The sequence below is a fragment of the Dendrobium catenatum genome, unplaced genomic scaffold (assembly GCF_001605985.2).
Source record: "Dendrobium catenatum unplaced genomic scaffold, ASM160598v2 fragScaff_scaffold_1676, whole genome shotgun sequence".
Classification (NCBI taxonomy): domain Eukaryota; kingdom Viridiplantae; phylum Streptophyta; class Magnoliopsida; order Asparagales; family Orchidaceae; genus Dendrobium; species Dendrobium catenatum.
The window spans coordinates 1,773,762-1,844,782 of record NW_021320138.1 but is presented as its reverse complement, the minus strand read 5'-3'; the positions used below and the strand labels follow the sequence as shown (position 1 = coordinate 1,844,782).

Below are 71,021 nucleotides of genomic sequence, written 5' to 3'. Positions count from 1 at the left end.
ACCTCTAGGGCTTGGGAGAAAGCTTCTCTTCTCGAATTGAGAGCATTGTATCCGTGCAAACTTGTAAGTCTTTTGATATTCAAGTTATTGAAGTGTTTGTGAGTGTTTTCATCCAAGAAATTTCGCATTTTTCCACCATTTTTGGGCTGTTTTTGCTGGATTCCGAAAATTACAAACTAAGCTCCATCACATTGCAGGCCTCACTACCATCTTATAGAATTTTCCCTTAAGTTTGAGGGGTACATTTCTATCACATAACAAGCCCGATGCATTCCTCCACTTCAACCATCCAACTTGAATTTTGCTGATAATATCCCCATCTATTTCACCATCACTCTGAACAATAGATCCAAGATATCTAAAACGTGTACTCTTATTAATGACTTGATCGCCCAAAGTCACAATCCCCTCACTAGGTCTATTACTACTAAAATTACACTCCATATATTCCGTTTTAGATCTACTCAAGCGAAAACCTTTAGACTCTAGACCTCCATAATTCAAGTTTACCTTCAACTCCCCCTCTAGTCTTATCAACAAGAAGAATATCATCAGCAAAAAGCATACACCAAGGTACATCCTCTTGCAAATGTCTAGTGAGAACATCAATGACTAAAGCAAAAAGATATGGGCTTAAGGCTGATCCTTGATGTAACCCAACCGAAATAGGGAAATACTAGGTCAATCCACCTTGTGTTTGAACACAAGTAATAGCTCTTGGAGAAAAAGATATACCCTACTGCTATAAATGATTTATTAATTGTTACATTTTTCTATTTAGATAAAAACTCCAACAGGTCGCTGAGTTAATACCTAGTTATGTTTGCTACTCTTTTAGAGTTAATTTGTATGCCGTGCACCATTGTTTAATAATCCAAAAATTACATAAAAACCTTAATGCTGTAAAAAATGTGCATTGCCAGGATGGCATGATCTGCTTTAGTCCTTTTGTCACGAAAATTTTAAACAATTCTTTGACACTTCTTAAAGGCAAATATTTGAACTACATTAGATGTGAGTTTTTTTTTTTATTATTATGACAATATCGGTTGACCTATACATGTTAAGTTCAATATTTTAAGAGCTTCCCTTTGTTAAATGTGTCTATGTTGCCACTCTGGATGTTTTTTGTACCTCTTGCACTTTGGACCTGCAATAGTAAGAGTGCCTTGCAGATAAATTTGGAAATTTGTTGTTGAAGCTCGTAAAAGGGAATTGTGACTTTTCATCTCAATACAAATTACAAAGAAGCAAATGCCAAACATCTGTGTTTGATTATTATGTTAAGCAAACTAACACGAAAATTCTAGTTTTATGAGTTTTGTCTCATGCAACTTTTTATCACATTATTATCATATTCCATTTTGCTTTTACCTATAACTCACTCAGAAATCTTGACTTTTTATTTTAATTTTTTCTTTGCAAGCATTTATGTATACCAGAAGTGATAGGTAGAGTATGCCTTCTGTTCAAATTGACCGGAGTATAACGATAAGGTTGAATACATAAACCCCTTCCAAAATCCTTCATTGGGAGGAGCCTCATAATTCATCACAGAAATGCTAATCCGTGGCTGTTTTGTTGTACCAATCACGTTAATCATCTTAAATCTCCATTTTCCAAGAAAAAATGATCCATTGCCCATGGTAGAAAAATTTGTAGGCAACTTTAAATAGTTAATGGAAATATTGATAGAAACTCTGAAATGAAGATTATAGCATGGTTTAATGGTGAATAATGACAGAACGTATTTTCACATAGCTTTATGTTTCATTTTATAATAGAATGTAGCAGGATAACAGGGAAATTTATACATGACTAAGATTGCAATGGAAGTGGTCGTCTTGTGTGCGAAGTTTAGGATGCAAGTTGATGAAATTTTCGCATTATGTTTCTTAGTCACTTTGAATTTCTATTGTCCAACTTAGATTATATGGATTAAATTAAATTCATCGGAGGAAACTTTAAAAACCTGCAGGATGTTTGCATGCCAGTGATGGATGGTCTGCAAGCTACAAAACATATACGGTCTTTTGAAGAACATGGATACTGGGATCCAAGTGTAACTTGTTCAGATTCCCCAACAATGCCTTCAGGCACAAAGAAGTGCAAGAAGAGAACAACGATCATTGCAGTAAGTTCTTGATTGCAGGATAAATTAAATTTTATGACCTTCTCTCACTTATTTTTGATGTGCTATTCATGGTTTGTTTTAATATTATCAATTTACTAGGATTAGAAAAAGTTTTTAAGGAATTTTCTTGTCACGCATAACGATCTCTTCCATTCATGTTTGCAACTATTTCATTGATATCTGGCACGCTAAGTGGAACCAGACCAGTCATGCAAGGCCATTTTTTATGGCTATATCTTAGAATTCTGATTGCAACTTAACAAGCTTTGATATCCTTTTTCTTGTGGCTCATAGTGAAGTTACTCCATCCTCGCTGCAAGTTGTATTATTTAAAATTTTATTTGTTATTCTCTCACTCATTGCTCAACCTACAGACATTATAAGTTCTAACTAGGTATACGAAGACCTGTGTATGCTTTTGTTGGCATGTTGGGATAAAAGACCCTCTAGCCGTGGTGTCTTATGATGCTAATCATGCATGTCTTTCTCAACATGCCGGGTATACCCAAGCTGATGAATATGCCCATTATGTAGGGAAGACCATCGGAGGCTAACATTATTTACACTGATAGATGATCCAATAAGAATAAAATAAATGACTTGTAAACAAAAAACAGTGCAACTAAAAATGAAAATTATAAATGTTAAACTCACAACGTGAACGATATGAACATTCAAAATCTAATATGTTGTGATAAATAAATATAATATTTGAATTGAAACAAGACTTACAAAGAACGTATAACAAACTTGAAAGCTCGCTTATGAGCAAAGAACCTCCCTACCACTATTAAGAATGCTCTTAAACAATTGAAATGCTTAAAGAAAATACTCAATGGGTTAAACTTGAAATGAAAATGAGTTAGGATGAGCTGTTATTTATAAATCGAAAGTTGACTCCCTATGTGACTCATTCAAGTAAAATATAAGCAATCTGCAAATAAATAGTTTCATTTAAAGAACACACAAGATTTTGACGCATGATATTCGCAACCATATTCATAATACACGCACAAATAGATGAAATGCAAGCAATAATAAATCCTAAATGCAAAGTGTTACATCCTAAGATCAAAATGGTAAGACAGATCAAAATGGTAAGAATTGTCTAATTTATCTATTTTTAAATCATCCCAGAGCTTCTATAAATCATTAATATAAATTAATATGTCCATAAAAAGTAATTAAATATCATTCACAATGGAATATTTCATTATATTCATTCTCCTAAATCATATTTACAATAGCCAGGAGATCACTAACAATCAACAACTCGATCAAGAGCTCCTTACTACAAAGGAATACATAAAGATACAAGACAAAAAGAATAAAACCTGAAGATCTCAATATATCTCACTCCATAGAGTACTGACTTCTTTCATGACCTAAAATCAATAAAATTGCATAATGCGCTTATAAAGCAGAAACCTAAAACTCACTAAAACTTTCAATACAATATTTAAGGAATCACTATGCATGCTCATCTCAATCAATAGAATCAATAATGTTTAATATTATAAAATGGTCAGTCATTATTGGTTCAATTCAATTTGATCAATTGTGAAAAGTAAGATAATCATGCTTAAATCCATAGATTAACAACAGGTGCAGGAACGTAAATACATCCGTAATCAATAAATTAGAAAATAATAAATCAATATTGTAGATCATGAACATACAGGTGTTAATGTGATAAATCTTGTTTATTATCAATTTTCTATTATAAAAGTAGTACATGTAATCATTCATATGCTATATATCTACACACATTTCTAATCTATCTATCATGCTATTCATGTGTGTATTCTTTAGTATATGATTCAATAATGTAGTACATCCAACTTTAATGTGATGTTTTCATTCTTTCATATGTATTTATCACTATTATTATCATTATAGTTTCTTTATCATTATTATTATTATTATTATTATTATTATTATTATTATTATAGATGACTTTCAATAAATTATTAAAAGTCGTCACCTTCTGCTCGTTGGTATAATCAATTACAAACTACAATCGAGATAACACCACAAATTATCTTTAAAAGAAAATCTGTCAGCCCACCCTCCTGCGCTGGGTATTATGCTTTAAGAGCTAATTCATTTTAATTCTAGTGTTAACAGCTAGCCTTCCTTGCTTACATACAAATGTCATATTTATCTTATATTGACTATATCAATCCCTCTTTAATGTATAAAATGTAACATGAAAGATTTAAATCTATAAAATAGAGGAAAATTTGCATATTAGTCTATAGCTTCATAAAATTATTACTTTCATTTTAGCTGGTGAAATTTAATAATATTACAATTAAAATGTCCATCAAGTCCATAATTATTGTATACGAAACGTTATATGGTAAAAGTGCGATAAATTAGAAAAAAATGCATTTTTATCAATTTAGAAGAGATTAAATTCATTAAACTCAAAATCATTAAAAATTAGAGTGACATTCAGGTTATTTAAAATGATCAGAAGACTTTTCTAACTAAATCAACGAATAAAAATGACCAAACCACACTCTCTTCCCACTCTCCTCTTCCTCTCCCTTTCCTTCTTTTCTTCCTTAGCAAACCAGCCGAAATGGGGGAGGTGGAGGCACTGGGGTGCTTTAGTACTTAGGATTTAGAATAAAATATATGTAAAAGCATTGTTAGTGGCCTAACACCGCAACACTTCTCGCAGCATCGCAGCGCTGCCTGTTGAATCCAGAATTATTGTAGAACAAAGCTTTTATTGATGAACATGCAAACACACTATTAAATGCACTAAAGGTCATGCAAGCATATTAGTGTTTCACATAAGTTAATCAATAAATGTTTAAATGTGTCATGCAAGTGTACTACGAAGTACACAAGTGCAGTATGCGAATGAATGCTCAGTGAAACGTATAAGTACGCCTTACAAATGAATCAAAAAAATTGTGTGAGATATCAGATCATTGAAATCAATTCACCCATATGTGCTTCAATCGAAAACATCAAATTCTTGAATTTGAGGTTTGATAATACTTACACAAATCAAAATAAAAGTAAAATTAAATTTGACTTTAGACTAAGAAGTGTGCCAATGCCTTAAAAATAGATATGTTATCACTATGAAAATATTACAAACTCTTTTAAAAATTAAACTCATCATTGCATGATGCTCTTGAGCAGACCACTCTATCTGTTGGGTAACGTTTTAAGTCTTGTATTTCAATTCTAATCCTCCTCATTAGGAGTGAAGTTGACACGACTTGATTATCATAAAAGATATACAAGTAGTAAATTTCAAATAGCTCAATATAAAAGAATCATTTTCAAATCTTTTACTAACGAATGGATACATGGATGGAAAATCCTCAACGATATTTAGATTTACATTCGTATTTGGCCTTTAATATTTCAATAAAGAAAATTCTTTATAAAAATATAAACTATTGAGTTCACCGCACATACGGTAGCTTGTAAAGTTAATACCAGAACTCGATCCTCTGTTAGCAAATGTATAGCGTTTACAAGGTTCAAGTAATAAAATAAAATCATTTAAACACATCAATGATAGTGATGTTGACAGAAGATATCAATCAGGGGAGATTATATGATTTTCAAAATGCTCCCAAATTTTGAAGTTAATCATTTGGGGTATAATTTCCAATAAAATTTAAAAATCTAATATTTATCAATATATAAAATTATTAAAGCAAATTTACCACCCTAAATTTAAAGTAAAAATCTATGCATCTTCCACAATCGTTTGTCAATGTTAACAATTTAAGAACACCTAAACTCATGAAAAGCCGGCACTATCTTATCGCTTGTATTATTATTATTCATTTTCAAATGATCTCTCATTAGTAAAGACATGGAAAACGTCTTCTAATCGATAATTTTGTCGTCCAATGTCACCATATGTAAATGGAAAGACTAAGACCTTCGATAGAGTGGTTTTTGCCACAAAATTTCACCATTAAATTATCATTATGGCCAAAGCCTGCAAATTCCCCAATAGCTAGAAAATTCTTGAGTGATTATTCATAGGGCACATTTGATATAGTACAAACCTCCCGGTTAGTTAAGTTTGACTTAAATTTATCCTCTTACAAGCATTCACCCCTGGTCTATAAGGTTCATTTGAACCAAACAACCGATAATAATCTTTAAGTAATGTTGGGTCGACTACCTTTTTTTAAGTAGTCTAGGCATGATGATAACAAGTGATGATGGAACTATGAGATCTTGATCAGATTCCTTATCATTTCTCCTACTATCCACTTTAAGTATAAGGTTATAAATTCCAAACCCAAAATTAAAATTTTTGCTATTATATGCTATGCACTTAACTTCTAACGATTACTTTTAATCGAAAGTTCATCGGGAGGGGCAATTAGTCATAACACCTATAGGATGCTTAGAACCATATCATAAGATCTTCGCAAAATGAGTGCGAACTTGTTGGGTTATGTTTTATCATCAACCTGTTTTGTCTTCTTAAAATTTAATTTAGAAACACCTAAGCTCTCTCAACAGAGTCGGGACCTGATTTTTTTAGCCCAAGGACACATTCTTGGAAGGATGACTTTCAAATGTATTTTAGTTCTTACCTTTTCATTGTGATTTGCTGTGTTCTGTTGATCAGACTGCAATTTATACTGTACAAAAATGATCTACAACTATCTCATCATGGAAAACTTAAAATTCTAGTAATAACAGGATTGACTTCTTTATAGTTGGTTGAATCTTTCTTCTCTAAAGAAACAGTTTTTTTTTTTTATTGAACTGAAAGGCTTCAATTGTTGTAAGTTGATGTATTTATATTACCATGCTTCATAATATTAACTTTTATCAATGACTGTAATATAGGAAACATTGTTTACACTATAAATATCTTCCAAGCGTAGAACATTATGCAGAACTTAAGCTCTTCTAAGAAAATTTTGCTTATTGAAACCACTTTCTGTTTTGACATCAATGCATTCAAGCTCTTAGAAGATCTGTTGGTATATATCATAATTAACTGCATAAGTTCTCATTTTGTTCATAATAATGTTTTTCTCATTCAGTTAATAAAACAAACTGTTGCAATCGAAATACGGTAGAAGACAATGTATTTGGGTTTTTGTTAAACATTTTTGCTTACCCTTGAATCTTAAACTTCAAACATGCAAATTGCAGAAACATCAATTGCTTCAATTTCGGTAATTATTTTCTTCTTGGTAAGGCTTCATTTGGGACAACCTTATTACGGCTTCTTAAAATAGTTTTTTAGTACAAAAGTTAAAATTTTTGTACTCAAAAAAGCTGCTTTAAGAAGCAGTAAAAAAGCAGTCCCAAACGAAGCCTAACCCACTCATGCTTTTAGAAGCAGCTTCTTATATCTTTCTATGAATTGCAGATGACAGCAAATGCCATGGCAGAGAGTGTAGCGGACTGCCTTCACAATGGCATGGACTCATTTGTATCAAAACCAGTGACTTTTGAAAAATTGAAAGAGTGCCTCCAGCAATTCTTCCCTTGTTAAATATTGTATATTTTAGAGCTAAAGGAAATGAACTAGTGAATGAAAATTTTGTAATTATGTGTCTTTTTGGTTTTCTTTTTCAGAGTTCCTCTCGTGTTATGTAATTGCATCTATAAATTCACTCTTCAACCAATTAAAGACTGGGTGGTTATAAATTTTATATGTTTGGATAATGCAAAATAAATATATTGAGCTTTATGTATTCATCTCCTGTTGCAATCTATGTTATTTATGCAAACTGGGCAACATGGCTACTATAAAAGCTAGTTTTAAGTATTTATTGTGTTAGATAGTGCTCATTCATCTTACTGTTCCATTATAATATTTGATAAGCTTTGTGGTGAAGGAAGATTTTTGCAGGGAGAGAGAGTCAGAACTTGATGGTTCATTTGTTTTTGCCTTCAGGTCATACATTAATGTCTTCTCTTCCTGTAATCTTTGAGAGAGATTATTTTGTGCGGACATCGGGCACACCTTACTATTCAGATGCGAATCAGGTGCAGCCACGTCATCCAGTATCAAGCTCGGTACCGAGCAGTACTGAGCCGCGGTACTGAGTAGGGGGTGATGTGGCGCATTTTCATTGGGCTCTGGATGACGTTCAGCGTCCGCACAAAATAATTCATCAATCTTTGAGGCCATTGCCATGGTTGTATGACTGGCAGACGTTGCCCCTCTTGTTAAGGGAGATGTCTCTATGGTGCATTGAACTCCTAAAATATGTAAATCATTAATTCTTGGATGAGGAAGAAGATGAAGTCGACCATAAGGAGCAAGTCGGGTTATGCCACTCGACGTAGATGAAGGTGAAGGGCACTTTCATTAGATGGCAATCTGGAGCTCTAGAAATGAGTTGAGGAAACTAATGAGCTCCTGATGTAGGCCTCTATTTTTGTGTTCTCTAATGAACTTTCATCCTTGCTTCTCCACTAAGCTTTGTTGTTGGTCCATAATTAGGTTATCTAGCTCAACATGTTGTTGTCTGCTCCCAATGCCACTCATACAGCATTACCTAATCCATCAAGCCCTCGTTGTTTAGGGTTTCTCCTAGCATCATGCATCGCTCATACCATTAATGCCTTCTCCAGTGAGCTCTTGTTAATTCCATGTCAAGAAAGCTCCCATCCTTCTACATTGAGTTCCTAACATGATGTTTGCTCGAGTTCATGAATCTAGCTTCAATCTACTATTTTTTCTAAAAGGGCCGAACTAGAGCTCGACTTTGAGCCTGCCATTGAATAGCAAGCTAACCTTGAGTTAGCCCTAACTCAAGCCGGCTCAACTCATTTATACTCCTAATAATTGAGAGATTCTTCTATGCGGGCACCGGACACAGCTTATCATCCAGAGGTGAATCAGGTGCAACCACGTCATCCAATACCGAGCAGTACCGAGCTGTGGTACCGAGTATGGAGTGACATGGCTCATTTTCATTTGGCTTTGGACGACGTTCAACGTCCGCATAAAATAATTCATCATAATTGTAACTTGCTTACTAAGTACATGATTTGCATTTAGTGTCACAAGAATGATTACATATAAAACTTATTTAAGGCTTAAATTCTATGCTTTAAATAAGTTGTCAATCTTAAATTAAATGATCATGAAGAAAGTAATAGAAGATAAACCATTTTCTGATGATAAAATTCCACATGATGATGGCACTCACTCAAGCGTCTTGTGATGTTTATCTATGACAAAAAAGCATTTTAATTAGATGGCATATTCCATGATAAGAGAAGATTACAAACTAGTTTCTTTTTTTTACATAAAGCATCATATTGTCTTATTATACTTGGCACAACCCTATGGTTATAATAGAAACCAAACCAAAGCATTCCCAACACTTCAAAGAAGAGATAATATTGAAAGAAGCACACCAATGAGGAGTTGATTTGATCAACTCTATAAAAAAAATATCAGCTTTTAAAGAAGAGATAATATTGAAAATGTATTTGTAAAAGTTCCAATCAATTGCCTTCAAGAGAAGTTTAACATTGTTGAGTCCATTACAAAAGGTAATAGGGGATCTCTAGAGAAAGGTAAAAGCCAAGCGACAAAAATAGTCTCCACAAAGTTTGAGTGTTGTTTCCAATAGTTTTATACATAAACCTACACTTGAGCTTGATCGAATTCTCTATCTGAAGTAGAATAAGAAAGTGGTCTAAGGCTAGAGAACCAACAATTTTGAAGTAGGGATGTGAAAATCGGATTACGGGTCAGGTTCGGGTCGAACACGATATTGACCCGCCACTGGATGACACGACTTGAACCCAACCCATTTTTATAGATGGGTTAGAAATGTCAACTCGGACCAACCAGTCGGGTTTATGGGTTGACCCGACCCGACGCAAAAAATGGATACATTCACAACAAGCAAGTTCCCTCCCATGATACATCGGTGTCATCGTCTTCTAATCCAACAAAAGAATGGTGAGTTGTTGTGAGTCTCGTAACTTCTAAGCAGACAGGAAGGAGTGTCGTCGAAGGATCCAATGAACGTTTTTAGGGCTTGCGGGCGGAGGCGACATGAATGAACGTCGTCAAAGGAGCCAACAAACGTCGTTAGGTCTTGAGGGAGAAGTCGATGGGAAGGAACGTCATCAAAGGAGCCAGAGAATGTCGTTAAGGCTTGCAGATGGAATTGTCAAACTAGAACATGGGTGAAAATGAAAAGCAGAAAAGCACACCGTTGTACGCAGAACAAAAATGCGGGCATCGCATATGCCTGCGCTGGTTGATCCGGGTCAACTTCAGGTTAGTGGGTGACCTCCCCCAACCCATTTTTCTGAACGAGTCAAATCCTGGAACCCGAACCCGACCCGTTTATAAAATGGGCGAACCTTAACATGAAATTTTTCGGGTCAGGTTCAAGTCGGACTTTTGGGTTATGTTAAATATTGACACCCCTATTTTAAAATAAGGGGAAAATTACTCAATTCATTGATCATTACCACTACAGGAAAACCCAGTATTACCGGCGGAACGTATCCGCCGGTAATACGGAAAATACGACGGAAATCTTTGGTTTCCGACGCATTTTCGTTGAAATTTCGTACGCCGGTTTGGCAAAAAATGTCTTCCGACATCTATACGACGCCGAAAACCTTTCCAGCACACTCTCCGACGCATTACCGATGCAAAATGTGTTAGCCAAAACGTCATTTCTTAACAGATTATTCCGGCGTTATATACACTAGAATTTACGACGTACATATCCGACGGAAATACCGGCGGATAAAACATCGTAAGGTTCGTCCTAAATAAAGCTACGACAAGTTTTCGACGCCCTTTAGTCCCCGAAAACTCCGGCAGATAAGACGTCGTAAGGTGCGCCGTAAATAAAGCTACAACCTATTTCCGGTGCATTTTTCGTCGATATTTTCGGCGGAAATAAAACGTCGGCATCATTGTACCAATTCGTTGTATCATCGTTTTCTGCATATTTTTTATGCCAAATCCGCCGGAAACCTGTAGCAATAACAAAAAAAAATTGCCTTCCCAACTAACAATCGGATTTCCACACCTGCAAACATATACAAATACATACAATAATAGTTCCACAACACATATCTACACATCACAGATCTCAAGAACTTCAACATATACTTAAAAACAAAAATATCCATTAAAACAGATTGTTCAATAGCATCAATCAACTAATATTAAAAACATCACAGATTGTTCAATAACACAAATTCAAAAAAGTAAACAAGTTCATATGACTAAATTAAACTACTTTAAATCCGTGGACTCATCCTCAGCTGGAGCTACCTCTTTTCCACTCAACTACTCCCTCATTTTGTGTATTTCATCCAACAACTGATTGTGTTGCTCCTGCGTCTTTATTTGAAATTGTGCTTGCAACTGAAATTGCCAATCAGCTTGTGATTTTCTTGTTCTAGCTCTACTTGAAGGGCAGTTATTTGTTGACTATATAAGGACTCATGTGAATTGGCTGCGAAGCTGGATGCAGTAGAGGAGGTCATCCCCTCGTATGTCTGAGCTTGTGAATCTAAACCATAAACTCTGCCATGTTGCATTCCTCCAACGGCTTGAGACCAGATGCGGTACTCAAAATACTCCATAGAGCCGCCAGAAGAGCCCTCACTTGATGCGGCATGACTCTCTCGAAGCCGTGTATACTCCTCCTGATTACCAAACGTTACCTATGCTCAGTATGTGGAACGGAGCCGCCAGTATGAAGGGAACTACCCAAGCCCCCAACATCAGAAGCTTTGTTCTGTCGATTTTGATCCCTCCTCCTGCCATACTCTGTGCTGCCCCAAGCAGTGTTCAACTCAGCCCATATAGTCTCTCCAATCCACAATGGTCACTCCCAGACTTTCTAATATCTGTGAACATGTCGCACATTCGTGTAGACCCACACTTCTCAAAATTTTTCTAATTTTATCATTGTGCTGGGGGAGCCAACAAAAATCTTTCTGCATTCAAATACATACAATATAGAATATATATGTTTATTAGCTTAAGTAAAAAAGAATGAATCATTTAATTAAACATAACATAAAAAATAATAACCAAAAATACCTCAAACTCTCTAAACCACATTTCTCGGATTTCTTTCGGGACTTTCTTCTAAGAAATATAAGGAGCGTCAAACCTGCTCTGTAAAATGTCCTGTATTTTATGTGTCGGTTGTTTTGATGGGTTGAACCTACAAAAATAAGGTTAATAAAGAAAAATATATAATATAAAATAACTATGTTCGTTAGCTTAAATAAAAGAGAATGTACGTACGTGTCACTTTTAGGTGCTATCAATATTCGACCATCTGTCGCCTGCTCTGGTGCAGCTGGTGTCGAAGTTCCACATGTAGTAGGCTGAGGGGTGGTGGGGGATAGTATGATGGAATATTTGGTGGATATGGATAAGTAGGAGGGGCACCAGCATAAGGTGGGGGTGGGTAGTATGGGTAGAAAGGAGTACTCTACGTGGGATTTGGTGAAGGAAATCAGGGATCTGCTGAGTAGAACTGCGGGCTACCGGCTTTAGAAGTGGGTAAAGGATGAGTGGTAGGCTGAGTGGTAGCCTGAGTATGTGTAGCAGGTTGAGACTGTGTAGCAGGCTGAGAAGAAGTGGTCCCCTTAGTACGTACTAACCTAGGTGGTCTAGCTATAGCGATCTTCTTGGTGCGCCTATTAAAAATATTTTTTATCAATCCTCTGCTAGGCTCTTCACCTGAAGTCATCTGCATATAAATAAATAAGAAATATTATAAATATAAGTTTTAACAAAAATATAATATAAAATAATACAGCAATAATAATAAAATAAATATAGTGTAGTAATAATAAAATAAATGCAGTGAAGTAACAAAAAAATTTAATTTACCTCATGTTAACTCATCATTTATTGATTCATTTTCATTTGATGATACATTTCCAGCACTATCAAATTCATCATTACTTTCCTTTATAGTTAAATCTACCTCCTCTAACTGCAACTCGCTCTCATTAATTCTGATTTGGTCATCCGCATTGATTGGAAGATTTTTTTAAATTTGACATAAACTCTTCTTGATGTGCTGATAGTATTGATGTGGTTTTCTCAATTACTCCCCTTGGTTTTGTCTTCATAACTAGCAGCCAATCCTGTTTTTCTCGTATTCTGCTTGGATAGTTAGCATAATAGAATTGAGTTGCCTAACTAGCAATGATGAATGGATCAAACTTTGCATATCTCCTACCCCGCTTTACTTCTGTTATATCATAAATTGGATGTACTCTTGTGCCTCTATTTTATACTAGATCAAACCATTCACAATTGAAGAGATACACAGTATTCATATGATCGGGATATTCCACATTTAATATTTCTTGTAATACCCCGTAGTATTCAGAATCATCCCCTGTATGGGTGTTCCCTCTTACACATATGCCAGAATTTTCTGTATTCCTACCTTCACACTAATTTTTTGTTTGGAATTTATAACCATTGACAAAAAATATTTGATAACATTTAACTAATCTATTTGGTCCCCAAGCTAACTCAAATAACCCTGAATACTATGAATCACTATCTTCAGTGTGTACCTTTAAATAAACAAGATGATATTATTATTAATATTAATTGCATACATAACTAACTAATTAAGACTAATTATTCAAAATATACCATATTTTTAATCTAAGAAGTGAATTCTTTCTCGACTATCTAGTAGATAACTAAAAGCAGTTAGTAGTAGACACTATATGAAGATTTGACAATCATGACTTTTCAATCCGAATAATCTCCTTGATCTTATGTCAACACACCTACTTAGATTGGAAGAATATCCATCAGGTACTCGTAGGGTCTTCGCCCATTCACAAATTGCTCATTTTTGCTCTAAAGTTATTGTGAATGAAGCTTTTGGTTTGAGAATTTTTTCACCTCCACCATCCTTCAATTCCAAAGCTTTCCTCCTACAAATCTCATTTAAGTCCATCCTTTATTTTATATTATCTTTCTATTTATCTTTGATGTCCATAACTGTATTGAAAATGTTATCAAAAATATTTTTCTCTATATGCATAACATCCAATTATATCTAATCAGGTTTGTTCTCCAATATGACAACGAATAAAAAATACTTTTCTTGGTCTAATTATGGTTGACACCATATCCTAGCAATCTGAACTCAGTTAATATTGGAGAATCCATTATGATGGGCATGAACCTAACTCTTTCAAAATTTTTTTCTCCACTTAATCTTGGAGGAGGTTCAAACATCATCATTTTATTTTTAGTAAAGCTTCTTTATTTCGCCTGAAAGGATGACTTTGAGGTAAAAATATTCGATGACAATCGAACCAAGTATTTTTTCTACCATACTTTAAAGTGAATGATTTTGTATATTCCATACAATATGGATAAGCTAACTTGCCTAAAGTGTTCGAACCTTAGAGCATACCATATATAGGAAAGTCACCAATTATCAAAAGTAATGCTGCTCTTAGTATAAAATTCTGTTTGGTGGAGATATCATATGTACTTACTCCATCTTCCCATAATAAACTTAAATCATCAATTAACGGTTGTAAGAATATGTCAATCTTCACTTTTGGATTATGTAGCCCTAGAATGATAAGTGTCAGAAATATATAAGGATTAGTCATACATAACTCTGGAGAAAGATTGTAAGGAGTGAGTATCACGGGCCAACATGAGTATGGTGTAGCAGACTGACTGAATAGAGTAAAACCATCTGCGCATAAACTTAATCTGATATTTCTTGATTCTTCCATGAATGTGGGATGTGTACGATCAAAGTGTCTCCAAGCCTCTGCTTCTGATGGATATGTGATAACACCTTCTTGTGGAATGTGATCATTATGCCATCTCATATGTGCAGCAGATCTCATGGATGCATATAGCCATTGTAGTCTAGGAATTATTGGTAAGTAGAATATCCTACTGATAGACACATCCTTCTGCTTCCTTCTATTTCTAGATTTTGGTTTAAACCTTGGTGCATTGTAATGACGGCATGCAATATCTGAGAAATCTTATTTAAAGTATAACATGCATCCATTGACACAATAATATATCTTTTTGTATGTCAAACCAAGTTTGAAAACTAACTTATTTGTCTGATATAGATCTGTATGAATTAAATTATCTGTCGGAATATTGATTTTTTTAAGCAGCCCAATGAATTGATTAAAACATTCATGAGCAAAATTATATTCTGCCTTGATGCTTATCATCTTCACAGCAACAGATAACTCTGAGTGAGTGGTGCACACTTTCTAGATTGGTTGCTGGGCAGCATGCAACAAATTATAAAAATTATATGCCTCCTTATTCGGTAACTCTTATGTATTTTGTTCAAATTGTATTCCAGTTGCATCATGAACTAATTCCTCAATATTTGGTCGAATATTTTCAGCCTCAGCTATATTAATACTTGTACAAGGACCGCATTGTGAATCAAATGTGGCTCGTACTCACCATGAAAAGTCCAATACCAATACCGTGACATGAATCATCTGCGATACAGATCAACAGTTACATCATCTGGTCTTAGGTGCACTAGATTTTTATGTTTAGAACATGAACATCGAAACATTCCATCTGATATGAAGCTGGGTAGTTGTTTTGCTTGCTGAATGAAAATGTTCACTCCATTAATGAATTCATCTGTTAATGTCTTTCGTTCTTGATACAATCGGTTATACATCCAACTTCTTTGATTTATAATATCCTTAACCTACATATAAGAGCAGATAAGTAATGGATTTTCGCTTGAGTAGATCTAAAATTGAATATATGGAGATATTAACAGTATAATTCAAGTGATGGGGAAATAGATGGGGATATTTTGTACTGCATCGGGCTTGTTGTGCGGTAGAAAAATCTTCCTCAAACTTAAGGGAAAACCTTTAGACTCTAAGGTTGACCTCCATAATTCAAGTTTACCTTCAACTCCATCTCTAGTCTTATCAACAAGAAGAATATCATCAGCAAAAAATATACGTCGATAACTGCGCCGGATCTTTTGTAAATGTCTGGTGAGAACATCTACGACTAAAGTAAAAATATATGGACTTAAGGCTTATACTTAATGTAATCCAACCGAAATAAGAAATTACTTTGTCAAACCACCTTGTGTTTTAACACAAGTAATAGCTCATACATACATATTTTTAATGATTTGAATATAAGCGCTATTAACTTTTTTTTGCAAGAACTCTCAATAGCACTCCTCTTTGAACTTTATCATATGCTTTCTCTAAACCAACAAAAATCATATGTATCCTCCTTATTCTCTCTATATTTCTCCATCAAACCTTTCAATAAAAGTATGGCTCCATAATAGACCTACCCGGCATGAATCCAAACTGATTTTGAAAAATTTATCAACAAAAAAATATCTAATATATGCATCATCTAGAAAATGTCTAATAAGAAATAACATGAAGAAAAAAATCTTACAATTGACAAAATCATGAGGCGACAAAAAATCGGGAAGCGGCAGAAACTCATGGTCGAATTTTGGGAAACCGGTCTACTTTCGCCGGCGACGAAGGCCTTGATCGTCAGCGACATCCCGTGAACGTATACAAAGCTCGGCGATGGCGATCTAGGGTGGGAAACGCTGGGGTGACGAGAGAGAGACCAGAGATGCGAGAGAAAGATCGGAATGAAATGAGCAGCCAGACGGATTGTGTTCGAAAATAGGGCTTTCGTTGGTAGACTTTCCGGCGTCCCGGACACCGGAACTTTTTCCAGCGCACATTTTGTCGGTTCCAAGTCATTGAGTTTAAAATAGCCGACGTATTCTCCGCCGGTAAATACGCCGGACATATTCCGACATAAACTCTCTCGGTAATAATGAAAAGCTACTAATTTTCGACGTTACTACTGACGCAATGGACGTCGAAAAATTTCCATCGCAAGATGCACCGGAATAAACGCCGTTAATATTCCTTTGCTTTATGTGCCGGTATAAACGCCGTATTTACCGATGCAAAAAGTTTCGCCGGAACATCCGAAGGTATTTGCGTGTTTTCCTGTAGTGTGTAAAATGCCCTTGTTAAGAAGACATATGGTAGGATTATGAAGTTGATGATTAAACTAGTTGTACGAAAGATCAATGTAGGAGAGTTCAAGCACTAAAAATATAAGTTTTAAAGTCAACCAGCTTGTAGGGATGGGAGGAGATAGGGTGGGTATGCCTCCAACTTTTCATCCACAAATCTAATGTTGTTAAAATCCTCTAAAATAAGCCATGGATTAGAGACAAACATAGCTATATCAATAATTGTTGGCCACAAAACCTTTGTCTTTGAAGCACCATTGTCATCATATATAAAGGTATTCATAAATTTAATGGAAGGAGAAAACAAACAACCATGTAAAAATTATGAATGAGCAGCAAGCATAGTAAAAAGCTATATGAACATCATTCCATTTAATCTAATTTTGGCCATTCAAAGAAGTGTGAAATTTTATTAAAACTTTTCTTACCAGAAAAATTTTGAATTATTTGGTAATATAATATTTAAAATTATATCAAAAGAGTGTTTGATATCTAAGTCATAAAATGTCAATTTTGTAGTCTTTGAATCATTTTTTTATAATTAGTGATATAAGCATTAGTATTCAAACATTTTAAATTCTTGGTAATAACATTGGGGAGGGCCATCAATTATTGAGAGACGAAGAAGCGGCACTCCCCTTTTGCCCGATTTGTTTGATATTATAGGTGGATAGTGTAACATTCTGGAGTGATATAGATCCATTAGGGTTGAATGATGTGAAGGAAAAAGATGTAGAAGTAGGAAGTTTAAGTATTTGACAAGAGGTTAAAAGTAGAAGAGTTTTTTTTTTTTGTGTGTGGGAGGGGGGATTTTTGGAGATGCAAACATGAATAAAAGTTGGAGAAGTAGAAGAAGAGTTATTACTTTCATAGGTGTCATGACAGGGATGTTGACGTATTGTGTTAAAGATAGTTTAGCAATGATTGACAATTTTAGAAGACTTTTTTGGAGAAGGTGCCACCATTAAAAAAAAATACCATGATACTACTATTTCTACCATGATGTTGAACTATTGTTTTAAGTATGGGGTTCATGATTTAGGGATTTTGGATAATTGGGTTTGTCATGTGTGAATGTACCCAAAGTGGCACATGGTGAGGGTTTTCACTCAAAAATAACACGTTACAAGTTATCATTTTCCTTAACTGAAATAGCGATCAAGTTAGGAAAGAGATAGGTGGTGGAGATTTACACATTAACCCTAAAAAAGTTTAGCCTACATATTTTGGTTATGAGAGGGTCAATAGTGAGAGGAATACTGCAATCTTAATGTAGTTAAAATATTATAAAATAAGCCATGGGTTAGAGACAAAGATAACCATATAGTAATTGCTTGCCACAAATTTTTTTTCTCAGAAGCACCATTATGAGCATATATAATGTAAAACCCTTAAAAGGGTTATTTTTTTTAGTGTTGTTAGTCCAGACAAACTGACTTTAGTCCCGGACGAACTAAAGAAAATTATGAAGAATCTGTCAATTTCGTCTGGACGATCCTGTAAGGGTCGAGACAAACCGAACAGAGAGCATCATCCAGGGACGAAACAAATTGGAATTAATTTTCTTCTGTACGATCCGTGTCCAGAAGAGTTCGTCCTGGGATGATCTAAGCATCGTCCTGGACGATGCTGCTTGATAAGTGTCGGATTTGAGATATTTTGGAAATATTTTGAGGAGAGAGAAAAAGCAGGAGAGAGAAAGAGAAGGGAAAGCTTGATTTTGGAGGCCGCGGAGCGCTTTTCGTCCGATGACGTAGTTGAAAGATTTTTTTGTCTCGCAGTAAGGACTCCGAATCCTATTTTTGATTTCGAAGATTTCGAGTTTTGATAATTCTGTGATCAGTTTTGTGTTTCCGTTATCGAATAACACGCATAATTTTGTATTGACGAAAGTTTTACATCACAACTTTTGATATGTTTCTGATATAATATTTTTACACGATTTGAGTATTTTCTATAAAGTTTTCACCTGGTATTTTGAGTTCTATGTAATTTTTATCGAATAAAAAATTATCAGGATGTTGAAAAATGTTGCTTCAGTACGATAAAAGTCTTATATTATTGTTTTTCATGATCTGTGGTAATTTGGTAAATTTCTGAATTTGTGATTTCTATGTATATTTCGTGTACTATCGTTATGCCACCGATTTCTCGTACGTCTTCTGATTTTCTGAATTGATGATTTGAATGATTGAATATGCATACGAATGTGAAAATATGATTGAATTATTGTTATTATTACTGAAAGACAAGTGAAGACTGGTTGAACCGTTGGTTGGAGATTGACTTGACCTGTACAGGATGGTGGGCCAACGGGCTTTCATTTAAAAAGGGTTTGGTGTTATCCTCTATTGATCATTGATATAACGATTGGGAGTCATAAGGAGATTATTATGCCGACGGGCAAAGAGTGACGACTCTATTATTGAGCCAACGGATATATGGATATTTCTACAACAGCACAATGGATATACAACGATACATCGACATTGAAAAACGCCTTAATAGCCAGTGATTGTACTTGTTCAGTAAGACTATTGTATTGTATTGCATGTGTACAGAATTTTCCTTATGATCTCATTATGGAATTATTGATTTATTTAATTTGATGAATTTATTATGGATTTACGAGTTTATTGTTAATGTACGATTTCATTGATATTCGCATCGTGTCACTGAGCATTGATACTGATACTGATATGGATATCAATATTGCATTGACTTATTGATACTATAGACATGGATAGTATTGATTCATTGATATTGATTCATTGATACTATCGCTTCATTGATACACCATATTGAACTGCTGCATGTAATTTAGTGACTGATATGGAATAGGTTTTACTGTATTGATTTGATTTCAACCACTCTTGCGATGTATTAGTTTGATTGTTTATATGATTTCATACCGATTGATATTATTGACCAGAGATGATTAATTCTATTGATACGATGTTGATTTAACTGATATTATCGAGATGATGATTTTTCTCTATCGATTTGACTGATCGATTTAACTGAGATTCTTCTGAATATAGATTTTTTTTTCTAATGTTTATGGATTCTTTCGAGATTTGACGTATGTATTGATTTATTGAACTTTATGGATTTCTTCCTACTGTTTATTGATTCTGTTATCGATGATTTTGGATTGTATCGATTATGCATTGATTACTGATTTTCGTATCTGCTGCATAGATTCACTGATCATGTGCAACTAACTGTTATGAATTTGATTGACTGACATGCATATTGTTTCAGTACCGTACTTTGATTTTAGTTATAGGTATTAGGTGACCTGCTGGGCTTTTTGAAGCTCATTATATGTGGTTAATATTTTCAGGTCAGGGCAAAGGAGCAGGAGATTGAGATTGATAAGGAATCCTCAGGTTTTTGTTCTTTTTTGTTATAGTTATTATTTTGTACTCAAGTCAAGATAGATTTCTTGTAATCTTTGTGTAGATTCTGAGTATTGTATATGATCTTTTGGGATATGAATAGAATCGTACATTGATGTTTTAAATTATAGAATTTTGTTAGACTGTTTGTTATTGATTGAAGACTATAGATAGCTCTGGTAAATGATTGATGGTTTTAATGGATTAACTGAAATTCTTTTTAAGTTAGATCTTGGGGCGTTACAAATTTTTGGTATCAGAGCCAGGTTATTGAAAGAATTGATTATTACCAGAGTTATAGGATTTGATTGAGAGTTGGGTAGAATGGGTAGTTCAAGTGCATCATTTTTTTTGCATACATAGTTGCATGTGTGTATCATTCAGCTTATACTGAACTGTACAGGTGAAAAGGTAAATGGATAATCCGAAATCAAGTGTACCAAATGAGCAACATAGTGCAGCTCTAGTACCTTCAGAAAGTATGATACAGTTGGCTACTGCTATAGCACATGTGATGGGAGATGCATAGAGTAAGTTGAGTGGAAGTAAAGAAGAAGAAGTAGATAAGCATTTACAGACATTTCATAAGTTGAAGCCTCCGTTGTTCAAAAGAGCTGTAGAACCTCAGATTGCAGAAGATTAAATAATGAGAATAGAAAAGATCTTTGATATCATGTAGTGTCCGGAAAGTCAGAAGGTGCATTTGGCTGTGTTCCTGTTTGAAGGAGAAGCAGAGAGATGGTGGATTGGACAGCAGAGAGAGAAATTTCAGGGGAAGACAAATGCTGAGATCACTTGGGATGAGTTCACTACAGTATTTCGGATGTGGTTTGTACCTCCATCAGCCCAACGACAAATGCAAGAAGCTTTTATTAAGTTGGAGCAAGGATGCAAGACAGTGATGCAGTACGAGGCTGAGTTTACTGCACTTGCTAGGTACGCTTCTCATTTGATTCCTACTGCTGAGAAAAAATGCTATAGATTTCTGCAAGGATTGAATAGAGAGCTGAGACATCCGCTAGTACCCTTACGGAATCATGAGCTTTCTGAGTTGGTAGAGCAAGCCAGACTGATAGAGATTGATCTGGCAACACCAGCATCAAGATATGAAGTCACCAGGAGGAGGAGAGATGAATCAAGCAGAAGAGATGAACCTAGTAGAGAAAGAGATAGAGATAAGAGAAGCAAGTATGGTGATTTGAGGGGATCTATATCTGCATCGGTAGCATCTTCTGGTAGCTCCAGTAAGTGCATTCATTATGGTCGATGACATGCAGGTCGGTGTTACTTATTGACGGGACAATGTTTTCACTGTGGACAGCAAGGACATAGAGCAGCAAATTGTCCTCAGAAAGGATTTGGAGGAAGAATTGATTCTGGTACAGGACAGTTTGGACCTGGACGTATTGTAGGATAGATGATTGTTGGCTCAAGAGCCTATAGTGAAAGATAAATGAACATGGTGAATGATAGAGCTGTCAGTGATAGTCAGAGGGAGACCGTTGCACTACGACCTACTGTACCTACTCCAGTGGTGCCACGTGTATACAATTTACAACATTATGAAGATCAACGACGACCTGAAAGTTCTACTGGTAAGATTATTTGACTAATTAATTGATTGACATATGATCATGCATAGTGACATGTGATTGAATGAATTGGATGTTGTATGGATTCCGATGAGTTTTGATTTTGATTCTGATTCGATTTGATTTTGATTTGAGTTTTGATTGGACGGATTTGTTTTGTATTGATTTTGCATTCGAACCCTTAAGGGAAATGTCGAGGACGACATTTTTCTTAAGGTGGGAAGATTGTAAAACCCTTAAAAAGCTGATTTTTTTAGTGTTGTTAGTTTGGACGAACTGACTTTAGTCCCGGACGAGCTGAAGAAAATTGTGAATAATCTGTCAATTTCGTCTGGACAATCCTTTAAGGGTCGGGACGAACTGAACAGAGAGCATCGTCCAGGGATGAAACAAATTGGAATTAATTTTCGTATGTAAGATCCGTGTCCAGAGGAGTTCATCCCGGGACGATCTGGGCATCCTCCTGGACGATCCTGCTTGATAAGTATCAGATTTGAGATATTTTGGAAATATTTTGAGGAGAGAGAAAAAGCAGGAGAGAGAAAGAGAAGGAAAGAGAAGGGAAAGCTTGATTTTGGAGGCCGCGGAGCGCTTTTCGTCCGACGACGTAGTTGAAAGATTTGTTTGTCTCGCAGTAAGGACTCCGAATCCTATTTCTGATTTCAAAGATTTTGAGTTTTGATAATTCTGTGCTCAGTTTTGTGTTTTCGTTACCGAATAACGCGCATAATTTTGTATCGACGAAAGTTCTACCGCACAACTTTTGATATGTTTCTGATATGATATTCTTATACTATTTGAGTATTTTCTGTAAAGTTTTCACCGGGTATTTTTAGTTATGTGCAATTTTTATCGAATAAAAAATTATCATGATGTTGAAAAATGTTGCTTCAGTACGATAAAAGTCTTATATTGTTGTTTTCCATGATCTATAGTAATTTGGTAAATTTCTGAATTTATGATTTCTATGTACATTCCGTGTACTGCCGTTATGCCGCCGATTTCTCGTACGACTTCTGATTTTCTGAATTGATGATTTGAATGATTGAATATGCATACGAATGTGAAAATATGATTGAATTATTGTTATTGTTACTGAAAGACAAGTGAAGACTGGTTAAACCGTTGGTTGGAGATTGACTTGACCTGTATATGATGGTGGGCCGACGGGCTTTCGTTTAAAAAGGGTTTGATGTTATCCTCTATTGATCATTGTATAATGATTGGGAGTCATAAGAAGATTATTATGCCGACGGGCAAAGAGTGACGACTCTATTATTGAGCCAACGGATATATGGATATTTCTACAACAGCACAATGGATATACAACGATACATCGACATTAAAAAACATCTTAATAGCCAGTGATTGTACTTGTTCAGTAAGACTATTATATTGTATTGCATGTGTACAGAATTATCCTTATGATCTCATTATGGATTTATTGATTTATTTAATTTGACGGATTTATTGTGGATTTACGAGTTTATTGTTAATGTACGATTTCATTGATATTCACATCGTGTCACTGAGCATTGATACTGATACTGATATGGATATCGATATTGCATTAACTTATTGATACTATGGACATGAATACTATTGATTAATTGATACTATCACTTCGTTGATACACCATATTGAACTGCTGCATGTGATTCATTAATTGATATGGAATAGGTTTTACTGTATTGATTTGATTTCAACCGTTCTTGCGATGTATTGGTTTGATTGTTTATTTGATTTCATACCGATTGATATTATTAACAAGAGATGATTGATTTCATTGATACGATGTTGATTTAACTAATATTATCGAGACGACGATTTTTCTCTATCGATTTGACTGATCGATTTAACTGAGATTCTTCTGAATATAGATTTTTTTTCTATTGTTTATGGATTCTTCCTAGATTTGACGTATGTACTGATTTATTGAACTTTATGGATTTCTTCCTACTGTTTATCGATTCTTTTACCGATGATTTTGGATTGTACCGATCATGCATTGATTACTGATTTTCGTATCTGCTGCATAGATTCCCTGATCATGTACAACTGACTGTTATGAATTTGATTGACTGACATGCATATTGTTTCAGTACCGTGCTTTGATTTCAGTTATAGGTATTAGGTGACCTGTTGGGCTTTTTGAAGCTCATTATATGTGGTTAATATTTTTAGGTCAGGGCAAGGGAGCGGGAGATTGAGATTGATCAGGAATCCTCAGATTTTTGTTCTTTTTTGTTATAGTTATTCTTTTGTACTCATGATAGGATAGATTTCTTGTAATCTTTGGGAGATTTATATGATCTTTTGGGATATGAATAGAATCTTACATTGATGTTTTAAATTATAGAATTTTGTTAGACTGTTTGTTATTGATTGAAGACTATAGATAGCTCTGGTAAATGATTGATGGTTTTAATGGATTGACTGAAATTCTTTTCAAGTTAGATATTGGGCCATTACATATATTGTTATATGGAAATATAATAGAAGGGGGGAAAACAAATAGCCATGCAAAAATTATGGATTAGTGACAAGCATAGTAAATCTATATGAACATCTTTTCATTTAAACCAAGTTTGGCCATTTGAAAAAGTACAAAAATTATTGCAACTTCTCTTAAAATGAAAACTTTGAATTGCCTAATAATAATCTTCAATAATTACATCAAAAGATAGCTTGATCTCTAACTCATAGAATGTCAAATTTGTAGTCTTTTACTCATTTTTTGCTAATAGTGATATAAACATTAACTATTCAAACCATTAACATTCTAGGCAATCATGTTGGGGAAGGTCAATAATTATTGAGAAATTGAGGGGCACTCTTGTTTTGCGTGATCTTGGAGGTGGATGGCATAACATTCTGGAGTGATATAGATATCTTACGGTTGAAGGTTCTAGAGACAGAAGATACAAAGGCGAGAAGTTTAAGCATTTGTAACAAGAGGTTAAATCAGAAGAGGGGGTGTTAGGGGAAGTTTATCACAGTTGTAATTGGTTGGAATGTGTGATGTGCTTGGACTTTTGGGGGTGCCAACAATCATAGGAGTTGGAGAAGTGGAAAAGTTTTTTTTTTTATGTAGGTGTCATGACAGAGGTGCTGAGGTTAAGTGATATAAAAGGACAAGCAATGATTGATGAATTAAGGAGACCAATTTGTGGAGAATACAACCACTGGAAAATTTATCCTATTCCTATTGCTTCTATTATGATGTTGAAATGTTGTTTGAGTATGGGGTTGGTGATTTTGAGATTTCATACATTTGGTGTTGTCTAGTGCGAATATAACCCAAGTGGCATATCGTGAGGGTTTCCACTCATAAATAGCAATCAAGTTATCATTTCCTCTAATTGAAATGACAATCAAGTTAAGTAGGAGATAGGTGGTGAATATTTACACACTAACCCTAATAAAACATCTACCTACATGTTTTGACGATGAAAGGGTCAACAGGTGGGAGGAATACCACAATTCTGATGCAATTAAAATACTCTTGAATAAGCTATGGGTTAGAGACAAAGATAGCCATATGAGTAATTGCTTGTCACAAAACTTATCTTAGAAGTAATATTGTGAGCATATATAAAGGTATCCAAATTTTTAATGGAAGGGAAAAACAAGCAACATGCAAAAATTATGGATGAACAGCGAGCATAGTAAAAGCAAAATGAATATCTTTCCATTTAATCCAATTTCGCCATTTGAAGAAGTGTGAAAATTATTGCAACTTCTCTCAAGAGGAAAACTTTGAATTGCTTGAAAATAGAGTTTTTAAAAAGTACATAAAAAAGGAACTTGATCTCCAAGTCATAGAATTTCAATTTGTAGTCTTTAACTCATTTACCGTAATTAGTGATACAAATATTCAAATCCCTAAAATTTTAAGCACTCCTCTTTCCGTATTTGACTAATCTTGGAGGTGGATGACATACATTATGGAGTGAATAGTTCCCTTAGGTTTAAAAGATAAGATGAAGATGTAGAATGTTTAAGTGTTCTTGACATTAGTTTAAAAGTAGAAGAGTTAGATATGGTGGGGGGAAGGGTGGTTTGAAGGGGATGTTCATCAGAGCTAACATGGGTTATAGTGTTTAATGTATTGGGATATTTGGGGTGCGAATAAGAAACTTAGTTGGAGAAGTAGAAAATTAGTTATTACTTTTTATATGTGTTGTGAAAAGGATGTTGAGCTCAAGTGCCTCATAAGGGTAAGCAATGATTGCTGAATTACGGAGGTCATTTTGGGGTGGTTCTTTTAATTGAAATGACAACCAACTTAACAGGAGATATGTGGTGGAGATTTACAAATTAACCCAACAAATGTTAGCCTATATCTCTTGGCGATGAAGGGGTCAATATTGAGATCGAGGAATATCAATACCTAGAACAAAATAAGGAGATCATTTTTGTGAAGATGAAAGACCAATCATTAATGAACTGCAACCTTCTATTGTTCACTATCTCCAAATCCTCAACACAAGTAATATTGAAAAGAAAAAAGTCATCTAACAAAGATAGCATTTCAAAACAACTTCTTAGGTTTTTAGTATTTAAAATATTTAACTTAAAAAGATATTTTCTTATTTGGGAAATTGAATATACTAACTAGAGTGTAAGTTGGTGTTAATTAATTTAATTATTAAATATATTGAAAGTTGATGTCAAAAATTTATGTCTAAATCTTATCTCATTAAATGTGTTTTGACACATAATTTAATGAAGTTATACATGTATACATAAATATTTGAATGAGAGAAAATGTGTAAATAGAAGTGGTAGACATAGGGTTTTATGATAAGGTAAAAGTATTCATCAAAATTTAATGGATGAAGTTTTTTATAATATTCATGATTTAAAAAAAAATTTAAAAATTTTAATGGTATGATTTTTTTTTTTAATTTATATAATTCTATAGATTTTTCTCAATTTTAAGAAATCAAGAGTCACCTTTAGGGTTTGTTTGGGATTATTATTATTTTTTATTTTTTATTTTTAAATATAAGTTTTCTTAGTTAGTTTTTAATTATTTTATTTTTTATTTTTTTAAAATTAAATCAAGGTGTTTTAAAAATAGTTGAAATTTTTTATTTATTTATTTATTTTTTAGAGTATTTTAAAAAATAAGTATCATCATCTAATTCTGCCAACATTGCTTTTATTGTAATCGTTAATGGCCCTAAATCAGCTTATGGTGATAACTGTTGATGGCTATGATTTTTGTTTTGAGGGGCACTTTTTTATCAAAAATAGATGAAGAAAAATAAGAGCGATGGGAACAATAACATCTACCAAGAACAAGTATATCATAAATATCCATAAATGTCACCAATAGCGGTGGTCATGATTGAGATGACAAAGAGATGCAGAAAAATGGCTGACAAAGAGATGCAGAAAAATGGCTGAAAGAGATGCAAAACCAACTTCGGAGACTGAACATATCTACCAGTGGAGTGGGGGCTTCAATATTTCGTGGACTAATCCAAAGAGGGGAAGTAACAATAATGTTCACGAAGTGCCCATGACAATGATAAGGTAGTTGCTTTACATGCCCAGAAGATATTCTGTCAGCCTGTGCAGGCTGACAGAATATTCAAGTTGATGGTGAGAAAAAATATCACTAAAGAATAGATTTCGGTTTCATTTGAGACGACTTTTTTACTGCTTCATAAAGCAGCTTTTTAGTACTACAAAATTATTTTATGAAGCAGTAAGAAAGTCGTCTCAAACAAAATTTAGTATATTTTTTTATTGGTTCACCGAACTTCTTTTTTGAATATTTAAACTAATTAAGGAAAATTTATATACATATCAGATATGCAGGCTTCGATCCCAAGACCTTTTGGTTGATAGTCAAAACTACCAACCAACAAATCAAGATGAGCTGCGTGATTCTCCGAATTTGATGTAGTAAGTCTCTAAGCCTAACTTGGTTGATTTATATTGATTTGTGTGGTATAATAATTGTATTATGTTTATTGATAGTTGAGATGGCTTTTGTAACGTGATTCTTTCAAAATGTTAGATGTTCAACCCAATGGTCTTAAAATAATCAAACGTCTTGAATATAATCAAAGTAATAATTGCCATGTTGAAAACCCATAAGTGAATAAGCTTAATAACACATTTAATTTTGATATTATGTAATTAGTCAAGTTCCCCATGGATAAGATTGAATAAGTAGTGCATTCGGAAGGTTTATTTGTGATAACTTTCTTACTATGTTTTTTAGGAAGTAACAATAGTTTCTATTTGGTTATTGTATAGCCGCCGCTCTTAAGAAATTTTTGTATTAAAAGCTGTTTTTGCATCAGATTTCAAAGAAGTTACTTTACTTATTTTAGCTATATAATTATTTTTATAAAAAGATACAGTCATCTCAAATAGACTTTAAGTCAGTTGAATATCTTCATATCTGTGAGAAGAGAAATCAGTGTTAAATAAAAAGGTAAAAAGATGCAAAGATGTTTGTATGATTTTTGCCAAATTATTAAAAAGCGCTTTTCGAGAAGTTTTGAGTGGATTTCTCAAGACTTTTGAGATAAAGAACTGTAGCAGAGGGTTCCCAATGAATACATCCAATTGCATATTGATTAAAGATAAGATATTAATTAGTCTATTAAGTATGTTGATAAATATGTTTGGATTTGTTTGTTGAGACAAAACTAAGCGCATCAAAAGTAGATCAAAATATGAATGCTAAGTGTTTTTGTAGAGGATGCATGATGTCGCACCGGATCGAGGAAAAGGTGGTTTCTTTACTATACAAAATTGAGTTTTCCAAATACAAATAAAACCTACACTTAAAACTCAATTTGTTGTGCTATATTTTTTCCAACAAGGACCAAATAAAAGCAAAATATATTTAACTAAGGTAATTAATAATGGCTTAAGTTTAATTGAACAGCTATTTAAGTAAAGTACTAAATACTTTTTACCGTATATAAAATTCACAAAAAAAAAAAAATCAATAGATGCATTATATCTCTTCTTCTTTTAAAGAACTTTACTTGACTTATGAAATCTTCATGATACCATGCACATTCAAGTGTTTTTAAACTACTCTAGTTTAAGGTGGCATTGATAAAGAAGATGTCATGCACTATACCGATTGGTATTCAAATAGATATAGCTGTTCTAGAGAGGTGGAGATGTTTGGCAGCAACTAGCATAGAAGGTATCATACACAAGTAGAATCTCAAAGTAGAGGGAAGCTTGTTAAGGAGGAAGGGAGAGACTGCATGTATTAGAGCCTTATAAAGCTAAGGTCACAAAGAGATGAGCTAACTTGTGAAAACACCCGATTTGTCTTAATTGTACTTTGTAAATGAAACTGGCTCAGTATTATCCTTAATTGCGAACTACGGGCTTTGAAAATTGACACCCAGGCCTCTCTATGGCCCTTTATTTTTTTCATGTCATCGAGGAGAGTTTTAACGAGTAAGTTTTGAGGCAAATTTTTAGAAGGAAGATTGGGTTTTGAATAAGATATTACCCTGAGATTTCACCATTATTTTGCGAGGACTTTATGATATGAGTTCAGGTTTCCTATAGGTGCAAGCCCCTAAAGTTGATTTCCCCTCCCGATAGTGAGAGAGAACTTTTGATTAAGGCTAGTCATCAAACAAATACACAGCATTCAGCGTATAGTAACAACATGGTTTATGTATTTGAAAATTTAATATTTAAAATTGAAAATTTACCACCTTGCACTTAAAGAGAATGATGGGGGAGTGATGATGAAACTGATGAAGATCTCATGGTTCCGTCGTCCCGATCGAGTTATCAGGATCCATGGTTTACTAAGTTAGAGGAGGTAGTCGACCCAACCTGACAGAATAATCCTTATTAGCATATATGGGTTGCTTTGTCCAAGAGTATCTTATAGACCTAGGGTGAATATTTATCTAAATGGACAAATTTGAATACACATTAGTACGTTAATAGAGGACTTTGTGCCTATCGATTATATCCTATTGATTCATTGCTCAATGATTTGATGTCATTGGAGAACATACATGCTCTGACAATCACTGCAATTTAATGGCGTCTAGGGGTGTAAACGAGTCGAGTTGAGTCTAGTTTAGGCCCTTATCGAGCTCAGCTCGTTAGTTGGAAAGCGAGCTCGAATTCGAGCTCGTCAAACTGTAAACGAGCTCGAGCCGGCTTTCGAGCCATAGGTGGGAATTTTTAAATTTATGTGAATTTTTTTAAAGTAGGTGGGATTTTTAAAAATTAGTCAAAATTTATGTGAAATTTTTTAAAATTAGGCGGGAATTTTTAAAACTTTGGTGGTTTTTATTAAATTTTTAAATTTTAAATTTAATAAATAAAAAAAGTATTTTAAAAATATTACTATTTATTCGAGCCGGCTCGCGAGCTTACGAGCCGAGCCAGCTCAAGCTCGAACTTGAGCTCGAGGTCAACTCATGAGCTCAATAAGCTCGGCTTGTGAGCCTATAAATGAGTCAAGCTCGAGCCGGCTCATGAGCCAGCTCGGCTCATGAGCCAGCTCGGCTCACTTGCACCCCTAATGGTGTCATTTGTTAGCAAAACCACTGGGTCAGAGTATCTCGGTCATAACCATTCACCTATGGTGTCATTTGGTAGCGAAACCATTAGTTAGAGAAAACGTGTCATGTCCTTACTAGCTAGAGATACATTGGGAATGAATCCTAATGATATTCTCGACCGGACATTTCTTCTTCGTGAGGTGAAATGATTTTCAAATTTTTTCATATTGACAAACTATTACGTAGGGTGGATAAGTATTTTACTTTAAGTATTTGATGATTAAGTTCAATTTTAAATATTTTAGCTTCTTGTGTTTTTTGAGTTTTGAATTTTTATGAGAATTTGGGAGGCATTTTCAAATACATGGGGTCTCCTCTGTTTGAGATCTTCTATCAATACGGTCATCAGCAGGGTGCTTATAGACAATTTCTTTTGGTTGGTTGAACCTTATCGACTCTATCTATTTGTCGACAGAGGATCGGGATCTTCATCGGCTTTATGTCTTTATAAATGAATTTGTCTTGTGATAGACCTTGAAGGCCTAACTTGAACATATAAAATAAATATCCCGATCAACGATGTGATCGTATATGTTTTTGACAGTTCGAGCCATGTCGACTTCTATTTATTCGTATAGAATGATCGGACTCGAACTTGAGTTCATTTCTTATCCCGGGCAGCATTCTCAAATATCATGTGTATGCATACATCACGCTTATCAGAGCCCATGCATGTAATCATATTTTAACGCATGAGGGGGTGTTTTTGCAATGATCAGCTGTGCAAATAACTCCCTTCGAGCAATGCATAGGGTTTCATTTGGGAATTTGTAAATGTCTTATGTCCGTTTGTATGAGTATTGCGGATCCAGTGATGTAGCACTACGATATTGGTTACCCATATCTTATTGCATGTAGGTTACGTGTAGCACTAAATTGTAGTTGGGAAGTAGTGGTCATTTGAATGTTGCGCGAGTTCCCTTAAGGGGCCTATGAATGCCTTATATCCGCTTGTACAAATGTTACATATTTGATGGCATAATGTTGTACTATTTGTTACCCATTGCTTGTTGTAAACAGGATGTCATGCATCACTAAACTCTTATTGGCAAGATGTGCGAGCTTCTTTGAGGGGCATGTGAACGCATTCTGTCAACTTGCATGAATGTTGTTGATCTAACGGTGTTGCTTAGCATGCTTTTGTGCAGCATTTGCAGATCATTAGCGTCAATAACATTCAGGAGTGACGTATGGCAAACAATAGTTCTTGCCTTTAGAGCTGATATTTCAGTAGTGGACTCTAGCTTTTTTTAATTTTTAATATATCATAATTGATATTTATCTGATTTACAAATAATTTATAAATTAGAATAAATTAATTATAGTTAGGATTTATTATTATTTTTTTCCTTTAAACTTACCGATGCTAATCCAAATCAGGATGAAAAAAGTTAAGAAAAATTTTGTTAAAATAAATTTAGGCCCTTGCTGAAAATTTTTTTGGCTAGCTCTGCCACTACCTAAGGTTGTGAAAATCAAATCAGACAACGAACATAAATGAGAGGTTCACAATTTAATGTTCAACCAGGGTTGAACCGGATGATATAATAAAGATTAAAATTATTCAAATATAATATAAATTATGTTATAATTAAAATTTTAACAAATAATACATAACTATTTTGATTAAAGCTCATGAACAAACTTGATTGAGGCTTAACATAAAGCTTATTAAGAAGCTCGATTGATCATTAATGTGATTATAGGCATAATAAATATAATTATAGGCATAATAAATAGGTCTTAAAATTTAAAATTTTTAATAATATAAATTTCTAAATAATGATAATAATAATAATTATTATTATATTTAATTTAAATATAAATTTTATAATATAAAAAAACTTATATTCCTAACTTTAATAAATTATAGACATTCTCAACTCAAATTTACATCCCAAACAATTTGATAGTTTAATTAATATAGAATTCTCATAAGTTTTTAGTGCTCCATCATAGAGTAATTTTAAGTGGTTCTCTTTATATAATGTAAAGCATAAATAATAAGTAGCAAATAAAGCTCTATGATGTGACAACCTAGAGTTCTATATTATAGTTAAATTTATTTACATAAACATATGCTCCTAAATTTATATTTAAAATTTAAAAAATAATTAAATAAAAATTAATATTAAAAATTGTATTTTATTTAAAAAATATTTATTGAACTAATCGGTTCAACCAAATCGGAACCGGTTCGACTATTTACCAGTTGAACTGACAGTCAAAACTGGTTAATTCGTATCAGTTCAATGCAAATTCAATTTTCCAACTTGATCAGAGCGGTTCACAGTCAAACCGATCAGTCCAGTCTGATTTTAAAAACATCGATACCCCCTTCTCATTACACCAATGATGCATACAATTCCTATGAGCATGCTATTTTTGTACAAATAACATATCCTAAAACTTACGTCATCAAATTAAAGAGTTCCTAGTCATGATGTCAGGCTTCACTCCTTGGTTTGACATTTATCAAATATATGTAGCTAATTTGCATGGCATAAAATTCTAATACTAATTATGTCAGTAAGGCTTGTCATAAAATGAGATAACATGGATAATCACTATGGATTCACATGGCTAAACATTAGGTTGAGCTAGCTTGAGAAAATCCTAATTTTAGTGCAAATTGAGTCAACATAATTGGGTTAAACCATTTCTCAAATCAACTTTGAAGTGTTGGAGAAAGTTATGAATGTTTAGCATTTGATGACATATTATTATTGTTGATGATGATTGTTGTCGCTCTTTAAATGTGTTGTCTTTCATAAAAGAGGGCAATGCCCCACTAATACTGATGATAGGTGACTACTTGTTGACACCATCTAGTGGTTTTGCCGATGAAGATCTATCATTCGTGTCGATGGAGTTATGCATGCTAATGCTATTTTGACATGTCCCGCACGTGCTTGTGCTCGACGTTCGCACGGTCCACCTGCTATCCCGCTTGAGGCTCGCTCGGTCCGCCTTTGCCCACAGTCTTGCATGTGCTCGCGTTAAACGCTCTCGGGCTTGGTCGAGTCAAACTGATAACCAGGCGGGTTGGGTTCGGATATGAATTTTTGATCCGTTTACAAAACCGGGTCAAGTTTGGGTCAGCTGAATTAGACCCAGATCAATTCCGGGTTCTACCCAAACCCATTTCATCTCAATTTAACACTTAATATTTCTTAATACTGATATTTTGCCTCAAACTGATAACCAGGCGGGTTGGGTTCGGATATGAATTTTTGATCCGTTTACAAAACCGGGTCAAGTTTGGGTCAGCTGAATTAGACCCAGATCAATTCCGGGTTCTACCCAAACCCATTTCATCTCAATTTAACACTTAATATTTCTTAATACTGATATTTCAAGGCAAACACTAATCACTTTGACATAGTTGTGTTCTCATCAACATCATTTAGAAAAGAGTTTCTATATTGAAGGAAACCTTATTTTGAAAAGTTATTTTCACTGGTAATATCAATCCTTTTGTTAAAATAAAGGTTGCCCACTGCTATGATCTTCAATGGCAGTCCCCACCAAAACTCATATTGTTGATCAGATGCTGAGTTAAAAATACAAATATTAATATATTTATTATTTAAAATATAGAATATAAATATGTATTGGATATACTTTTATAATATAATATTTTAAAATTGAAAATAATAATTATTATATAAATTAAAAACATATAAGAACAAATATATATATGATAATAAATTATTTTAAATGCTTATAAGATAAGAAGTATATTTAGATTTATTTAATACCTTAAGGTTAATTAAAGAAGAAATAATCATAGGATATGATTAGATATTGTTTTTTGAAAGTTGAGAAAATTATTTAGTTTGTTAGAAATTAAAAAAAAAAAACTATTAAAAATCATAGGAAAATAGAGCTAAATTAAAAGAATAAATTATTATAAGTTATTTAATTAATAAATTTTAATATATAAGAGAATATATGACTTAAGTTATTTAAATAATAAACTTTTAAAGTTCAAAATTGTTTACGACCTTATATTATCTCTATCTGTATATGATCTCATAGATTCTTATAATCTGTTATAAATTTTATGCACAAAATAAAATTTGATGGAACAATATATACTCACTTATTTTATTTAGAAAATGCAATATTGGCCTCGTCTATAGGCTAAAAAAACAGTCTTAATATATTGACAGCAATAAAAAATAGTGAGAATTTTAAATATCATATAATAACATTCAAAATATTAGGATTTATAGATTTTAAAATCTACATTGTATTATTTGCCTAATCTCGCATTCCGTCAATGAAGTTAGCTATCATGCCAAAAACGATGAGGGTCCAACAATATTTGAATGGTCGAACATGAAAGGAGCAACGATGTCAATGAATATGCGGTAGAAGTTAGAGATCAAAGTCCAAGTTTCACGAGCAATAATCTCAACGAGATCCAGGGTGCATAGACTAAAGTTAGGGTGTCAGAGATGGAGGCGCAGTAACCAAAGGCAGAGTTTTGCTAACAATGATCTCAACGAGATATGGTGTTTCATCGATGGGATCTAGAGTTTCAATGATAAATAGAGATGCAGTGAAAGATGCGTTAACAATTGTGATGGTGACGGGGTGGCAGATTGTAATGCAAGGGAATGTTATTTTAATTTTATTTGGATGTTTTGAATGCTATTTATATATAATAAAATTTAAATATTTTATATTATATAAATCCCCTTCTTATCTATTATCCACCTGCCACTGAAGCAAAAGCTCATCAATCATAATTCATTGACTATTTTCAAGTAAATTAGGCTCCTTTTGCACCTTTATATGATGATGCACAACGTAATATCTTTTCTTGAGTGGATTATGACAAGGCTTGAGGCCTAAGGCCCTAAGCTAAACGATACATATCATCAAATTGTACTACATTGATACAAGTAACCAAGACATCAATGGGACACAGTACTAAAGAGCCATTTGAAGGCGACTGCCACCGAGCTTAGTTTCTTTCTCCTTTTAATAGCCTTTGGTGATGTTTTCTGATCCCTAATAAAGAAAACTTTCAGCAAATCGTTTTCTAACTTTAGGACCCTATGAATGATTAGCCTTTCCTTTTTCTTTGATGGTCATTTTGATTTGGATAAGTTGGTTGATAATATATTTAAGCGTTATTTGATTTATAATTATTTTTTTTTATAATAAAAAGTAAGGAATATTTGGATCTAATTCAAAATATTTTGCATGAAGCTTCTTACTAATTAGGCTATTCAATTCATCTAAGTAATACCAAAATCTATAAAGATTTAAAGTCACTGGTTTGGTGGACTGGGATGAAGAGGAATGTACCTGATTTTGTGGCAAAGTGTGAATCATGTTAAGTGGTGAAAGCTAAATATCGGATGCCTAGTGGAATGTTATGTTCGTTATCAATATTTTAGTGAAAAATGAAAATATATAACAATGAATTTTTATGACGACTTTCCTAGATCTATGCAAGGATATGATCGCATTTGGTTGGTGATTGATAGGTTAACAAAGTCAGCACAATTTTTGCTTATTTGTTAGACTGATTCAGCTGAAATTAAATTTTGTGAAGATATTTATGAAGAAATTTATGTGACTACATGAGTTTTCTAGTCTTATTGTGTTTGACAGAGTTGATAAATTCACCATTAGACTATGAAAAGATATACATGGAAGTTTGACAGAGTTGATAAAGCTTACTGCTCACGGAAACATCCGAAGATATGATTAATTAGAAAGAATAAGTTAGGTTTTAGAAGACTTACTAGGGCTATGTATTTTGGATTTTAGTGGTAGCTAGAAAAATCTTATTTCATTGATAGAGTTTGTCTATAATAATTGCTATACATAAATCTAACATCAAGATGACATCCTATAAAGTATATTTGCATGATAAAAATGCATTACTCCACTAAGTTGGATTGAGGTTTCAAAGAGGCAGCTGATAGGTCCACCATTTTATTTATTTATTTATTTTGATGGGTCCATCATTTATGGATTAAGCTACTAAGAAAATTAGGTTAATCAAAGACAGAATAAGGGAGACCTATAATTTATTATGAATTAAAGCATAGAATTGTTGAATTTGGAGTTGGAAGATTTGTGCTCTTAAAAATTAGATAAATGAAAGGAATTTTTGTATCTGGTCAAAGAGAGGTTGAGTCCTAGGTTTATTAGGACATATGAGATAATTGAAAGAATTGAAAAAGTTGCATGTAAATTAGCATTATCAACATATGTATCTTTTTTTTTTTTTTTGAAAGAGATTTATATAAAATAACAAAAAAGAATGAATACAAGATCAACCCAAAACAAAAGCTCTCTAAAAATTACAACAGTTAAAATAAAACCTAAGAGCTTAAGTTCCAAAAAAAGGTTCAGTAGGAAGCCAGGACTACCAACATCCTCGAGTATTCGCAGGGACCATCCAGAAGAAGCATCAACGGTTGCCACAAGGAAACAACGAGGATGGGAGCCCCAACCACATCATTACCCTGCAACAACCAATCGAAACCAACACCAAAACCAGTAGAAATCAAACAGCTCATCTTCTTTTACCTCCTCGATTCCAAAATTTTCCACGCTGAGCAACCTTCAAAGGTTTACCCGAAACCATGCTAAACTCAAAATCAGGATCTGAAAATGAATCAGAATCCGAATTCTCCTCAGAAGAATTATTTAACCAGTCACCATGAGACCCAACAACCATTTCAGAATTACTACCCAGGGCAACATTGGATTCCACTAACTTCACATGCACATTAACCAAGTTTTGAGAAAATGGAGAAACTCTCAGTTCCGACCCATCACCTATTGTAGGACCCGATTCTTGCATAACACCATTTGAAATCAATCCCTCACTGGAATCAGATACCAGATTATTAATCTCAATACCCTCATTCCCAGCCAACTGAATTAATCCAACAGACGAAGGAAAAAAAGGCAAAGCATTTGGAGACAAAGAGGCATCAGCCTCAACCGAAACCACCTTTACACCCAAAACATTATCCTCCCTATTGTTATCCAACAAAACATCAGACGTAGGATTTGCCACAGTAACAGAAAAATTCCCAATCAACTTAAGATTGAAACAAAATTTCCGAATGGCATCGACGGAGGGCCTTCGCCCCGGAAAACGACCCACCAAAGAGAATTCAAAAGGTTTAGCGAGCGACCTAACCTCATCCTCAGAAATTAACAACGCCGGCAAGCCACGATGAGAAGAAAAAGTCAGTTCAGGAAAAGAAGAGGAAGTAGAACCTGAAACCACATCCTAATTGAACATAATATTTCTAATGTATCAATGGTTACAAATAAAAATTAGAGAGGGCCAACAGATAAAATTGAGGTGTGGAACAACTTAACCTATATTGAAAAACTAAAAAGGATATTGAAATTCCGTGTTAGAGAATTCAGAAGCAAAAAAATCTAATTAATGAAAATAATAAAGTGTAAGCATAGATCAGAAAAATAAGCAACTTAAAAAAAAAAAAAGAGAAAGATATGAGATAGAAGTTCTCTCGTTTGTCTAACAATTTATGAATGAAGTAAATATAAGGAACTAAATTTAAAAAAAAAGGAAGAATTGTAATATTCAAGAAATTTGAAAAAGGTAAAAAACGATCATTTATCTAAAATATTATACCCCCAATATTATTTGTATATCTCAAAATTTATAAATAATATTTTTTTATAAAATTTTATAATATTTACTTATCATTTTATAAAACTTCAACATGTACATAATATGAAAGATATTCTTCTCACATGTAACAACCCCACTTCCCTCTCCAATCTACTATAGAATCTTCTCCACAAGTCTAATATGTGAAATTTGTGGCCCATATCACACTTTCTCAAGTCGACCTTCTCTAGCATAAGCCTAAGCGCAAACCATTAAGCCATAAGTTAAATATCAATGAGTAAATATTTCATAAATACTTCTTCTATTGTTTATTATTATGTTTAAAAGATAAAGACTTTAGGTAAATGTTAGCCATCACCCCATATCTCTCTCTCTCTCTCTCTCCTTGTTATTATTATTACTATTTTGAAAAGATCTCTCTAATTAGTCAATAAGAAACACCTAACGAATATTTATAACAAAATAATATTGGACAATTGCTATGCATAATATATAATATGCAATTAGGGAGTAGGGTTATCAAAATAGGTCAAAGGATCGGGGTCGGGGTCAGGTTCAACCCGAAATTGACCCGACCCGATTTTGGTCAATTCGAACCCGAATTGATTGCTAAAAGAGATAAAAATTGACATGAATCCGACCCGATAGCAACCCAAACTTGACAAGATAACCTGTTTTAATTAAAAAAAAATATTTTTATTAGTTTATTAATCATATATAGATTTTACATTAATTGATAAAAATAGGAAGATTATACCAACAAATAAAAGAAATTAAAGAAAAAATATTAAATTGATCAAATTTTTATCAAAATTGACTTCTCAGGTCAACTCGAATTCGACCTATTTAATGAACGGATCAGAATGTCTTACCCGAACCCAACTTATTTATTAACACATTCACGAAAAACCAAATTTTTCGAGCCAAATCATTTATTGACATCTCAACCATTGAGTCCTAAAAATTGACATTATCCATTACAAAAATAAAGGCCTATTTTAGACGCATCTTTTAGCTATAAAAAAAATGTTAAAAAATAGAAACATCAGACAATTGCGCCATTAACTCAACAATTTCACTAAGAAAAAATTCAGTTTTACGTCGCCATGCATTAACTGCTCCTAGTCTTGCTGTATTACACGTTGGTTTGCTAAACCCGCAAGCAAACGCCCGCTTTCAATAATTACTTGGTTAGGCCAAATGATAATAAGCAGCAAGCAACCAAGTATTCAATGCTAGCAGCCGTAAATAAAACAAGTTTTGCAACGTTTTGATGAGCCAACCCATTACAGATATTTAGCCTTCGCTTATCTGCTCTAAAGAATGGCATCTTAGCATTCAATGAGGAAAAAGAGAGAAATGAAAAAGTAAATATGACAGCAGGCTTCAATAAAAAGAAGAGAAACGCAAGCCTGTTCATTCAGTGTATTCCCCAAGAAACCGCTCACCTAGTGTATTCCCCAAGAAAATCACTTGTTTTTTTTTTTTTTTGAAAAAGATTATTGTTATTTTTACTATATTAAAGAATTTTATAAAATTATTTTTATGATTAAATGTATAAAAATATGATAATTATAAAAGAATTATTAATCGATTTGAAAAATATATATACTTTTAAATAAGTTGATTTTTCATAACAACTATACAATCACTTTTAAAAACAACCTTTAGATGGTTTTTTAGGATTTGTTTAGGACAATATTTTCACTACTTTACTTCTCAAATTACAACACCTTAATTTGATTATTGTTTTCTTTAGGGGTGTCAAAATCGGGTTGCAGATCGGGTTTGTGTTGAACTCAGAATTGATTCAACGCTATTTGACACAACCTAATCCCTACCTTTTTTTTCTGCAAACATGTCATAAAATTCAACCCGGACCCGACCCGTCTGGTTTCTGAGTTTACTCGACACGAAACGGGTTATGGCCGAAAAAGCGTGTGAATGGGAGAAACCTTGTCGAAGAGGTTACTAGTCTCGTCGAAGCCGTAGGACGCCAGAATCAGAAGGGTGTCATCGAAGCCGGAGAAGAGGAAGGAAGGAACGTCGGGACTGGCGGAGGGAGAGGCATGGCCACGTGACGGCAGCGAGACGGCAGCGAGATAACAGAATATGCGAACATGGACGTTGGCGAGGCCATTGGGCCGAGTTGACTATCGAGTGCGGCTGTGGAGGCGGGAATCGGGATTTCGTGTAAGAGGGAGTTAGGGTCAGATCCGTATCGGGTCATTTTCGGGTTTCCGAATCATCCCGGACCCACCCCATTTTTTCAAAAGGATCGAATCATGGAACTCAAACCCGACTCGTTTGCGAATTGGGTTGACCTTATTCCAAAATTTTCACGCCGGATTTTCGGATTATGTCAAATATTAACACATCTAGTTTTCTTGATATTTTTTCAGTGCTTTAAAAATTTACTATGATGAGAAATTTCTTTTAACAATCATAATTCTTAATATATAATAGCTTTAACAAAAAGTTATTCAATTTTTTTAAAAAAAATATTTTTAATATATTCATAACAATTTTTTAGAAAATTAGTATCTCCAACAATTTTACAATCAACTTTACAAAATACTTGCAGCCATCCCAAATAGCTTAACTAATTATTTTCAATTTATTCAATGATAATTATAAAAAAATATTAATCAATTTTATTAAAATAATATTTATTCTAATCATAATAATTTAATTTTCATGACTACTTTACAATCAATTTTACAAGCACCGTTGCTTGTTTAACCAGCTTTTAGGTTCTTCCTCACATGAAATCCACCTCCTTATAAATACATAGACTGCCCACAGATTTTTCATCTCCCCTGTATTAATGCTGGCCTCTTCTTCCTCCTCTTCTCTAGACCCCCGAAGAGAATTAAAAATGAGGCCTGGCATCTCTTTGAACGATCCTAATCCACTAGCTCCGATGGCCGCAACGGTGGAAGCCATCCCACCGGCCGTACACACGGCGCCATGGCGCTCACCGGTGCCGTATCTGTTCGGTGGCCTGGCGTCGATGTTAGGCCTCATAACCTTCGCTCTACTCGTCCTCGCTTGCTCCTATTGGAAGCTTTCGGGCTACCTCGAGAGAGTCGACAGCGATGAACATATGAGCGAGACAGCTGGTTCCGGTGGCCTCGGAAAAGCTGCAGATGAAGCGCAAGAGAAGAAGGCGACGGATTTGGAAGAACGGTTCGTCGTCATCATGGCCGGAGATGAGAAGAAAATATTTCTCGCCAATCCCATTCGTAGCCGCGCTTCCACTTTCAGTGGCAGCGGTGGAGACGAGCAGCCTTCCGCCGCCGCGAAGATAGGCGAGAACGAGAGCGACGGCGGCGGGGAGACGGTAACAGAGAACTGTGCGGTGAACGTGTCAGGTGGTGACTCGACTCACAATCACATCTGAAATGGTCGTTTTCCTCTTATTTTCTTGAAAAATTATTAAGTGCGTAGTGCGCACAGTTCGCACAAGTATTGAATGTCTAACGGTACTCAGCGGTACCGAGTGCGGGTACCGCTAGGTACTCAATGCTTATGCGGACGGTTCTCCCTATCCGCACTCCACACCTAATAATCTCTCGATTTTCTTAACCATCTTTATATATATATATATATTAATTTTTTTCTTTGGCTGAGCGAGTATGATTTGTTTGTAAGTGGGGTTTAATATGACTATTTGATTTCTTTTTTCGAAAATAATCTTTTTTTATATATATAGTGAAAAAGTGTTTATTAGTTCAAAATTTGTTGAGAAAAGGTGGAAATAGATAGAGAAAAACTGTAATGAATCATAATAAAATATTAAATATTTCTCTTAATCATAGCATGGAGTGATATGTACCTTACAAAACTAAATATCTTGCTTCTTATCAGACTCAATCTACTTAGTAGGATTTTTGTCTTTGCCTGAAATAGTATGAGTATAAAGTTCAGTACTTTAACCCTTTTCCCTATCTCAAAGTTCAATCCACAATTCAGTATTAAAATCAATAAAATAAGTGTTGGTGTTTACTCAACGCTAGGCATGCTATATTATATATGAATATGAATGCAAGAATGTCCATTTATTAATGCCTCCTTGTAACTCCCAATTACCACCTCTTACAATCTTGTGGCTAGTGCAGAGCAGAGCCAAAATAAAGCAGTGTATTCTTATATAGAATCATCTCAGAGTCAAAGAAAAATATTGTAGCCCACAACAGAGATACATTTGCATTGGGCCCAAATACAAAATCTAAAGTGCACTTTCACTTCCGTAACAAAGCTCTAGAATGCTATGAAATGCATGATGATGAAATGCAATATTGAATTTTATATAAGTAATCCCAAATTTGGATGCATATTCAAATTCTTCAAAATTTTTCCAATCTTTTAGGGGATGTATAAAATGTTAATCTGACACACTTTATCAATTGTGCTGAAGTTCAAAAGCGACTCATTTATCCATAAAACTCAAAAATTCATAATGAGCAATCAATTAGTAAAATTTCATATTCTTATAGTCAAATTGTCCATAATAGTGTGGGTAATGATTTACTAAAAGTTATATGGTGGAACCTTTTTCAAACTCAAGAAAAATACATTTATAAGCATATAAATATGTTGTAATTGAAATTAGAAATAAAGTATAGATTGCCTACCTCAAGCCCAATAATTTACCCAACTAGTTGAATAGACATTTTTGAATTTTGGCCTCTTAAACCTCTCTTCATCTTCTTCTCTCATTTATTTCTTTCTCCTCTCTCCTCTTTTCTTCGGCAAGGCTCGGGTGCAAATGGGATTCACAAGTGATTTTAAATAGTTTTAATATTTAAAAATAATTAACTTGACCTAAAGTAGTGATGCTACCTTTCGTAGCACTGTTGTGCTCCTAAGAAATCTTTTAGATTCCCCCATAACATCTTCACTTGAGACCTAGCATCGCAACGACGCTTCCCCGTCACTCTAGCGTATGCCCAAAAAGTTGAGAGCTCGATGCCTGGGCACCTACTACCATAGTGCTGTGGCGCCTATAGAGCAAAATGTAAAGTATTGGATTTTACTTCTCAAATGCCAAACCTCAGTTACTCGGAATCCTAATAAGCACTCTAAGACTCATAATTATTAATTAATTTAGAATTGATTGTCGTTATCAAAAAATTACCTAAATTTTATATAATATATATATTATATTCTCCCCTTCTTATAGAAAATATCATCCCGACTTTTCAAATTTACAGCACAGTCAGACAAGGTTTTGATATAATTGTCTCATTCAACCTCTTTCTCCCAAGTTACTTTTTTCTTTAGTCTAGCTTTCATTGAACTTTCACCATCATAATCTAATGATTTGTTAATTGCTTAATATTAGAAGCCAGAATATGCTCAAGTTTATCTCTAAAAGTCAGATTGGGTGTCATATCAACTTTATCTTCTGGGACTCTTAGATCTACATCTGATACCAATCTCTTTAACACTAACACATGGAACACATTATGGATATATGAGATACGGCTCGTAAAAATAAAAAAAAAAAACTATAAGCATATTCTCCAATCCTCTCAATTACCTAAAAAGGTCCAATATACTGAGGACTTAAATTGCTATCTTTTTTTTAATCTATTTACACTCTTTATGGGGTTGACTTTTAGATACACAAAATTGCCAACTTGAAATTCCACAAACTTTTGTGTTGGATAAAAATATTTCTTTTGCTTGTCCTGAGAGCTACTTCCAATCTTTTCCTGATCAGTCGGATCTTTTCAGTAGCACTTTCTACTAGCTCTGAATCTATCTGCTTACTTTCTCCTACCTCTGCCTAAGATATCAGTGTCCCACACTTTTTTCTATACAGAGCTTCATAAAGAGCCAGATCAATGATTACTTGGAAATTATTATTATAAGAAAATTCAATTAAAGGAATATGATCAGTCTAGCTTTCTTCAAAATCTAGAATACAAAGCCTCAAAAGATCCTCTAAAAACCAAATAATACTTTCAAACTGCCCATCCATATTGATGTAAATTTTCAAGCTGAATTTCAACTTTGTCCCAAGACTCTCTTGAATATCGTTCCAAAACTTCAAACTAAATCTACCATCCTGATTGATAATGATAACATTAGAAATTTCATGTAACCTAACAATCTCTTTCACATACAATAGAACTAACTCGTCAACAAAATTAGTCTACCTCATTGACAGAAAATGAGCAAACTTAGTCAATCTATATACTATAACCCACATCTAGGGGTATAAACGAGTCGAGTCGAGCTCGAGTCAGGGGGTGTTCGAGCTCAACTCGCAAGTCGAATACCCAGCTCGAACTCGAGCTCAAGCTCGAGTCGGGCTCAAAAATCGAGCTCGAGCTCGACTCGCAACACTATATCGAGCCGCTCGCGAGCCGCTCGTTTTCGTTCCTAACATTCCCGCCTGCTTTTAATTTTACCGCCTGTTCTTTTATTTTTTGGGAAATCCGCCCGTTTCAAACCGTGGAGCAGAGACTGCGTGAGCAATGCCACTTTAGCATTAATTAGAAAAGAAAAAGGCTGCTATTCTTCAGCAGCTTTTAGATTAAATATAAAAAAAAAAAAAACATTAGTTCGAGCCGGCTCGCGAGCTCACGAGCCGAGCTTCGTCAAGCTCAAACTCGAGCTCGTTTACTAAACGAGCTCGAACTCGAGCTCGAGCTCGACTCGTGAGCTCGATAAGCTCGACTCGCGAGCCTATAAACGAGTCGAGCTCGAGCAGGCTCGCGAGCCGGCTCGGCTCACTTACACATCTACCCACATCACATCATAACCTTGACTAAACTTGGGAAAGTTAAAAGCAAAATCCATAGTAATCTCCTCTTTTTTTCACTCAATAATATACAACTATTGCAATATTACACTAAGACTTTAGTGCTCAGCTTTCATTATCTGATATACTTTAAATTTAGAAATAAGTTCTATCACTCCTCACTTCAATCTAGGTCACCAGAAAATGCACTTCATATTGCGATACATCTTGTTATTGCTTGGGTGAATAGTGCATACAGAGTAGTGGGCTTTATGTGGAATCTCCCTCCTCATATCACCACTACTTATGATCCATAATTTGTTACCACAAAAAAAAAAAACACACACACACCTTACTCATCTACATTCCACTCAACTATCTTTCCAATTTGAATATGATCTATCAACATTGCATATTCTTCATCTACCTTCTAAGTTTTTTTTTTTATTTTTTTTTATTTGATAATAAGGGTTGAACTATCATCTGAGATATGATTCTAGTATGCATATCATATGAATATATTACTTCTAATTATAACTTCTCCATCTCCCAAATTAATATTTTCTCAGAAGTAATTACTAAACTAGCTACCACTCCTATTGATTTCTTACTCAAAGCATCAGTAACCATATTTTCCCTACCTGGCTAATTAATAAATGAATTTCAAATCATAGTCCTTAATTAGCTCCAACCAATTTCTCTGCCTCAAATTTAATTCTTTCTTGATGAAAATATACTTCAAACTCTGATGGTCACTATAGATCCCACATTTGACATAATACAAATAATTTCATCGAATTTGTAATGCAAATATAATAGCTTCCAAGTCTAAAGCATGAGTTAGGTACTACTTCTCATATAACTTAAGCTTCTTGGATTCTTAAGTTATTACCTTTTCATTCTATTGCAACACACATCCCAGATCTTTCAATGAAACATCATTATCACTTGAAGTCCTTCTATACCCAATAGAATTATTAGTACAGGGGATTGCACCATATACTCCTTCAATCTATGATATCTTCTTTCACACTCTGGTGTCCAGTCAAACGATATAGTCCTTTGGGTCAATCTAGTCAGAGGAATCATAATATGAGAGAAGCCTCTAACAAAATTCCTATAATAATTTGTCATGCCCAATAAACTATGGAACTCTGTTATGGATTACAGTCTCAATAAATCTACTACAACCTACACATTTCTGGGATATATAAATATCCCTTTCTTATTTATCACATGCCATAAAAAAGTTACATAAGTTAACCATAACTCAAACTTCAAAATTTTATAATATAGCTTGTATTTCCTTAGAGTCTCAAAAGAAAATTATAAATGTATTGCATGATCTTCCACATTTCGAATACATCAATAAATTTAATAAAAATTTTGATCTAAATTCTCAAGGAATACTCAACTCATCAAATCCATAAATACTAATGAGGCATTAGTCAAACTAAATGACATTACCAGAAACCCATACTATTTATATCTAGTGCTGAAGATTTTCTTCATCACATCTATTGCTTTTATTCTTAAATGATGATAGTTTGATCATAAATAAATCTTGGAAAATCTGGTTGCATATTCTAGCTGATCAAATAGTTTGTAAATCATGGGTAACGAGTGATTATTCTTCATAGTTACTTAATTCAACTCTCGATAATCAATACACATATGTAATGATTCATCTTTATTCTTCACAAATAATACATGAGCTCCCCATGGTGATCCACTCAGCCTAATAAAACCTCTATCCAATAGCTCCTCCAATTATACCCTCAACTATTGCAGTTCTCTTCGTGTCATCATATAAGGAGTCTTCATTATCATAATCATACATGATAACACCTTGATATAGAACCCTAAAATCTAAACCTTAAACCCTAAACCTAAAGCCTAAATGGTAAACCTTAATCCTAAACCTTAAACCCTTAAACATAAACCCCATACCCTAAACCTTAAATATAAACTCTAAGCACTAAACAATAAACCGTAAACCCTAAATCTTAAATTTTAAAATCTAAACCTAAACCATAAAATGTAAACCCTAAAACCTAAGTTCAAACCTTAAGCACTAAACCCTTAATCTTAAATCCTAAAACCCAACCCTAAATAATAAACCCTAAAGGATAAACCTTAAACTCTACACCCTAAATCTTCAACCCTAAAGCATAAACCCTATATCCTAAATCCTAAAACTCTTAACCCTAAACCTTAATCTCAAAAACCTAAACCAAACCCTAAACCCTAAAATTAAAAACATACACCCTAAACCCTATAATTAAACATCCAACCATAAACCCCAAATCCTAAAATCAAAACCTTAACCTTAAAATCTATGCCCTAAACCCTAAATCGTAAATCTTAAACCCAAAACATTCACCCAAAACCTCAACCCTAAATTCTAAACCTTAAACTCTATATCAAATCCAAAACCCTAAACTATAAAACCTTAACCTAAACCCTAACCATAAACCCTGAACCCTAAAACCTAAACCCTAACCATAAACCCTGAACCCTAAAACCTAAACCCTAAATCATAGTCCCTAAGTGTTCAACCATAACCCTAATCCATAAACTTGAATCTTAAACCCTAAATCAAACCCTATACCTTATCCCTAAACCCTAAACCTCTAACCTAAACCTAAGCCCTAAAACCTAAACCCTAAACCCTAAACCCTAAACTCTAAATACTAAACCCCAAACCCTAAACCCAAACCCAAACCCTAAACACTAACCCAGTAACTCTTTAAGAAAAAACATCATAAAATTCCTTCACCTCTATAACATATTCAAGACTTCTAATGAATCTTATTAAATCTCTTACATAGGCCAAAAATATAGAATCTCCTTACCTTTAAGCCTTATACATTTATAATATACAGATTATAGATGATAAGGAGCTCTTAGTACCAAAAAAATAAAATATTTCTTGGTTTATACATAGTCTCACATTCTTCTTGCTACAATTAATTATAGTCTAATACTTATTCAACATTTCCATACCTACTATCACATAGAGGCAATAAAATCAATGTTGACATGAATTTCTTTCTATATGTCTTAAGCTCACATAAGTAGACCTTATTTATTCCCATCAAATCTCTCGTTAGAAGTATAAAAAATAATTCAGGATATAACATAATAAGAATAAGACTTAAATCATCCAAAAGACATTCAGACATAAAGTAATAACTAGCACTAGAATAACAAAGAAAGTAAGGTAGCTCAAAAATACATATCATACCAATCGCTACATATGGTGCCTCATTCGCTTCCTATTGCTATAGACTATAGACCCTGGGTTGAACTAGAGGGGCAACCAATAGGTGTAGACTTCCTCTGAACTCCTGAAAACCTCTCACTTAATCTACTCTTGCTCTGCACTAAAGATCCCTCACTGGTATCTTTAGATGGAGCTATTGCTAATGGATAACTTTGAGTACCTCCTACCTTGGATCAACCTTCATGTACACTAAGTCACCTTGTGACTAATTGGCCTCTATAAAAACATTAACCTGCATACCTATAACATCTGCAAAAATGCCTCCTACCATAATATTCGTACTACAAAACATTACTAACAAAACACATATCTGCCTACACTAACAAAAATGACAAAGCCTTCTCTTAGTGGTAGAATTATTTTTTTTAATATATGGAGGTCAATCCAGACAAACAAGTTAAATACTTGGCATTATCGACTCAAAGGGGGAACAGTGCATGGTGGGTTTAATTACTTCATAGTAGACAACGGGAAGGAAAGGGTCCTCTTTATAGTTGGAGTCGTATGAAGTAGCTAATGAGATGGCATTTTCTACTCATAGACTTTGAGCGGCTATTATACCTCCAATATCAACATTGTACACAAGGGCAATGCTCTGTAAGTGAGTACACATATGAGTTTTATCAGCATAGTGCACTATATAACTTAACGAAATCCAAAAATTAATTAGTGGCTAGTTATATTGGAGGTTTGAAAATTAAGCTCCAAGATAAATTGGAACTAAATTTTGCCTAGTCTTTATCTCAGGCAGTAAACTTTGTGTTAAAGGCTAAAGCTCAAATACAATGACATTATTGATCGAATACAGCACGACAATCTTTTCATGAGGGAAATTTGGGGCAACCCAAGCTTGTTGCATCTTAAACCAAGCCATTACTCTCAACACCTGTATCTGCGGCCAATGCTCCAACTGAGTATAGGGGACCAGCTAAGCCCGAAGCAATAACCTAAGATAATCTTTATGATAAACATTCCACCATAAAATGTTTTAGATGTCTGCAACCCAGCCAAAAATCTAATGAATGTCCATCCCACCATCAGGTATAATTAGTGGAAGGAGATGAAAAAGCTAAACAATCCAAAACATTGGAGAAAACAGAGGAATTGGTGGAAGAATTACAAGCCAATAAATGGGAACTAGTCATTTGTGTTATGGAGAAACTGCTTTTAGCCTCGCAGAAACTAGTTGAAACTCAAAGGCATAGCTTATTTCTTACCAATTATACTATTAATGTCAAGTTATATGAATTGGTGAATGACAGCGATTGTACCAAGAATATTATCTCAAAGGCTGATGTTCAAGCTCTGCAAATTAAAATAATAAAAAACTCTAGCCCTTTAAAATTAGTTGGGTAAAGAAGGGTGTAGATTTCCTCATTTGTAAACTTTGCAAGGTCACTTTTACCATCGATAAAAGCTATTTATGTCAAGTTACTTGTGTTGTCCTTGAGATGGATGTATGCCATTTGATCCTTGGTCAACTGTAGCAGTATGATAGCAGAGCGGTTCATGGTGGCAGGGCTAATACCTATACTATAGAACGGAATGAAAAGAAGATTAAGCTCCTATCTGTTGGTCCATCCTAGAGTAATCCCCACGTCAGTAGTCTCACATATGTTTGTGTCATTTTGGGTCACGCGCTCTTGTAATTGAAAGGCTCAAGCTGTCTGATCCTTACTTTGGTTGCCAACAATTTGAGTGAACGGATTCCTCTAGCCCATCATCAATAAATTCAGCAGTTGATTGATTCATTAGATGACGTTGCTTCACCTGAGGAGCCTTCGACGTTACCTCCTTTAGGAGATCTCCAACACCAAATAGAATTTATCCCTGGAGTAATTTTACCTAATTTACCTCATTAATGCATGAGCCCTCAAGAGAATGTCATTTTGTAGATTATAGTGTAGGAATTATTACAAAAGCAATTCATACAGTCAAGTTTGAGCCCATGTGCTGTCCCATCCTTGATTGTTCCCAAAAAAGATGGACAATGGCAAATGTGCATTGATAGTAAAGCTATAAACTGCATCACTGTTGAATGTAGATTTCTCATCCCATGAATTAATGACCTCCTTGACAAGCTCGTAGGTTCCACAATTTTCTCAAAGTTGGACTTGAGGAGTGGCTACTAGCATCAAATTAGTATTCGACCTGGAGACGAGTGGAAGAGTGCTTTTAAGACGATAGATGGGTTTTTTGAATGGAAGGTTATGCCCTTTAGGCTTTGTAATGCCCCATCTATATTTTTGCGACTTATGCATGAAATATTAAGGCCTTATCTAAATAAAATTTATATAGTATATTTTGATGAAATTTTAATATTTAGCACTTCCTTTGTAGATCATTATGACCATCTGAAATTAATTTTTAAGACTCTATGCGGCAACCAATTGTTCCTTAATATGGTCAAATATGAATTTGTCATCACCAGTGTATACTTCCTGGGGGTTTTTTTTTATGTCAGACGAATAATGACTGCTCCATAAAAAATTTCTTCCATCCAGGAATAGTCATTTCCTCTCTCATTGGCTGATGTGTGTAGCTTCCACAGCTTAGCTAACTACTACTATAGATTTATCAAAAACTTCAGTAGTACTTATCATGGCTCCCACTACTAAATTTTTGAAGGTTTCAACCTTCTCATGGACCAGTGCACAATAGAAAAGTTTTGAAAGGATTAAGGTATCTCTTAGCTAGACATCTGTATTGGTTTTTCTTATTTTGACAAACCCTTTTAAGTGGACATTGATGCTCAGTCATCGGTGTAGGAGCAATTTTATCACATGATGGAAAGCCGGTTGAATACTTTAGTTAGAAATTGAGCACCGCCCGATAGCAGTGGTCAGCATATAAGTAGAATTTGTATGCGGTTGTTAGGGCTCTCAAATTGTGGGAGCCTTACTTGTTGCATAGAGACTTTGTATTATGTATCAATGATCAAGCATTACAATATATCAAAAACCAAAAAGAATATCAACAAAATGCATGCGAGATGGATTATATTCTTTAAAAGATTTAGTTTTGTAACTAAGCACAAGGAGGTTCAATCAAATAGAGTTGCACATGCTTTGAGAAGGCCTTCGACCCTTCTAACACACCTTCAAACTGAAATCACTGGCTAGCAGTCATTATAGGAGCTTTAAGCCATAGACAAGGATTTTTCTTAGGTTTGGGCAACTTGTGTGGTAGGCGAACTGCAACAAGACTATATGTTCCATCATGGGTTTTTCTTTTAAGTTGAATAGCTTATGTGTTCCCGACTCATCGTGGCAGACTCAATTGATTAAAGAACTCCACAGTGCTAGTTTGGCACCTCATACCAGGCGAGGTAAGACTTTAGAGCTGTTACATGCACGCTTCTACTGGCCACACTTACATAGAGATGTTACCAAATTTATAGAGAAGTGCTATGTCTATCAAATAAATAAAGGTACAACTAAAAATACTAGACTTTGTCTTCATCTTCCAATCCCTAACTCTATTTCGGAAGATTTAACACTTGATTTTGGACCTACCTCTGACTAAGTGTGAAGTCGTTTCCATCATGGTCATTGTCGATTATTTCTTTAAAATGGCACATTATCTCTTGTGCAAAACGACATTCGACGCTGTCAATATTACCCACCTCTTCTTCAAGGAAATAGTAATATTGCACGGGCTACCCCGTAGCCATACCTTAAACTGTGACGTAAAGTTTTTTAGCAACTTTTAGAGGGAGCTATGGAAGAGGTTAAACACTGATCTCAAGCTCAGCTCAGTTCAGCTCGGCTTATCACCCACCAACTAACAGTCAGACTGAGTTCATTAATAGAACCCTCGATAATATGTTCCACTGCCTCGTGTTGGGGTTGAATTTTGGAAAATGGATTTTGAAAAGGTTAATCTTTCTTTTTTTTAATTTTGAGATTAACTTTGAATTTTAATTATGAAATCGAATATCCCATTAAGAAAGGTATTCCACCTTGAGATGTGGAAATAAGATTTTAAAATGGGGTTCATATTTAGAATTACAAATTCCACTTTGAATATTATAGTCAAATTTAAGAAATAACTGCATATGGCCTAGAAATGTCACAACAAAGTTCAATCAAATATCTAGCTATGATAATCTAGATGAATTATTGTTAATTTCATATTCTAAGTTTTATCAACAAATGATATATCTCCCCAAAGGAAGAAAATATCATTCATTATCAATTGCTCGAACATGACGATAATTATCGTCGTTAATTTTAATTTTCCTAGAGAAAATAAAATGAATTTTTTATATCAATATTTGTAAAATAAATGTGAGTTCTAAATTTCCTACGAGTGTAAGCCCTCATAGTAAATTACATTATAGGGACGATGAATTTCCTACGAATACTCTCAATTAGAATAACGGTGAAAATTTTATTTGGTGTTTCGATTAAGGTTGAACACTTATTGAAGAAAGGTAAAGGGTGTCTTGAGATTCTAAAATAATTTAGAAATACCCCAGCCTATTATATGTGTTAGGCTTTAAGTTTTGATTTGAAGAGATATTTTAGTTTGAGTTGATCAATTGATTAGAAATTTTGGATTATATTCCTGGAAGTTAAGGTCTTAAGGCCTAAAGTTGTCTCAGAACCTAAATTTAAATTAGGTATTAGACGATAGTGACTTGAACCTAGTTAATATAGTGTAAAAGTTGGATTTACCATAGCCTGGACTAGGGAGCCAACTAACCACCTAAGCGATTTAAAATCCATGTATCCAGACCCTTTTTGAAAGAGTGTAGGGATAATTTTAATTAAAGTTTTGAGGAGTTGGGCCAACATCTAACGTAGATCTTAATTGGCCCTTTGACTTTATGCAGGGTGAAAATGCTTAAGAAAAATAAAATTAAAGATTTAGATGCTTTTAAATTAATTTTAAAGTAGTGCATGCTAATTGACTCAATAAAATATATAAAATGTATGAAGCAGTTTTAAAAAAGCTTTAAAATATTTTTTTTATAGAGATTACACAACATCCCTTTGATAGGAGTGCTCCCTAATAGGTCAAGTGACCTGTTATAACCCGTAGGTGAGGATGTGCCTAACAATGAAGATAAAGTATTAATATATTTATGCAGACTCCCGGCAGTCGTGGGCATACTTCTTAGATCATTAGAATTTCTACATTATCCTAAAAATTTTATTTAAATTTTGAATAGTTTTGATCATTCCCTCACAAGCTTCTGATCATATCCAAGCAAAAATAAAAATGACATGTAAGAAAAGAAACTAAAAAAAGTAGGCAACCCTATGCATAAATGAAAAAAAAATAAATAAATCAATCAAATCAAATCAATTAAATTAAATAAATGTTTATAAGAAAATATCTTTTAATTACAACTCAGGGTCTAAATAAATTAAAAGTGGATGGGAACCTCTAACAATAATCCAGATTATAATCCTAGGACTGAGGCAATTGACTTTGAGTGGGATACACTTTAAGTCTTCATTTTTTTTTCCTTCTTCGTGCTCTTTAGATTCCTTAGGTCTGGATATCCAAATGAAAAGAAACTCTCCCATAAATGGATGTTTTATTTTCTCTTAGGATATTTAAAATTATCCTAACTTGGATGTCCAAATGGAAGGGAGCCCTCTTTTAAGAGATGTTTACTCATCTTTGGGCTCCAAGTTGGATGGTTGTATCCTAACTCAAAGACTTACTTTCACAACTCAACTCAATAAATTACATTAGAATTCAAAATAAAAATCTACTCCCTATAAGATTATCCTAAGAAATTAATATAATAAATATCTCAAGCAATTATATATACACATTAAATAAAATATCATCCATACTTGGCCATGCTCTTTTAAATTGTAAATGGGCTTTAACAATTAGCACCTACATAAAGTTTGTTTATTTAAAGCTTTATTTTTTTACCCCCTTGATTTATAGCCCTACATGAGCGTGGCCACATGCAAAAAGCTCTGTGAGCATCCATATCATTCCTAAACTAAGGGTAATCTATCATCTATTACATCAATTTACATATTATAAAATTTAAATAAATACTCATACCAATAAACTAATTTACAAATAGCATATAGTGAAAACTATAGAAAACCTCGCACACAAGTAACAAGAATGTAAATATTGGCATAGCTTAGATCTAGAGTCGGTTAATCTAGCAAGTATCTAAAGTGTGTGCAAGAGGCTATGTGATTTGGATATATCCTAAAGTTATTTACTATTTTGATTGGCCCAAGGTCACATAAAAATTTAGTTTTAGTTTAAATATTAATGAATTAAAAATATATTTTGAAGGGTTGATAAAATTTAATTAGAATGATTGGTTTTTTGTTTTAATTCTAGATTAAAATTTTTTTGAATTTTAAATTAAATATTGATTTTTTTGGATTTATTTGAATTATTAAATATATTAAATTAAAGGGTCAAAATTTACATTTCTAAATTAAAATGAATTTTTAAATTTTAATTTTTTTTCTAAATACTAGACCTTAAGATAAGTAAATAGACATAGTTTGCGTTTATTAGATTTTTCTATATTTAGTTATGAATTTTTTAAGTTGAAGTTGGAATTTAAACTAGAGTAAGCTAAAATGTTAACTTTTTTATTAATTTTTTAGGATTTGATATTTTTAATAAATATTAGACCTCAAATGGAGTTCAATGTCTTTGAGTTCAATTAATTTAAAATTTTCTTCATTAAGTTATGAATTATTGATATTTTGACCTAAATTTGAATTATTATTGGCCAGAAAGTTGACTTTTTTACTTTAACCTATTTCTTAATGTTTGACATTTTTATTAAATACTAGATCTTAAATAAATTTTAATGACACTAAGTTTGTTCAATTTAGAATTTTTTAGAATACTTGTGATTTTTTTAAGTTTAGTTAATTAATGAATTTTTAAAATTATTTAATTAGGAAGATTTTGATTGTTTTGATCCAAAACCATCCCAAACTATATGGAAAAACTCCTAAATATCAGGGATGACCCATAAGAGTGTATCCAAGTATTTTGAATTTATTTAAAATTTTGAATAAATCTTAATTATTTAATTTAATTAAATATTAATTTTCATTAAAACTTAAATTAAAGTCAAATTAAATGTTTAGTAATAGGTTTTTTATTTTTAATCGGTAGAGGATTAAATTTTGGTTAGTTTTATATGTTATTTATATTTTTGGATTTAAATTTGATTAATTATAATTGTTTTTAAATTTTCTAAATCCTTTAAAAAGCTGAAATTTGACTTTTTTAGTTTTTTTACCTAATGAGCTCAAAATCTAATGAAATTTAAACATATGGTGAAAAATGTTACTAAGTTTATTGTGGTTAAGTTTCACCCCAAATTGATGTATGTATAGTTTCCTAAGAATTTTCTAAGTTGTCTAGACATAATCCTTAATTATTTTTTCTAGATGTCACTAATGTTCACTTGGGTTTGAACTTCTATCCATCTAGCCCTGAGACATATTCAAGCACACCATAGAATTTATACAACCTAATTCTAAGAATTTTGTGAGTTATAAATTTTCAAAGTTTTGGGTAAAAAATAGCCCTATCACTTTGAAAATTTACACCACAGCAATCCACTACATCTGAACCTAGTAAAATTATAGGGGATGCCTAAGATGTCCAAAAATATTTCAAAATTAAGAAAATTAAATTTTTAATAAACTCAAATATCTCAAAATTCAGTCATCAAAATAACATGATTTTAATTTTAATAAATAATACATGAAAATACCTTTTCAATAATACAAAAAAATGGTTAAAATGAATTTTCTTTTTTTTTTTTTTTGAAGTTTTTTCTATTTAAAATGAATTTTTAAATATATAATTTTTAATCATTATAATGAAGGTGTAATGATTGGGTCATCACCACCGTCATTTGACACATTTCGGGACACACATCGCGCATCCTGGCTACCACTAAAATATGTGGTAGAAATTTTGGACAGATGAATCGACGACTAGGATTTAGCCGCATGTCCTGATCTAGATCAAAATGGCCGACATTCGAGCCCCTCGAATGTCTGCGGTTGACATAGCCGAATCTAGGCTGTCAGATTGTGTCTTCCTCACGATAGAACGACTTTGATCAAACTAGAGGATTTTAGTTCAAAATGAACTAAAATTTCATATTTCCATAACTTCAAAAATTTTCAATCAAAACAAGTGAAATTTGAAACATAGGTTAATGAAAATCAAACCTTCTAATACCTGGAGTTTAGAGGCTCATGCATAATAGATTTCCTATAGTTTCAAATTGAAGTTTAAACTAAAAGTTAAGCTATCTTAAAATCCAATGGGTGGATTTTTGATTTCATGGAAAGCTGGAGAAATCTTCTACAATTTTTTAAGACCTAAGAAACTTTTGATGGTTGGAATGAAAACTTTTAAGGAAAAAGAGTTTCTCTCACTCAGTTACTCTCTCTTTCTCTCTCTCTCTCCCTCTCTCTCTCTCTCTTCACTAAATGGTATTTTGAAGCTTTGAAATGGTGGGAAAAGGTTTTGGATGGCTTGGGAGAGGACAAGAAAAGATAAGGGAGAGTCTTAGAGGGCTAGAGCTTGCTAGAGTTGGGGTTTTTGGAAATGGGAGTGTGTGATCATTATTTGGGAAGGGTTTTGGCACTTATCCCTTTGAGTTGGATAGATTTGAGGGGGGGGGGGGGGGGGGGGGGGGGGGGGCGGGGGGGGGGATTGAAGTCAAGTGTCCCCCAAAACAGCTTAAAGTCATAGAGTGGATAGGTAGTGAGTCGATTGTCCTATAGAATATAGTTTGACCATTTAAAACCTTCACGAAGACTTTGTTGACTAGGTTAACTTGTCAACCAATCAACATGACTACTGATGTGGAGGTTTTGAGTTGCTTGGATGAATTGGAGAAGGTTTGGAAGTTAAAGATTGGAATTTAAATGTATGAAATGGGTTTTAAAACAGTTTGACCAAGTCTTGGTAGGTTGACTTGGTCAACTTTACTTGGACTTGATTAACTGAGGACTAAGACATGTTAAAGTTATGAATTGGGGTAGATTTGAGGGTTTGAAATATTCAATTTGCTTAGATGGGTTAGATTGACCCATTTAAACCCTTAAAGGGTATTGGGTCAACTTGGTCAACCAGGTTGACCCATGAGCTAAATTTGATCTGAATAGATTTGAAATGATAAATGGAGTCTGGTAAAGGTGGTTCCAGGGATTAAAATGATTATTTGGGCCAAATTAACCATTTAGATCATTAAGGGGCTATTTGGTCAACCTAGTTTGAGTCATGGTCTATTTGGGCTCAAAAGATTTGGTTTGATCAATAAAAGATAGTGGATGTGGTCTCATGGGTCAAGATAGTCATTTGGGTCAAATTAACCATTTAGACCCTTAATGAGCCGTTTGACCAACCTAAGTTGAGTTGGTCAACAAGGTTGACTCAGGGCTTGGGTTTAAGCTCAACAAGTTTAAAAAATATATATATTGATTTGAATGAAAGTGGTTCCATGCAATGGGGAGGCCATTTGGATCAAAATGGCTATTCAAACTCTTAAGGGGTATTTTAGTCAAAATAGGTTGGCTTGGTCAACCAGGCTTAACCAAGGTCTGGGTTTGAGTCTTATGCACTCCTAATGATGTTTAGAATATATTGGAAGAGATTTTAGGGTTTGATTTGACCGGGTCATATTAAAGTTTGGAGGAAACTTCAAATTTGCCCTAAAGGGACATTTTGGTCATTTTGACCCATAATCAAATAGGGGTCAAATTGAGTCCATCAAAATGTAGCTAGTTTAATGTTTAATATATCATAATCAATGATTTTGATATGATCAAAGGTCTTGGAGAAGTCCTATGATTAAAATTCACAGGGTAGAGGGTCTAGTGGTATAATGTGTAAATATTTAAATGTTTTATAGCATTTGGGAACATATTTAGTTTTTAGGGCTAGAGATCTCATAATGAGCTCAAATTTGAAGAGTTGACACTAGAGACATGCCCCATCTATATAAAATTGATATATCATGAATTAATTATAACGCTTATGTGATTGACCTTCCACCCGATATCCACACCTCACTCACATTCAATGTAGCGGATATCTACAGTTATCATCAATGGCGGAGCTTTTTTATTTTAGCATGAAATTGACATTATGGTTTTAATTTATTATTATTTTTTTAATTATAAGAACATAATTTTATGATAATCAAAAAAAAATTATTGGCATGTTCATCTAAATTAATTTCAACACAATTTTATTTAAACTATATATTATCATACTAATCTATTTCAATTATTTTTCTACCGTATATTTTCAAATATAATTTAAATAAAAATATGACTAAAAAATATTTTACAAGAGAGAGAGAGAGAGGGAGAGAGAGAGAGAGAGAGAGGTAAGAGGGAGAGCTAGGGAAAAGGTTGTCAGCCATAAAAACAAATTGAAAAAGAAAAAGAAACGGTGGAGAGAGAGAGAGAGGGAGAGAGAGAGAGAGAGGGAGAGAGAGAAGATATGCATAAGAGAGAGAGAAAAAGAGGGTGAGAGCCTAAAAGAATTTTTTTTTAGGGCACTTGCCCCCTTGGGCCCCCCTTAAATCCGCCCATGGTTATCATCCTCTAGACAACATACACATCATAGAAATCTTGTTGGTGTCGAGCTTCTTAGGACTGGGGGAGAATTGATGCGGTCATCTGTCGCAGTTATCACCTACCTGCAAACACCACACATAGTTTAACTCTCCACTTCCACATTTATGCTATTTTCCCTTTCTGTTAAGCATAGTACAATACCTTTTATTATTTTTTATTCCCTTAATTAAGTATTTTCTAGTATTAGGCTAAGTTACTATATATAGCTCTGGATGAGGCAGGCAGACATTAGACTAAAATATGAGATTGAAAGACAAATCTTAACATCTAAAAAAAAAGATCCTCCCAATCCCCCCAATCTTTATATTTAAATTTGTTGACACTTGCTATGTAAAGGGTTAAAAAAAGTTTTACATATGGAGTTAGCAAATTTACAATCACACATGAATGACCATAAACAACAAATGACGAGGAGCTAGGTCATTGCCTTGCCAACATATTTCAAATTTCAGCCACACAACCCAAGTATCAAGGTGCAATCATACCAGCATCACAGTGCACCAGATCCCATTAGAACTACTAAATTAAGTATGTTTGGAGGAGAATAATACTAGGATGAGCGACTCCTGAGAAGTCCTCATGTCACATAGTAGGATAAAGACTCGATATGCTTAAGAAGTTCTTTAATGGTACTAATAAGTATTCACCTCTACCACCATCTCTATCAGTACCTGCCCTTACAGAGAATGAGAAGTTCTCAATTACTGACAAAAGACCAAATGACAACGACAAGCTTCCCTCGCTATTAACGTCTCTGGTTCTTTAGAAAGAAAGCTATAAGAAAAAGAATAAAAAGCAAAAACTGACTACGCCAGTCTCCATTTGGCAATAACTGCATGCTCTGCATTGAATGATCATCCACATGGCATCTCAAGTTGCGTAATTTGTCAAATGCTAACACGCCGATCAAATTAATGTATTAACTTTACGCCATGTTGATCTAGTTCTCTCTTCTATAATGTGCTACGCGTTTATTTGGAAGACCAAATATTTGAGGACTCGTTCATCTTCCCCAATTATCACTCATGAACATGAACATGGAGTAGGAGTGTCAATTTAGATTGGCAGATTGGACTCGAATCAATCTGGCTCAAAATTAATTCAACATGATAAGCTTATTAGGAACCTAACTTGTTTATCATATGGGCCAAAACGTTTGACCCCAAATTGGCTTATCTCTAATGGGACGGTCTATCATATAGATCTTATATATTTTTTAAATCAATACAATCCATTTAAATCAAGTCCTAGATGAGAAAAGTAGAGGGTGGCGTTAGGTAATCCAGATCCAACGTAAAACTTGTTGAACAATCTTGAAAACCTGTTTAAATTGAATATGATTTATTTAACCAAAAAATAACTTGTTTAATTCAAGCCTGAATATGATTTAAGTTTGCTGCCCGCGTCAAGTGCCTGCACTACCCACCATTTGCCCGTGTTGTCGTGACGCATGCGGTGTTGCCGAGCCACTGCCGTTGCTATTTCTGCAGCTCGGGTCAACCCGGTAATCCACGCGGGTCTGATTTGGGTTGAAATATCTGACCAGTTTGCAAAATTGGGTCGGATTCGGGTCAAGTCAACTAGTTTCGAATCAATTTCGGGCTCTACCCAAACCCGACCCGTGACCCAATTTTGACAGCGCTACCCTAACCTAATCCGAAAATTACTTGTGTAAAGATTTCTAACTCAAACTCAATCCGAAAATTAATTTAGCCAATTCCAATCCGAATTTTTCAAGTCGGTTCATGTTGGATTATAAAAAAAAAAAATTATAAGGCAACTGCTTGCAAATACAGAAACCAGTTACTGTAAAAAGAAAGGAATATAAGCTGTAAAGGAAAATTTTGATTAATTACAGATGCAATCAGGATACATTGTACTATTCTCTGTCTTATCAATTTCTAAATGATGATCCCCCAAACTCCAAGATCAAATTTATTCCAACTAAATATTACCCAAATTTTGTGTTTTATTACTCTCTCACCCCTAAGCACAGCATATGGCATATATCATTAAAGAGCTGTTGGCTCAAGTGGTATACTTTTTGTCTTCTAATTTAGAAGTAAAAGATGAAGCAAAATTATTTAAAGATATCCTGATATAATTTACGTCAAAATGGACTTAAGAATCTTTGAATTTGTATTGAGATTAGTGCATTTTATAATACCATATGTATGCACTAATATCAATATAAATCCAAAAACCCTTAAGCTCATCCAAACATAAAATTACATTAGGATATCCTTAATATAAATTTTTTCTTTGAGGAACATTTCCAAATGTTGAGTCAATATCTATATTTAGGCTTCATTTGTAACAGTTTTCTTAGTGCTTTCTAAAGCAGCTTTTCAGTGAAAAAAAAATTTATGCTAAAAACTTGTTTTAGAATGCAATAAAAGAGCCGTCCCAAAAGAAGCATCGGTTTTTTTACTACTTAAAAATAGCTTTTTAGTAAAAAATTAAAACTTTTGTACAAAAAACCCGCTTTAAGAAGCAGTAAAAAAACCGTCCCAAAGGCTTGCATCCATTTTATATTATATTTGTAAACGGCCTTATGTCCCTTATATATGTATTACATTGGACATTTCTAATGAAAAATTGGAAAAGATTTCTATCCATTTTATCTACAAAAAAAATCTTATATTATAATTCAAGAAAATGTCAATTTCGCCAAAATTTTAGTTCAATGGGTGGAGTCTATCCCCTACTCAAAAACAAAAATTTCAACTATTACCCTTGTAGCCTGCTGCTTAAGAACTCATTGAAATCGTCAACACTTGATTCGATTTGTAACTCTTCTAGCTGCTTAGCTCATCCTTTGCCGGCCAACTAGACAGGCCGAGCCGGACAAGGTTGCCAAAGCCAAAACTTGATTAGTTTTTAAAACACTACTAAGCACTAATTAATAAATTCCAATTCATTATTTATCGTTTAGTGAAGGCCGGAAGATACCACATAAAAGCTGAGATCCAGCGCTCTGAAGTCTGCCATCAATCCTTTCATTCTGAAGAGGAGAGGATACCGTCACGGCGAAGCTTTGTCGCCGGTAACAGCGATGGGTTCCATGGTGAGCTCTTGCTGCGGCGATGAGAAGGTCACACAAGGGTAATAATGCTTATATATAAGAGTTACTGAAACTTTTTGTCTTCTTCTTTTTCTACTGACGGTATATACTATCTGGCTTCTGATATGTAGATTTGCTGGTGGAGGACCAGAGAGCACAACATGGAGGTTGTTCACATATAAGGAGCTTCATGCGGCCACTAATGGCTTCAGTGAAGATTACATGCTTGGTGAGGGAGGATTTGGAAGTGTGTATTGGGGGAAGACTGCAGATGGGCATCAGATAGCCGTTAAAAAGCTGAAAGCTATGAATTCAAAAGCTGAGATGGAATTTGCGGTGGAGGTTGAGATTCTGGGAAGGGTGAGGCATAAGAACCTGTTGGGTCTAAGAGGATATTGTGCTGGAGCAGAACAGAGGCTTATTGTTTATGATTATATGCCAAATCTTAGCTTGCTGTCGCATCTTCATGGTCAATTTGCCACTGAAACGCAGCTGGATTGGAAGAAGAGGATGAACATCATTACTGGATCTGCAGAAGGCCTTGTGTAAGTTGATTTATTATTATATTTTGATCAGATTTACTAATCAGATTAGTTTGATTATACATCTAATAACATTTAAATCATTTGGTTTTGCTTTGGGATTAATAAGATTGGAATTGTCATATAATCGCGGTTAATTTGGTCGTTAATACTTACTTCTACATATCTAGCTCTTTTAATCTTCAGTTTTTGATAGGATTAACGTTTATAATTTTTTTCTTTTTCAAATGTTACCATCATTTTAGTATAGTTTTTTCTGTTCTATTGGGGGACTTGGCAATCAATTACATAACAAAATCTATTAATTAATATATTTTGAATTAAACTTCCCCTGAAACCCGTTTCTCTTTTAGACAAGCAATTTATTAATAAGAAAAATGTAAAAAAGAATTGAAGAATTGAAATTCATGTCTTTTTTGTGTAATGATTGAAATTTCAGTAGAAACTTTAAAGTTAGGCGTGCTCATATAAGAATATTTCAAGGATGGGTGATCTCTTTGGAAGTTATTCCAAGAAGGCAAAACCGTGAGGCCATTAAGTCAAAACTGATTATCTTAATGATTAAGAGTTTTAGGCTGTTAAAGTTAAGATATGTGAGTTTGAAGGAGGTGAAATTATTCTGTGCGGACACCGGACGGTCTGGAGACCAACCAGAATGCGACATCACCCGGTACACAGCGAACCGAGCATCAGTGCCAAGAAAAAAAAATGATGTGATGAATTCTGGTTGGTCTCCGGACACCGGACCGCACAAAATATTTTTTCTTGAATTGAAGGAGAGAGGGTTTTAATGAAATATCCATATAAAAGAGATGATAAGAGCAATTCATATTAAATGTAAATTAATTTTGACTAATTAAATGACCCAAATATATGTAAAAAACCATTGAAGATTAAAGAATAACCAGAATTTTATTGTCAATATTAATCCTCAACTTCCTTATGTGAACAAGGCTAGAAATAAGGTTTGTGGGGCACCTCAATATTCTCATATGAAGAAAATATTACTATATCAGTTTCTCTTCACTTTTTTTTTTTTTTTTTTTTTTTTTTTTTTCTTTTTTTTTTTTTTTTTTTTTTTTTTTTTGTCAAGGAAAAACTTTGATGCATATAATATGTCTTCTATATTATATAAAAAATACATTTTAAGATAAAAAATATTTAACTTTCTCCAATGTCTTAAATCTCATATTTTCTAAAATAAACTCTCAATCAGGTTAATACATAATATAAGTATATCATTTCTTCTCTAATAGCCTCACAAACAAATTCTTGTAACATAAAAACTGATGAATCAATCAGATAAATTTTAAGTAAGAAAATTATATAAGAGTATCCTTTCAACACATTTGATTATCTTTGAATTGAATGATATCATATGTAAATATCAATCTTAATATAAATAAAAAAAAAATTCAAGTCTATCTAGGGCAGTTAGTTACTCAAGTAGACACATGAGCCTGCTCGAACTCCACTCGAAAAATAGCATAGGAGCCAAGCTCGATGTGCTAGTAAGTTAATTTTGAGCCAATCTTGACTAGACTCGTTAGCCTGTAAGCCGGTTCTTTTAAAATATAGTAATATAAAATACACTTAAAATATCATGATCTTAGGGACAATAGTGTTAAAATATTTAAAAATTATATCTCAATTTTTTATATTAAGTGGTTATTTATGATTTTTCTTCTCATTTCTTTTTTTTTATGATTTTATTTTAATAATTGTTTGATTGATAATAATTTTTTTTTCTTTTTTTACAAACGAGCCAGCTCAAATTCATAGAATAAAACTCAACCTTGAGCCCAAACTAGATTAATCAAAACACTTTTACACCCCTAAGCCTATCAGATCATAATTTAAGTCCTGATAGTCTTACTTTTTTTTTTTTTTTAATATCTATATTGATCATAGACATACTGTGATTGTCAAACAGGTACCTCCACCACGAGGCAACGCCGCACATCATCCACCGGGACATAAAAGCCAGCAACGTATTGCTAGACTCCAACTTCGACCCCCTCGTCGCAGACTTCGGGTTCGCAAAGCTAATGCCGGACGGCGTAAGCCATATGACCACCCGCGTAAAAGGTACGCTGGGTTATCTCGCCCCCGAGTACGCTATGTGGGGCAAAGTCTCCGAAAGCTGCGACGTCTATAGCTTCGGCATCCTGCTCCTCGAGCTCGTCTCCGGCCGCAAGCCCATCGAGAAGCTCGCCGGCGGGATCAAGCGCACGATCACCGAATGGGCCGAGCCGCTCATCGCCGCCGGCCGTTTGGCAGAGCTTGTCGACCCGCGCCTCCGCGGCGAATTCGATAGCCAGCAATTGCGCCGCATCATCCACGCCGCGTCCCGATCGGTCCAGCCTGAACCGGATCGCCGGCCGAGCATGCGCCAAGTGCTTGATATTGTGCTCGGTACCTCCCCTGCTGCCGATCCGGCTAAGAACAGCAAGTTGGGCAATGCGAAGGATAGTGAAGTGGGGAGTTCGGGCATTAGCTCCAGTTCCGGTGCGTTGAGGCTGAAGAGCATCAAATACGGGAAAGAGCTTATGGCGATGGATGATGATAACAGCAATGATGGTGATAACGAATATGATGATGATGAGGAGGATGATGAAAGGGAACGGGAGTTGAGCAATAGCAGCGGTGATGGGGGGAATGGAGAGAGCAGGAGTATGTATGGGGTTTTTGGGGCGATAGAGGTGCAGAAAATGGGGAGAAACAGCTATGGCCAGAAAGGGGATGAGATTAGGCGGACGGCGCTGCGTGGGTGATTATGGCGATCGAAGGTATTTATCTAATCATCCCTGATTGTAGACAAGAGAAAATGGCCGGGATTGTGTATTGAGAAATTAATTAATAATGTTAGATGTTCGATCTGTATTTCGATTGATTGATGATTTCATTTATTTGGTCGTGTGGTACACGGAATTTTTGAGTTTATGATTGTATATTAATCGTGAAAACTGGAACTTGAATTGGTGAGATGTCCGGCGATAATCTCTGCTATCACCAACATCTCATGAGTTGATTTACTTTGAATGCTCTTTTTGGGAAAGGTGTTCATCCATAAAATATGGTAAGAGCAAGTTCCCATTTAGTAATGAAATGTTCAAGTCACCTAGGTTTTTGCTTTGATTTGCCATGGATTTGAGATAAAATTCAACAAAAATTAATGCAAATCTATCAGGGAATCATTACAACACACCATGTTTCCAATGCAATGTGTTTTCTATTCAACCATAATTTTAGGAGGAATTATATCATAGCAATTCGATTACAATTGTATTTTAAACTTGTGATGAATTCTACCATAACAAATCGCTTACTAATTTTAAGGACGAAAAAAAAAATCATCATAATATTTCTAAAGCTTTGAGAAATCCTACAAAAAATTTTTGAACCGACTTTATTGTGATGACATTTTACATTCAAATTTTCATGTGAAATTTACATGATTTTTATTGAATTTTGAATGGTACAAAATATGTTGAAATATAGTAGTGATTTTGTGTTCCTTTATTGGGAGTGCTCATGATATATAATTTAAAGTGTTACTTTTTTGGTAAGGCCTCGTTTGTTTCGGCATTTTTTTTCCTTTTCTGTTTAGAAATGACGATAGTATTTTTTGGTCGCTGGTTGGATGGGACATTTATATAGAAATGCTTTTTAGGAAACTTCATTTTTCTACTATTTTGAAAAGCTTTTTGATATTTACTTTTCCGTTAGAAAACTCAATTATCTTAACCATTGTTTCTAAAATTACCTTTTACAAAAGGAGAGAAAGAACCAAACGAAGCCTAAGGGTCTACATGATGGCAATAGAAATGATAAGGGGTGTCAAATTGCTTGGGTCTACATGATGGCAATAGAAGTGATACGGGATGTCAAAGTGCGTGTTTGTCATCTACGATCTCTTAGTATTTGTTGGGCCCACTTTTATCAAGATCTTATCATAAATTGTGAGATATCATAATGGGAAGCCCTGTATTTGTTGCTCAAACACCTCATGACATCAACGACCTTCAAAGAAGAACTCAGAATCATATGTGAGTCTATGTTTAGATATGCGCATATGTGTATTGATTTGTTGGGTTGTACTTCATTAATAGTCGATGTGATATGGAAAATGATAATATTTGCATCTTGATTTCTTTAGAGCATTAACTATCTATAGGAAGCTTTTCAATGGCCTAGGATTTCTTGGCCAACAAGAAACATCAACCAAAAACAACTATAGCGTGCCAATATAGAGAGAGATTATTTTGTGTGGTGTTCGAACGCATCCAGAGACCAATCCGAACACGCCGCGTTATCCGATGCAATATGTATTGCGTGACATTGCGCGCCTGAATACCGCACGTAATAATTTTTCCAATGCCCCAACTTATTGTAGAAGCCAACCTAAAACCATGGTTAAGATATCATAGGTGTAGAGATATAGGTTGAATTAAATTGAGATCTTTTATGACAATGTGAAATCCAAGCTATATCCATTTCAACTAATCAACTCAAGAGTTAGGCGTTTCAAGGCATTTTTTGATTGGTTCTCCTCTAGGTGAGCCATCTAGGGGCATTTTGGTAATCCTATAAGTTGAAAGTTTTCCAACTTTTTATTTCTATAGTGAATGGAACGCTTGGATTTATGCTTAATTTCCATTTCTTTACTAACAAAACAATGGTGGCCTGGGAGTAAAATAATATTATGTAGCGTTAAGTTTCATAAAATAAATATATGATTTAGTTGGTTATTATGTAACATGTTAGGGAATATGATGATATGAAGAATGCTCTCATTTTCTTGTCTTGTTAGTTTAACCCTTTAGCCTTTAACAATATGAAGGCAACTAAAGAAAAAAATATACATGAAGTCCATTTTATTGCACAATTGCCATTACTTTTAATTCAAAGGAATTTAACTTTGATTTTAAGGCTTTGTTTGAGACAGCTTTCGTATTATTTTATAAAGGAGATTTTTAGTACAATTTTTTTTTTAAAAATGAAAATTTTATACTGAAAATTTACTTTAAAAAGCAATTAAAAAACTGTCCCATACGATGCCTAAATTCATTTTTAGTTCAAAAAAATCTCATTCAAATTAACTTTAATTTTGTTTTTATTGTTTTGTGCAGAAAAAAAAAAAATAAAATCATTTTATTTTAGGGGTTTTTGGTGCTTAACATCCAACTTGATTCATAATCCTCAAATCATTTTGTAGAATCAAAGAATTATCCCAAAAACCAAGTCAATTAATATGTTTTATATGACCTGAACTCCTAACAAAATCCATCTGAATGAAACAAATCCCAAAACAAAATCCATCTGAATGAAACAAATCCCAAGGCTAAGTAGCCATCAAAGGGCCAAAGCAAAGCCACGAAATGGCCATCTATTTGTTCATACAATCCCTATGAGAGGAAGAGGCTCTCAGCTCCCTTATGATGATGACATCTTTGTTGACCAAGGCAATGGGCCTCTATCATGAATCTGAATGGGTCAGTCGAATCAATCCAAGCTAGTATTGTAAAGTTTGCTAGATTTATCTTTCGTTTGGGATGACTTTCTTCTTGTTTTCTAAAATAACTTTGTAGTATAAATTTTTTTTGAATTTGAAAATTTTGTACTAGAAAACGGTTCTAAAAAGTAGTACAAAAGCTGTCTCAAATGAAGCTTAATTTTCTGTTGAACTTCTCTTCACATATTGTTCTCTCAGAGCTCCAATCCAACGCGCAAAACACCTGGTCAGACGAAATTTATGAGAAGATTTGAATCTCTATTCCCTGCCTTCTGATCAGAAGCCCTTAGTCTTCATCGTTGATTTCTCTTCTTTGATCTAAAAACTCTATAATACTCATTAGACTCTACTTGACAGCTACCCCGTAACAATTTTAATTAAAGAAACTTCTTTTTTGTGGATTTTAAATATGAAAATGACAATTTGATCATTACTATCAAATAATTATTTATTCGCAGCTGCACAAATCCTTACAGCACTATATAACAAAGTATAATACAGTTCAACAAAAGACAAACCCTGTGAAGAGCTAAAGCTTCTTTTCAATGTTTGTTTGTGTTTTGTGCATATTGTTATCTCTCTCTATTTATATTTCTTTAAATCCTCACATCAAATTTTATATTAGGAATCCTTTCTTCTATTTTTATGACAAATTGTACGCCAGAGGAAGATACTAAAATCAAACAACTGTAAAACTAATCGCAGTAGTTCAAGTAGAACAAATCAAAGAAGGATAGTTGATTTGTTACTCAAAACAAAGAAACAAACAGATCAAATGATGAGAGGGCTTACGATGTCCTTCTTGCCAACCAAAGTTTGCATGCAATGCGACAAGAGATATTTTAACGAGAGAGGAAATGAATCAAAACAAAATCTGATGAGTCCAGATAAGATAAATTGCCATTAATGGGTACCAGGAAGCAGTTACCACTTGCGTCGGCAAGCAGCTATCCAGTTGGAAAATTACACGGTTTTAGCCACAGGATATGGCTAGGATTGAAGAAAGAGGTTTTTTTGGCAGAATGTTAAGAGATCCATCAAAACTATGGGGCCTGAGTAACGTGAGCTGCTCTATTAGCATATAAGAATTAACGCCAGAACTTGGATTGCTCATGATGCCAGCCTATTGTGATAATTCCTTAAATTGGATGAAGATGGGATTAGACTAAGGGCATCTCCAACCGAAAATCTCTTTTTTCGCTGCAAAATACAGTGAAGCTAAAAAATGACACGATTCATCTCCAATGGAACTCCATTTTGCACTCTTCGCAGAAGGTAACCGTCTTTCTCATCTTTCACGCGTTTCTTCGATAAATTCGGTAGAGACAGAAAAATAACACAGGTAAACAGTGCGACGTTCGCACTGTTCACCCTCAATCAAATACTGGAAATTTTACAGTTCGGCTGGAGCTCTCGAGCGACGTCATTCATGTGTTTGGAGTTCGGTTGGAGATTCCCTAAGCTGCTTACTTTGCAGAAAGTCTACAGAAATTTTTAAAATGAAGCGCTTTTCGTTTTACAGATTTGTGCTCACAAATCTTGATCATTCATAAAGGCACGCCAATGTTATGCAAGGTTCGAAACAAATGAAGTGGGGAAGATTATGGCTTCGTGTAAGTAGGTTGGTGGCATAAGGGTTAATAAGTGGATAAGGTAGCTTTAAGAGAGGAGTTTACCCAGGTTTTATAATGTGAGACTTGGAGAACTTGATAAAAATTGAGAGAAAGCAGAAGAAATTGAAGAGAAGTTTGATTAAGGACTTATAGCTTAATAAGGTATGTAACACTTGCTTTAATGGAGAACACTTTTCTGTACATGTTATGATGCATTGCCATGCTTCATAAAGATAATCTATATGAAGGGGTATATGTACAATGGAAGAATGTAGTATGATACTAAAGTAAAGACCACTATATTTGTAATCGCCCATTTTAGCACTGTTTGAAGTGCAAACATGGCAATCAAACAATTCAACCATCGCAACTTGGCTCCAAGTAGTCGACATCTAACATAAAACTTGTCAAATCATTTTGACATAAATCATTTTATACATTGTGTTAATACTAAGACGTTCCTTGGAAGCGACAGGTGTGTAAGGATTGCTGCATTGGCGGCCAGATGCAGTGTTAAATAGACAAGGATTGCACATCATGGACATATGTGGGCAAAGAAGTTAGTCCGTGAAACTAAAATTAAGATATGAACTTAGAATATATATTCCCTTTCACGCAAATTAATAAAATTAACATATATTATGATTCATAAGAAGATAAATATCATATGCATTTAAGAAACTAAATGGGTTGGAGAGAATGTTAAGGTGATTGATATTTTATGATTTAAACTTTTGTATTCTAGTAGAAATCATGCTAGAAATGGTGTATGCGTGATTATAAATAAGAGTTTGAAGGATAATATTATAAAAATGAATATAATTGGATATAGAAGTATATCTTTATCTATTGTTATTAATGCTCAGATTATTAATACTATAAGTGCTTATGCTCTTCAAATAATTTTGGATGTGTTTAAAATTAAAATTTTAAAATAACTTAGAAGAATTAATACAAAAGATATATGTTAAAGAAAAAGTCTTCATTGAAAGAGATTTAAAAGGACATGTTGGTAAAAAGGTAGATGATTTTAAAATTATTCATTGTGGCTATAAGTTTGGAGTGATTAATGAAGGTGGTAGTATCATATTAGATTTTTCTATAGCTTATGATTTTATAATTGCTAATATCTTATTTAAGAAAAGAAATGATCATCTTATTACTCATAAACGGGGGCAGAACCAACCTTAGTTCTCAGGGGGGGGGGGGGGAAAA

At 34.0% G+C, this 71,021-nt stretch overlaps 3 protein-coding genes across 7 annotated transcripts in view; all 3 read left to right on the top strand.

Annotated features, from left to right (window-relative positions):
- LOC110096830 (histidine kinase 5) overlaps positions 1–7,846 on the top strand; it is a 39,510-nt gene extending 31,664 nt beyond the window's left edge. For all 4 annotated transcript variants that reach the window (XM_020822952.2, XM_028701306.1, XM_020822953.2 and 1 more), the window contains 2 exons: positions 1,979–2,134; positions 7,515–7,846. In XM_020822952.2, coding sequence (XP_020678611.1) covers positions 1,979–2,134; positions 7,515–7,640 — 282 coding nt within the window. In that variant the 3' untranslated portion in view covers positions 7,641–7,846. The remainder of the gene's footprint in view (positions 1–1,978; positions 2,135–7,514) is intronic.
- Positions 7,847–41,206: 33,360 nt separating this feature from the next.
- LOC110096838 (protein GLUTAMINE DUMPER 2-like) lies at positions 41,207–42,100 on the top strand. Its single transcript, XM_020822963.2, has one exon. It carries the CDS (start codon positions 41,235–41,237, stop codon positions 41,808–41,810), a length of 576 nt encoding a protein of 191 aa, XP_020678622.1. The 5' UTR covers positions 41,207–41,234; the 3' UTR covers positions 41,811–42,100.
- A 19,919-nt stretch (positions 42,101–62,019) lies between these two features.
- On the top strand, positions 62,020–66,904 carry LOC110096831 (PTI1-like tyrosine-protein kinase At3g15890). 2 transcript variants are annotated; one of them, XM_028701313.1, is made up of 4 exons: positions 62,020–62,177; positions 62,268–62,681; positions 64,612–65,467; positions 66,457–66,904. In XM_028701313.1, exons 1-3 carry the CDS (start codon positions 62,128–62,130, stop codon positions 65,450–65,452), a joined length of 1,305 nt encoding a protein of 434 aa, XP_028557146.1. In that variant the 5' UTR covers positions 62,020–62,127; the 3' UTR covers positions 65,453–65,467; positions 66,457–66,904. The 2 variants fall into 2 exon arrangements, with proteins under 2 accessions (XP_028557146.1, XP_020678613.1); XM_020822954.2 differs by lacking the exon at positions 66,457–66,904 and having other exon boundaries at positions 64,612–65,619.
- The last annotated feature ends 4,117 nt before the right edge of the window (positions 66,905–71,021 follow it).

What these genes read in the sequence shown, in the direction of transcription:
- LOC110096838 (XM_020822963.2), top strand. Translation starts at nt 41,235, where the DNA reads ATGCTGGCCTCTTCTTCCTCCTCTTCTCTAGACCCCCGAAGAGAATTA.
- LOC110096831 (XM_028701313.1), top strand. Translation starts at nt 62,128, where the DNA reads ATGGGTTCCATGGTGAGCTCTTGCTGCGGCGATGAGAAGGTCACACAA. An exon ending in GATGAGAAGGTCACACAAGG is followed by an intron (nt 62,178 to 62,267) that starts GTAATAATGCTT and finishes TCTGATATGTAG; the next exon opens with ATTTGCTGGTGGAGGACCAG. An exon ending in GGATCTGCAGAAGGCCTTGT is followed by an intron (nt 62,682 to 64,611) that starts GTAAGTTGATTT and finishes ATTGTCAAACAG; the next exon opens with GTACCTCCACCACGAGGCAA.